The sequence below is a fragment of the Ambystoma mexicanum genome, chromosome 7q (genome assembly GCF_040938575.1).
Source record: "Ambystoma mexicanum isolate Mex_15411 chromosome 7q, UKY_AmexF1_1, whole genome shotgun sequence".
In the NCBI taxonomy this organism is placed as follows: domain Eukaryota; kingdom Metazoa; phylum Chordata; class Amphibia; order Caudata; family Ambystomatidae; genus Ambystoma; species Ambystoma mexicanum.
Window position 1 is genome coordinate 803,606,571 of NC_090941.1, and position 72,089 is coordinate 803,678,659.

Consider the following 72,089-nt stretch of genomic DNA (forward strand, 5'->3'; position numbering starts at 1 on the left):
AGGGTTTCTTGCTAGGTCTGCAATCAAGCATTTTTAATTAATGTAGTGTCTCTCCTTCTCCTTACATGTGCACTTTTTTTTTGTTTCTTGAAGTCAAAATCAATTTCTTTGAGGAAAAAAATTATGGAAATAACAAATAAGACAAAATCAAATAAGCAAATCAGGGGCATGTGGCCCTGATGGATTATCTAATAGGACTCTTAAGAAACATCCTGATTTATGGTCCAAGATACTCTTTCAAATATTTACGATAATTAATACTACTCAAAAATTGCCGACATCCTGGACACATGCGATAATAGTCCCAATTTATAAAAAGGGTGACCGGTCGTCCCCTTTGAGTTACAGACCAATCGCGCTACTGGATGCTCCAGGAAAAATCTTTGCTAGACTGGTGCTGCGGGATTTTAGAGAATGGACCTCCTCCAATGGGCTGCATGACCCTTTTCAAACGGGCTTAATTCGCGGTTTGGGCACGGCTCCAAATCTGTTGGTATTGAACATGATTAAATCAAAATATGCAGTACAAAATCAAGTCCTTTATATATGTTATATAGATTTTTGTTCTGCGTTTGATTCTATTGATCGGAATATTTTGTATTATAAACTTACACAACACAAATGTCCTCCCTCATTACTCTCTCTAATTATGCGATTTCATAGCAATACCACTGTCCAAGTAAGGTTAACATTGGCAGGAAAACTTACTGCTAAAATAGGAACTGCTCGAGGGGTCAAGCAGGGATGTATTTTGGCTTCATCAATTTTTAATTTCTTTTTGCTTGATCTTGGTGTTGAGTTACGATCCCTTCAGTGTGATCCACCCAAACTAGGGAAGCACACTTACTCTACGCTGACAACCTCATTCTTCTATCTCAAACACAATCAGGGTTGCAGCGGCTTCTTAATAAGCTGAATGATTATGTGTCAAGTAATAATTTGGTCATTAATTTGATTAATACTCAAATCATGGTGTGTCTGCCACATAGTAACTCGAAATCTAAAGAATATAAGTGGAAATTACAAGATAGGTACCTCTCTAAGGTTTCACAGTATAAATACTTGGGGTCAAGAATTTCAGTGTCTGCATGCAATACAACTAATGAATTGGATAGAGTTAATAAACTTCAAATGCTAATATGCCAAGCTAAAATTCTTAAAGGTAAATATGGGAAGTTTACTTTGAACCATATTATGACCTTTTACCAGCAAAAGGTCATACCAACTGTATGGAACTGACTGTCTTATGCCTATGAAGCCTAATTGGTCAAAACTAGAGTCTCGCTTTTGGAAAGAGCTATTGATGTTACCTAGATCTGTACCACTGCCACTTATTAGGTACAAACTAGGCCTGTTGTCTCTTGAAGTTCAAAATAACTGGAAAATGGCTGCGTTATTGAGGAAAAGCATTTTAGGCTTAAAAGCGAGTAACCTCTTGGGAATAATGGCTGAACATCTGTTAGCACGCGATCAATTATTCACTAAAAAGTGATGTGAACATATATTGCATGTTGAAGAATCCTGAGCGTGCCAAGGTTAAATTATACCAACAGGATTGGATAATAAACCGAAATTTGTGCTTTGGTTATATTGACTTTAAGTCAAATCCATTTATACATAAGCATGTGCGAAGCATGGCAGATTACTTACATAAATGTCCAAATCCTCAGTTGCGGAATTTATATTTAAGATTTAGGTTGAACCTGTGGCCAACCCGTGAGATTTTGGTAAGAAGGCGAATCATTGCAAAAGAGTTATTTTATTGTCGTTTATGTGAAAATTTAACCATAAAAGAACATTTAGAGCATTGTTTAACTGTGTGTCCGAAGTTATCAAATCTAAGGAGAATACATTTTAAAAAAGAATTGGTGGACCTATATAGTAACATGGAACCTGAGATGGTCTGGCTCAATTTGTTTAACAATACCAAGTTAAGAGTTCGCACAGCGATTATTTATTTCTTGTTGTCCATCTTTCCTGATATGTTAAATTTTTATTAATGTATGTTTTGTAATGATCTTGTGATGTAAACTGATCAATTTGTGATGTAAATTATGATGAATTGATATATATGATGATGTTGTGTTTAAATAATTTGAAAGGATGATTTTATTATCCAATACAAATAAAAAATAAAATAAACAGTGAATAAGACAAAATGAATTCAAGAAGAACATATTTGATATTTTTTAACTAAAGAAAGTTCAATATCAACGTAATGTCACAGGGTCTAATTTGAACTGATTCTAATGCCAATTTACGCAAAAAACATCCACATTTATAATTTAAGTTTTAACACTAAGTTCTTATTCATCCAACAAATCAGAACTGCTGATTGCTACTTTGGTGTGTATACGATAAGTATTGAGTTGTTTTTTTAAGTGCGTTTTTTATATGATATGTTATAGTACTTACTTACGGAAGATTTATGTTGGCCTGCTTGCATTTAAATAAACCATTTATTTTTACAATACATATTGTTGCAGTGTTTCTTTGGACCATATGCATACTAGAATTTCTTTTTACCAAGATAGCGCCATATCTCCCTCCTAAGATAAGCCTGGCTGCTTTGTCTACACTACCAAATGTTCTCAGGTGGTACAGCCTTATACTAAGAGTGGAGCTTTGTATTGCCTTAGATATGGTTTTATGAGCCCTTAGTTGGACTTTAGAAAAACTGTCTCTAACATCCAGCATAGTTAATGTGAATAGGATATGTGTTACTTTAAGTGTTACTTTGTGTTCAAGGTGCTACATTTAAGATTTGCGTGCAGCAAGATAAATGTAAAAATCCCCAATGAAATTCAAATACAATCTGGGTATGGTGTGTCATTAAGCACCTAGAAGCTGCACAACAAGGAGCCTTTAATGCGCTTGCGAGGAAGGGGCATTCTCATAAAGAAACCATTGCAAAGAGGACATGGTAGATTTAAAACATGCATGCACACTGATATACATACATGGGGAATTTACAAATCTATATGTAGTATGCTCTTTTCATAAATTGGTTAAACTCTCAAGTCAGGGTTTTGTGAGGTGAATTCGGAGTGACTGGTTTTGCAGGGATTTGGGGGATGAAGTAGAGGTAATGAGTAACCACAACATTAAGCAGATGATCATCCAGCAGCTTGCATCAGGTTTTTATGGCTTGTCAGTATCGGGAAGGAAAATGCAATATTTAAAGTGCTTGGGAGCTTGTTATTTATTGTTCAGTTGGATCCGGCCATTTGCTTTTTGACCAGCAATAAACTTGTGGTGAAGTGACAGTTGAGGCCAGAGTGACCAATACTTCATGGGTTTCGATTGTTTTCTTAGGATGTGACCAGAGACCATGCATGTTAAATTGGTAGTCATTTAGATTATAGAGTGTTCCGAAAACACCAGCAAGTCGGGGTGGGAGAGTTAGTTATTGCCATATCAAAGGGAACCTGTTTATTCTTCTCCCTCCTCATGTTGTTTGACATACTCTTGCAAACCATATGCAATTACTTTCGGGGTTAGGAGGTCTCTTGTGTAGTTCGGAGAGACTCAGGTTAATTTGATTCTACAGCATCATCTAGCTCCTCCTGGCCAATTGTACAATAAACTTGCTTTACACACACACGTGACCACTAAGGGACACCAGGCTTTCTGAGATGTTGGGGGTCACTTGGCCACACAACTCGGCTGCAGCGGTTCTCTGCAGAGACCTGTCTTCTGTGCACAGTGACAAAAGAAGTTTATGGGCACCATGTTGGTTTAAAGGCTTGTCTGTTCCCCTGAGATGTAGTAGCCTTGTCCAGCTGGGCCGGGATGAATGGAAGGTGCACCACTGCAGAGCGCTTCAGGTTCACATGAGTGCACTTTTGAGGGATAAAGCAAGAGGGGAAACATAGGAAAAAATGTTTATTTGGTTTAAAGGGTTTAGTAAGGGTAGGATCGGAGTGCATTTGTGGAGTAAAACAAGGTTACATAAATTGAAAGCGTGAATGCTTTGAAGGAGTGAGTGACATGTTTTATGTTTTAAGTCCTTTGTATATATTTTCCCTAGTTTGTTATTTTAGAGGTGTGCGGTGGTTTCCCCACCGGCACATCCATTGTGAAATTTGTCCTGATACCCTTCAGTTTTCTTGTCTGGTTGGCTGAAGCCCTCACTTAGGGGTGAGGTGGCATTTTATGGTAAGTCCACCCATAGATACCTTCCTGAAGTATACCTCTGGCACCCTACATTTTGTTTTGACTGTTCGGACAGAGCCCCTTGACTCGCTTTTCTTGGTTGTCAAAGTAGTGAAGGGTATCTTACTGTTGTCTGGGAAACACTGTATTGTAGTCGAAAATACTGTATTAGTAATGAACAGGGTGAGAGCAGCAGTGTTGTAGTGAATAGCATTGCACTCCTTCTATGCTCGAGTGAAGGAGATATCTCGGCGATATTGTCTGGTGTTTGTTTGGGAGGATAAAGATTCTGTCTTTTGTGAAAGAGTGGGAAGTATAATTAAAATAAATAGCTAAGCGAGGTGATTACGGTGAGAGAGAGTAACTTGAGTATTTGTGGGGGAACACTAAGACACAGGGAAGGGGATAAAATGTGGGTCTTTGGGTGGGAACTTTGTGCGCCAGGTTCAGATTTGTTGTTATTTTTTGTGAAATTATATTGGGTAAATTGGGTTGGAATATGGAGACTCCACTGAATCATTTGTGTCAAGTACTTCCTGGCTATAAGGTGGAGATTTTAGAGTACCATCGGGAATGGCTGTGGGAAACTAAGGGTAAAATACTCAATTCTTAGCCTACTGAGGTGACCTATCATGAGGAGATATTGGAAAACCTGCATACTTTTATTAACTGCAAGGCACAAGGGTTCAAAGTTAGAGAAGCAGCAAAACATTTTAGAGCTATGGAGGATGTATGAGAAAGGCAGGAAGGCCCATAATGTTAAAGTCTCTGAGGAGGGTGCAGGAATTCCTTCAGCAGGGCCCCCATTTGGGTGCAATCCTTTATAGCCTGCAGAGGGTATACAGACCCTGAGTTCAAACCTCTATTTTCTCCAGTGGCCACTCCAGTGGTTGCGAGACGGGCACAGGTAATGGCTCTGTCATCAACGATTCCTAGAAAATGGGATATTGAGGAAAGTAGAAGTTTATCAGGAATTCCACATAGTTGGCTGTTTCATTGCCACACTCCCCACAGTTAGGACTCTGGGTGTTGTTCTTGATCAAGAACATAATATGAAGGTGCATGTCAACATCATTGTCTCTGCCTCCTCTTACTTTATTAAGCTGTTCACTAAGGTAGGACCTTTTCTTTCCCCATGACAATCGTGCGACTATCGCTAGAGCCATTATTGGCTAAATAATTGACTACTGTGCCAGTGTCTTGATGGGCATTGGAAAGGGAGCACTTTCTAAACTTCATACTGTTCAGAATAGTGTAGTTCCGGCTGTGGAAGATCTAGGCAAAAGAGCTCATGTCTCTGAAACCAGATGAGCATTTCACTGGCTTCAGGTTGATGCCCGGATCTCTTTTCATTTGATTTCCTTAACAGATAAGTGCTTTTAGCCTGGCTTTTTTTCTGGCAAACACAGTGTCTTGGCCGCAAGCGTGCAGGACATTGTGTTCCAGGAACGCTCACCTTTTGTGCGTGCCCAGAGCTAAGCAGTCCTTGGTCAATCAGGGAGCCTTTCAATATATTGCGCCCAAATGCTGGAACGCTTTACCTCCTGATCTTTGAGCGTTGGCCTCCCCTCCGTGCTTTAAACATGTCTTAAAGACTTAAAGTTTTTTCTTGAGCTGTTCATGATGGCCCTCTGATATGTTCACATCCACCTGATATCTATCATTTTTTTCTTTTGTTTGTCCTGTTAGCCCTCTTATCCCTCTAGGCCTTGCGTTAGCGCTATACAAATAATAACATGCAAATGTAAATGCTCAGTCAGATCAGTGCTTTGCCCGTCAGAAGAGAGGCAATAACAATGTGTCAAATCCTTAGAAAGCAAATAAATGTGATCTTTCAAAAATATTGCTAGCGAGGGGTCCCACGATGAAAATGAAGATTGGATTGCTTTCATCGTAATATTCATATTAATACAGAGAGAAAATTAAAATGTTTAAAACCTTTTTAAATACCCTCTAGAATAACCATAGGATATTTACATACTCTGTGCTAAGAAGCAATGGATGTGCACATAGTGTTGATTTTAGTTTAAAAAGGAAACCTAATTATCACATAAATCCTATGAAGGTAAAATAGTAATAGTATTCCCTTTTGATTATGACAGTTCTTGTAGATCATTAAAAAAGGTGCATGTGCTGTTGAGGTGCACTTCCACAGTTCTAGAGTAAAGATAAAGTAGTACATACACAGGCAATGCATCCAGAGAAAGAGGAAGGGGAGTTCCAGCCACTGCTTCTGCCATAAAAATGGGGAGGCGAGTTAACACTTGTATATACTGTTCACGAATATGGAGAAACAACACAAAGTTTAGAGGAACAACATGTGGGTAGGGCGTGGCCTCTACCAGCACCGAAATCCAATGATGAGCCAGCGAAGAGTGATAATAATGAGCAAGATACAGATTATGACCACGACAATCCAGGTTGCAACACAGGATTCAAGAAACCAGAGATACTCAGGTGGAGGGGAATGACGTAGTTACAGAGGGAAACGCAAAGGCCCTCCGCCATCTTTGTACAGTTCCTTTTTTATACAGTCTGAAAGAACTGAGCTCACAAAATCTCAGCATGTGGCAGCCATACCACCAACCCAGCCACAGCCATCGTTGTGGTTATATGAGCATATTAGGACACCTGTGGCCCCAACAAACACATTAAAATTGTGAACGTTCTTCATACATTACACTGAAAAACAGTATCTAGCCACATACACTCTGTGAAATAAAGGCGAAGAGGAACTTGGTTACCACATCTTTGTGGCCCCATGTGATGTGCCAGCATGTACAGGATTGGGATGATCCGAGAAGACCTCCAATGCAGCCCTCTAATAAGCAACCAATATCCATAGATCTTCCTGCCTGTAATGTCACTCCAGAAACCATTGCTGCTATGCCATAGTTCTAGTGACTGTTCGAGTACGAGATGCCATGGCATTGGTGCTACTGCTTGACTGCTGCACTATTCCGTGGAATGCTGATCAGCAGAGATAGTAAAGTGAGCAGTTATCTTCCAACCCTTTGTTGCCAAATTAGAGAGATGGGGATAGAACATGAGACCTTTTGTCGGGACTTCAGGCAAATGCATTGGCTCCCCAAGTATGACTTTCTGAGATCCAATAAGGGAAGTTTCTAACTAAAGACAATGGGGAAGGGATGACAAAAGGAGGAAAGGACTCGGCATTAGGTTGCCTATCAGGATCGCTCAAATTATCTGCCATGGCTATGGATATAGAAACAGGGAAGGCTGAAGAATGTGGTCGATTTCGGATATGTCCAAAGTTCACCAGATGCACAAATTCCTTCATCACACACACACACATAAACACACAAGCTTGTCCATGTTCATATATGGAACAACCAATATAAATGCAGGTCATTGTTGAGTGCCTTTGCAAAAACCCACCCTCATCCAATTTATGAAAAAGTGTTGCCTTAAACAAGAACTCACAGAGAAACCTCAAATGAAACTATCATATACCCAGCATACAATATGCCAAATGTGCATGCTTTTCACTTTCTCGGTCTCTATCGCTTTCTTCTCTAATTCTATCTGTCTCTCTCTGTTCACTCTTTGGGCCAGAAACTATACCGGCACCGTTTTCCGGACTGGCTAACTACAAGTTCAGTGGCTGTGTGGTATTACACCCGCCAGGTCTGACCTGGCGGGCGTAACACCATCGGCCCGAGACGGACGCAGAAACACCAGCACCATTACCACATGGTGGCAGTGTTTCCATTTCCCCATTCCCGTGGAGTCCTACGGGACTCCACGGGAATGGGGATTTACAGAATGTCGGCTCCATAATTACCAGATCACCGGGGCTGTAATGCCCCGGTAATTCCAGCAAGTCCAGAGCCGGTAAATCCCTACAGGTCCGGTGGCAGCCTGCCGGTTTTACCGGCACGCTACCACCAGACTCGTAATGAGGGAGTCTCTGTCTATTTTATTTTTTTATTGTTCATTTATTATGCTATTATACACAAGTGTTCTGAGGCGCAGCAAGGCAGAAGGGGGTATGTAGGAGATACACAGTAATCCTAATAGGCCTTGCGACATTCAGATCGTGCAAGTACAGTTGTGAGAAGTGCATGGGGGAGGGTAGGTGGGGAAGTGCTGGGGCTGGGAGAAAGTGCCCTTTAGAAGGAGGGTCCCAGGGAGGGCCAAGTGGCGGATGAGAGTGAAGGGGGGTCCACAACTAAGTGCTAAATAAGAGGTTCGGATGGCAACATGGGGAAAGCAAGTGTAGGCGGGGCGGATCATTTGGGCAAGTGCAAGATGAGGGAGGTAAGGGGTCACGGAGGAACAAGTATTATGTTATGTTAGACTAATTTATGAAGCGTGCTTACACCCGAAGGCAACATGGCGCTAGATGGGATTGATTTCTAAAGGAGCAGCGTGATAACAGATGACAGGGATTTAATTGAACAATTTTTTTTTTATTGCCGCTGAAAAGCCAAATGGTTGGTAGTTTTGTGGCTATCAGGCAGCAGTTTGTTCCACAGGTGAGGCAGTGCGATGGAAAAAGCTCAACCACCAATTCGGCCTTGGCAGACTCTGGGAACTGCGATCAGCAAGTCAGAAGAGGAGCAGAGCTGTTACATCAGGACACAGTGGCAGAACCTTTCCCGTAAGTTGTCAGTTCCTTGGCCATTACAAGACTGATGGACTAAACAGAAAGCAAAACACAACGAGAAACCAGTAGCCAGTGTAGGCTCTGTAATGAAGATGGAATATGATTGTGGGAACATAAGCCAAGAACGGCACCAGCCGCAGTATTTCATAATGCTGCAAGCTAATGTATTAGATAGGCTGGCTGTGAGAGATATAGCATATTACAGTAGTTAAGTGTACTTAAAATTAAGGAAGCTACCAATGGAGAGCGCAAAGGGGACGGGAGAAACAGAAGTATTTTGTGCAAGGTTTTGAGCTTAAAATGTCCTTGCTGACAAACTGTGCTTACTTGGGCTTCCATAGAGAGTGAAGTCACAATTTTGATACCCAAATTCTTAGCCACAGGAACTGGCTGTGAAAATGGGCCTAGGGATGGGGGCCGAAGGTCTGGTGTCCAGAGGGAGACAGCAGATTGCGAGCCAAAGACCAGAACCTCTGTTGTATCGCCATTAAGTTTCAGCCAGTATTGGCCCATCCAATCCCCAACCGCCTTCAGGAAGTTATTATGGTTGAAGGCTCCTGAGGGATTATCAAAAGTGAGGGGGATAATGATCTTCATGTCATCCACATACATGTAACAACACAGACCGAAAGATTGAATTAAATGGGCAAGAGGTTGAACATACACATTGAAAAGAAAAGGTGAAAGAGCAGAACCCTGGGGAACCCCGCAAGTGACAGACCAAGAACATGAAGTGAAGGGATGAAATTAAAAAGAAAGAGTTTCGTAATGTTCGGCAAGGAAGGAGTCAATCCTGTCCAGGACCGAGCCGTTAATGCTGGCCTTGGACAGTCTGCAAAGCAAAATGACATGATCTATGGTGTCAAAGGTGGCTGACGGATCTAGTAGAATCAACACGCCTCCTCCACCCAGATCTGCCAGCCTCGCCAGAACATCCATGACCGACACTAAAACCAACTCAGTACCCCGACCTGGCCTGAAACCTGACATGTGGATGAGGATGACTATTGTGTTGTCAGGTAATTGTTTGCGAGAGCTACCCCTGCTACTACTGACAGTCACTTAACCAGACAAAAAACACATATATCTTGAAGGAGGACGAGATGGTGCTGTGTTTTAGTGTTAAAAGTAGAATGAGCACAGCATTGGTGGAGCATACCCAGAATTGGGGACCAGCTTGGCATATGTAGCCATGCATTTTCATCACATGTGCACCTAAGGAATGTCACCATCATGTTGGGTTCATATTGTCTGTAAGGGGGCAGTAGCGGGCAGTGGATAGGTTCCGAGGGGTGCTGGGTGTTGACAGACTTAGTAAGGGACCAGAGTACCAGGCTGCAAGATCAATAACTGTGTTTGCTATGTTTTATTGTTTGTTACTTTTCAGTGTTTGTCCAACTTTTAACAAATGCGCAGAACTACCAACTAATCAGTGGTCAGCATGCAAAAATGAAGCATGGCCTTGTTGCTCACAGCAGAAACTGAACGTTGAAGTTAATATGAGAGTGGCCCTTTCCATGAAAGAGGATATTTTGAGAGATAACATGTTGTGTATTCTGAGCAAAATAAGCTGTTTTAAAAAGGCAAGGATTTAATTGTACTGACTTTGTAAACTGTCTCTTTTTAGAATTGTACACTGTTCATTTTAATGAACGATTCTAGTATATAATGTAGTCATAATAAGAATGTTACATCTGTCTGACACATTATTAAAACCCGGAATGACCACATTCATTATTTTCTGATGGGTTATCATTTTAAGATGTACATTGTTGTGCTCTCCTATTCTTTTTTTTAAATATCCCTTCAAGAAAGGAGGATGGAAGATATGGAATCCAGGAGGGTTCTTTGCTGCTTTGCATACCAACCCTAAAACATTTTGGGAACATTTGACGAATGTGTCTCGGATAGTAGGGATTTATGATTGAAATACTAAGCACATTGTGTACACCAGGCTTTGTGTTCATTTATTTTTTCACAACACTCACCCTATAATTAAAGTGCTTAACACCATGTACACTATATGCTTATCTGGATACCAACCAGATTCGGATGCTAGTCTGCCCCTCCATTAGAATTGAAGGCTTTGAAGAATTCTAGACGAGATGGTCTGGGTATCGCATGCACATTCCTCAATTAATAGCAGCTACAAAGATTTTGAACACAAATAGCCTGTGCTAAATTTCGCTAGTCGCAAAACTTCATAATAAATTGCACACAATTAAAAATGAATGAAGCATAAGGTGCTAACGTGTATTTAATGGGTGTCTCCCCCGGTCACGCTACCCACTGCACGTCCTTTGAATCGACATCACTTTCCGAACGACTTAGTGCTGTGCGCGAGGTGATTCACTTCTGCCCTAGATTCTGTTCTATAGAGATTTACACATATAGGAAAAAAAGCTCTTTCTGTTGCCTGTTGACCCCTCAGACTGACTGGTAATCACTCTAGGCATAATCTGAACACATAAGGTGAGCTTCTTGAATCCCTGTCTGGGGAAATAAGTACAATTATGGAATAAAGCCCACTTTTATAAGATTTCTTCAAGTTCTATATTGAGTATCTGTGATGCCATGGTCACTCCACAAAGTTGTACATATGCAAGTCAGTGTGTAATAGATGGTGAATTATGGCCACATAGGTTTCATAGTCTGGTATGTCCCATGAGTTTTCTGTATGCTCACAAGCATGGGTTAGTCAGTAAGTTTGGTGCAGGGTGTACCGGATCAAAAGTGGGTTTAAATGGAACAAAAGTTACATCTTACTATGGCTGCTGTTGCCCCGTGTTTTTGTTCTGTCTTACGTGTGCGGGCTGTACCTCCCCCATAATTCTATCCTTTCATGCCCCCTACCCAGAATTCTGCATAGCACTCTCGGATCAGAACAAAAGCATTTATCACACTGATCTATGAGTGTAGACCCATGCCGAAAGGTGTCACTGCAATGAGTGAGCTAAAAGGTACATCCTGCTGTGGTATTTGCAGTATAAAAGGACAATATGACTGTTTTTGGAGCAGTATTGTAGTTTATTAAACCATGCATACATGAGTTGTTAAGTACTTCAAAGAACCACCTTGGGGTGATTCCAGTTTTTACAGCTAAGGAAATAAGGCAGAATTATGCAAAGGGATTCGCAAAGGGTTTCCGTTTAGTGAAGTGGGAATCTCGGAATTTAGCACATGTTTCACAGTTTCGCAGTTCTACAGATTGCCATTCAGGCAATAGTCTACATCTTCTATAGCCATCTTTAATTGTATGCCAAAATATCAACTTTCCTGTACAGTTGCCTTTCAAAAGCTTTCAAAGGCTAAACTAATAATACTCTGTGATAGATCAAGCCTGATTGTGTAGCACCAAATCACATTGAACATGTTACCTGACATTCTATAAGTGATCTTAGAAGAAGGAACATGCTAAAAGTATGGTTCACTATGAAAGATAGGGCCCGTGAGCGCAACACGGAATGCTTTTCTGGCAAATTGGTACAATGCAATCCAGAGATTAATGGAACTTGCTTTTCATATTCTAAAACCAATGAACGCCCCTGTTTTGCCGTAAGTAACTATTTGAGAACTTGTATATATTTGGTGTGAAAAAATACTTTGATGTATCATGTAGTGATTTATTAGCATGGTGTGTATACATGTATGCAACTGCCTACTTAACAATAACCTGTATTAATGTATTCATGTCCTGATTACTTACCGCTCATCTTTATTCCACATCTTCCTCGTCCAGTATTACACACATATGTGGGTTCTGGCCCTTGGCAGAACCTTGTTTAGTCAGCAATCAAAAGAAAACTCTTTTTTGCACTGTGTTGCCCCGCACTTACCAGAGGGGGGGGGGGGTGAAGCCCTCTCCGTCCCCTCCACTTCCAGTACTTCACAAGCCGAATCTTAGTTCAGTCCACATGCCGAGGAAGGTCGGGGAGAAAAGAGGAAGGCGTCTGGGGACAGGGACATGTGGACTAATGAAGTTCAATAAGTAATCAGGGTGTTATCTCTTCATCCCTGTCATGATGCCTACCCCAGGGGACCCAGACCAAGTCCTGCAACCCCAGAAGCAGGCATCAAGTTATTCTAAGCAAGCCCAACAACCCCTGCTAGGGGCTATTTGGGTGCAGTCCTGGCGCCTATGGCGTCAGGCTCATATGGAGAGCCAGTCCTGGCGCCATAGACACCAGGCTCATAGATTAAAACTTACCTGATGCAGACCATGCTGCAAACTCACCTGATGCAGACAATGCTGCAAGAGCTCCGAGCCAAAAGAGGCCTGGAAGGGACTACTTTACCTAGGGACTATTTTTTACTCGGGTGGGGAGGAATACTTACCTGGGACTACTTTGGAGGCTATTTAAACCATGCCCGAAGAGCAGCACACGCTTTGCGTTATTCTGCATCCAGCAGCATAATGCTCACCGTGCCTGCAAGTCTGCATCCAGTCTTCTGCCACGCCCGCCTCGAGTCTGGAGCTCCTAGAAAAAGGGAGAAAGAAGGAGAAAAGGTTAGAACCAGAGCAATACCTTTGATCCTTACCTGAATTCCTGATACATCGCGCCTTCGACCTGGAAGAAAGAAGTTATATTATGCGCGTCGCCTCGCCTGCTGCAGCGCTGCACCTTCACAGCATCTTCACATTCCAACACATCCTTCTGCATGTTCCCGCCGCACCCCGGCACCTAAGGGGAAGACAAGAACAGCAAGGTGAGCCAAGGGAATACACAGAGGCAATATTAGTTACCCCCCATAGACTTACCTGATTTTACTACCGGGGGTACTATTCCTCTTCACGGGTCGGCGCAGCTTCCACTGCATCCTCGCCGAACCCCGGCCCCTAAGGGGAAACAAAAGGACAGCAAGGTGAAACAAAGGGACAAACAAAGGCAAACCTCCTCACCACAATAGACTTACCTGATTTTACCGCCGGAGGCTTATTCCCCAAGACTTCATACATTCTCTCAGTGCCAGAATAAGGGAGAAAGCAACAGGGTACATATTGACATTATTTTATCGAACTGTGTTGGATAATACAAATCCTTACCTGAATATTACCGGTTGCCACAAGGAACTCTTCGCTAGGGTCAAGCTGCAACCTGCAAGGAATCGGACAAGAGTGAAAGTCAGACATTTGAACTCTTACGAACTACATACTTACGGCATCTTGCCGGGAATCTCAGAGTCAATATTGTTCTGGAACTCACCAATTCCTTCGAGCCAGTGAAGCAACTGGTTATCTAAGCGCCCCTGCGCTCAATGCAGGATGGAGAGCTCATCTTTCCAAACCATCTGGTGAGACTATAAGAGGGGACATCAAAGGTGATCAGTGGGAAGAAGAGCGGGAGTGGGGGGGGGTTAACGCTCAACTCCACGGGTGGTTAATTCCCTTTCTCCATTTGCAGAAGAATATTCCTACGGGCCAAGCAAACAAAGCTAGGTGGGCCAGTCCAATCCGTCATCTTGGCACTACGCGTCACATTGGTGGAGACTGCAGCTGTCCAGTTCAGATCGACGCCCCTGTGGGAGCCAGGTGAGCGTAACAATCCCACTTTCCTCGTCCCAGTCATATGCAAGTGAAGGTATAAGGAGAACGAACATGAGATAAGACAAAATGAAAATGAAGGCAGAGCAAACACAAACTTTATTGAGGCACTGAATAACTGGTTCCCAAGACCTGCCACACTTCAAAGTTGCTGTGTACAGCAGCACTTCAGATGCATCCTGTAAGATATTTTGTCTTATTGGGGCAAATTTTGGGTTTGGTGGTATTTTCTTACTGTAAAAATATTGGTGGTAATTTGGTGGTAAATTAGTCTTACATTTAGATTGGGTAGGGCCTCATATTATTTTAGTGACCATACCTTGTTAGCTTATATTGGTGGTCATTTTAGTGGAATTTTGTTTTGCAGTATTTAGTGATGAGCATGGTTTTTCTTCCTTATATTATAACCCCATCATAAAACAAAACCTTCCTTTATATTAGAATACCTCCCAGTGGTCTATAGAGAGCCTTGGACCTATGCACTGTCATAATCCAATAATTTTATTCAGAGCGCCATCTACAGTTTGTGGCTGGTATCGGTGGCTTATCTACATCCAGTAATCTATGTGTCCTTAGGTATTACTGGCTCATGGACGTCCAGTAATCTATATAATATATCAGATTCCTTCCAATCAACAAGTAAGGAAGGCACACACATACCTTTGCTTATCTGTTACTTGACTTGTATTGGTAAATTGGCAAACACACGACTGCACTAATGTGAGCCTCCCCTTTAGACCTTGTCTACTGAAAATAAATTCACATATGCATGAATGACACAAACCCACATTTGTTTTCATAGGTACTCATTATATTGAATTACAACTACATGTCATCAGGTCTTACCATGGTTATTTACAGCAGTCTCTGGAATACAAAAGAAAGCAAAACAGAACAAGCAGGTATATTTGCAACGTGGATTAATGTTCCCACATTCTGACGTTGACAAAGATAACATGCAGTGATTTCCTAACCTTTCTACACTATGATAAAATTGTAACCAAACATACGACGTTCAAAAGATCCTCACTTGGCACAAATCTTACAAAAATTAGCACTTCTTTGAAGTTCTTAGCATGACCTTGCTCCACTCGCAAAGGCAGGACCAGTCAGCGTGAAATGCTTCTGTAAATTTTGTGTGGGGAGCACAGCAAGATCATTTTCCCAGCCAGCGCTCTGTAACCCCTTGGAACTCCCTCTGCCTTCAGAGCCCAGCCTCAACTAACTCCTCTCTGCAAGTTTTTTCATTAGCAAAATTCAGAGACTTCCCACTTTATTTACGTGCTATAATTCTCCACCAATCAGGTCGACAAGAATTCATACTGTATCAACCCTCATGTTCCAAACAATGAGAGTTTCAGAACAGAATAATTGTATCTCTTTGGTTTCCTGCTGCCTATTCCCTCTGTTGTCCACAAGCTAACACAGAAGAAAAAGAAGAAAAAAAATGCCAGTGTGCATTTCAAAACAAATTACAGCAGTGCCACCAAAACATGTATTTTCACCTTATTTTGCATAGAATACTGCATTTTAGTGTTAGAACAGTTAGAGTTAGTATTTTAGTAATATTAAATAATGCATTAATGCATGCCTTTCATTCTCTGTAGTTTCAAGTTGGTCTTGGCTGTGTTGTCAAATCTGTACCTTACATGACACCAACAACATATTTACATGTTATACTGGCAAATATATATATATATATATGTGCCATATTACTGCTAGCAACAAAATGCCACTACATTTTTCAATAAATGCAATAAAATGCCATCACCTTTAGTAAAATGCTATATATATTCTTACATATGCCCTCCGTTTCCGACAATTCTGGCTACCCAAATCCACAATTGGAGGAAACCCAAATTGTTATTCTTTCTTTCATCATATGAATCACAATTGAAATAATAGCAACTTAATATAATGAACATTGAAATGTTTCATAATACACCACTGCTGAATCATAATAGCAATAACATTGTCCAAATGAGTCTATGAGTCCTCATACACATGTGCATATGTATGTACAGTTTCTTTTTTTAAACAAAGTATCCGTCATCAACATCTTATGTATAAAAACAAAACAATAAAATAAAATAAATGACTAATATAATTAACTAAAACAACTAATTAAAATAACAAACATGTGATTCTCCACCACACTCCTTTTCAGTTCCATAGAATAATACTATGCTTCATCAGGAATGCCGTAGAATTAAGTTCAATTCACTATTGTTCTTTTAAAATGTTTATAAGTTTTATGATTAACATGCACCTCCAAGATGTTCTGATCATCAACTTTTCGTTATCTGGTTCATTCGGTGAAATCCATCTTGGCACCCTTGTATTCTTTTCCAGAGAAGTCATCTCTTTGGGCGTCCCGGTTACTTTGTCTTCACCTCCATATTTCGGTCCGGAGGCATTACTTGAGCTTCATCCCGTGCACTCCAGGACTTCGTCATCTCTCGTGCCCTCTGGTCCTGCGACCTCCGACCTCAAAAGATATATCAGTTGTTCTAAATCAAATAGAAAAGAGACAAATTAAGTACATAACACAATACCAATATCAACCTTTCTTCCATAAAAAAAGAATCCCAAACACTTCCTTCCGCTGAAACTAAGCATATGTTAGAGAGAAAACAAACATATACATAAGACACCATTATACATCAAAATATATTTCAACATTGTACCATAATAATTCAATCTGCTTCAGCATCTTATAATCAATGTTTATCACCTATGGTATTTTCATTTATATTTATCTCTATAATAAGGACCACAACTATTTTATTATTTCTATGACGTGGGATACTATGAAAACAGCCACTGTGTCTTCCCTTCCATGTCTGCAGGGCACTTAAGCTGTTTCCACTTGCTCAAGTCTTCTGATTTCATGTTTGGGATGACAGAGCTTGATTTGGTCAACATGAACAAATTGCTCTGTTACTGTTTCACTCTCTATCTTTAATATTTTGTAAACTACTGGAGACACCTTATCCACAATGTTAAATGGCCCTTGCCAGGCTGCAAGAAATTTTGAATTTTTATGTTTACCTTGCACTTCGTGATGAATTGACTGTAACAACAATGAATGGTATGTGCTGCATCATATTTTGAATATTATTTGTTTATATTTGTTTATTATTGCCTAAAAACTATGTTTGTTTTGCAAATATTGAACATTTCATCAGAGCAATGATATCTTTATTGACCAAAATATTGCCCATGTACAGCCCTGACAAAGGTTTTTCTGAAATGCATTGGCAAATGTACACCCATGACAGATTGTGATGATCGCTCATATTGTATGTAAATAAGCGCGATTTTAAGTACAAATATCAGGAATGTGAATAAAACATCTCTTTATAAACATTCATCGATTCAGTATATGTTTATAAAGACTTACCACTGAAGAAGAAAAAAACATCTTTTCACCTAAAAGGTTTTAGAACTTTGTTTGAATTTTTCAGCCCCTCGGATTGGGGGCCAACTGTGAGCGCTAGTTTTAATAAGGTGAAGCCACTTTATTTGTTCTGCGCCATATTTTTGTGGTCCTTGTGCTATGGGACCAATTTGGACTGGCAGCTCCAGGTTAAAATGTTTGATGAACTGTTTACAAAATCTGAAAACTGATTACAAAAGGATTAACAGTGTGGTGCCCACCACTCCCCCTTTTTTCTCTCTGTAAAGCTGCCACTTTTAAATATTTTGGCATATTGGCCTCCACTTCAATGTGATGATTTTCTATTTCATTTTGATTTAAGTCAAATACCATACAATTTTCTTGGTGACAGCACACTGTCTCATTTGAATCATAAGGGTATGTGAAAAGAAAAAAATAATTTGAGGCCGGGAAACCCAAAGGAAACACACCAAACACTGGTTACAAAGGAACATACAAAATACTTTATTTTAAGGTCAAGCAATGACAAAGTCAATGACAGGTCAGATAGCTATCGGCCCTCAGTACAAGACAACGAACTTCAACGGGGTTCGATGTATTCAGTGAGAGACTTACATTGGGACATTCAGGCTTTTATACATTTCTCCAGCCTGTTGTCCAACCCCTTCGCGGGTTACCCATTCCATGAATGTATTACTGGTCTAGGGTCTCTGCCAGGTCAATCTTCTAATACATACATCAGTATGCGCATAGATCAGTTCCGTTGATACAGGTAATCCAGGTAATCCATTTACATGCAGGTCAACAGAAGGACAAGGTCTCGGTTTACGACCCTAACAAGTGGCTTGCAGGCAAGTTATACATTAGCTGTACGGAGGTCACGTCGACCAGATTCTGTTCGGAATGGCATTGTCCACGATTTTGATGTACAGGGTGACTTTTACACAACAAGAGAACCTAAAATGGCGGTTTGATTCAAGATGGCGGCTTACATCAATTTCTAAGGTCAAGACCTTGCCGTAGAGAGTTATTCACGTACAGTTTTATGCAACTTGGCGTAGGCCAATATACATACAATCATTTACAATAGGAGGCATAATTTAATATCCAGTTTGACAGGTACACAGATTGAATTTTAAAGATGCCTTTGGGCTGAGAATCCAGATATTCTGGCAACATACCCTGTGCATCTACATATCTCTCAGGAATATTTCCAATCACCATGTTATTGAAATCTGCAGTATAATGTGATTTTTGTATTGCCATTCATACTGAAGAATTCTACTGAAGAATTCTCTTCTAAATTAATATCCTGAAACCCTTTATTGTTCACCATAATTTAGGCAGATCCCTCTCCTACATCTATCAATGGGGAGTATTCATAATCCAGGCGCTGCTGTTTCATAGATTCATTCAGGCACACAAATGCATCAGAAGCTTTCATTTGCTGTCTATTCTTGCACTTTAGTGTTATAGCAACCTGCTTGGTGAATGCAGGAATAGTAATAACCTTTTTCACCTGTAATTCAATTGCATATGGTACCAATTGTACATAATGATACGCCTTTCTCTTGTCTTCAAATTCAGGTGCAGGCCCGCCTAGCTGGGACCATACTTTTTGGTTAAGGAAATCTAATACCATGCACATTCATTACACATGTAAAAATCATTTTGTGTTCCACTCACTATCCACACAATGTGGTATATGATTTTCTGTCCAATATTAATCTTTAGCATGCAACTTCCTGAAATTCAGTTTTCAGAATCTGGGTTGTCCAAACCAGAGACATATTGGTATTTAATTCTAGATTTTGGGATCTCCTCCCTCTCCATTATTTTCTGCAGTAATTTCTCATTAATAAAGCTCATTTCCTGTTCAAGCGCCAAGGTAGCTTTATCACTTTAGAATGGTCATTTATATGTGAACCCATGGCTGCTTATCTTCAATGTGTATTTCAGCAAGAGTGTTAATGTGTTTTTCTGTGTCTGTTTTAGGAATAGTATTCTGTTTGCATTTTTTCTCTTTTAAATAGAAGCACAATGTGTGTTCATCTATTTCAGTTTGCCATTTCTTCCTGGGATCCAAATAAATCTGCACAGATTGTTTTTCTTTTTCATTTTGCATTTTATCCTGATATATGAAAATGACAGTAACACTAGGCACTCAGCTATTCTGTAGGTATACCTCCACTGCATCATTCGTTTTAGCAACAGTGTGGCATTCATTTATACTATTGTTTTGTGATTTTATTTTCTTAGGTCTTAATGGTTATTTGGTCAAAGACCACAGTACCCCATTTACCCCATGAGAGGAGACAATCTTTTCAAGCAATCTGTTCGTATCAGGAATGGAATTTCACAAATAGGTGTGATCAATACTTCCTGTTTCTTTCTGTGTTTTCCTAACTTTATGTCAACCTCAGTGACACGCACAACAGGCACCTCCTTTCCATTAAAGTTATGCACTGGGCCTTCACTCTGCCTCACTGAAAACAGGTTCTGTGGAGATCTCCCTTCATTGATACTTTTTACCAATTCTTTGGACATAATTGTGGCCTGTGCGCCTGTGTCAATTATTGCAAATGTATTGCATTTCTCTTCCACTGTAATGGGAGCATAATATCTGTCTTCTACTTCCTCTAAGACACACAAAAAGTATGAATTCTTACTAATTTCAGGATTCACTTTTTTCAGACCTTTTTCACTTTTGGCTAAGCACATTGGTAAATGAAAGGACATTTTCCCCTCCTTTTTGTCCATTTTCGTTTAAGAAACCTTACTCTTCTCCACATATTCAGGGTTCTTTTGAAATGTGGCCACCGTTCGCCCTTCAATCCGGGGGTCATCAGAATTCACACTACAATTCTCCAACTAAATATGCATAAAAACATTACTTGATAATTTGTCATTTTCTAATTCTGGGCACTTAAGGATGTTTGGCATGGTACCAAACTTTTTAACTTCCTCAAAAATCTGTGTCTCAAAGAACTCTTCAGGTGATTGATCTGTACCCTCCTTTTGAGTACTTATTCTTCCTGCCTGTATTTTGTGGTAGGCAGTGAAAAAGTTAAAAACATTATGTCGAAAGGCATAATGTCGAAAAAATAATTCGAATATGTATTTTTTTTATTTTACATGATGTTTTTTTGCTTTCGTGCGTTTAAAAAAAAAGAAAAAGGGGGGTTTAGGAGGCAATTTTTTTTTCAGACTTTTGTTTGCCATTTTGACTTTCGACATTTTGTAATTCGACTTTAGCACTATAAACCGTATTTTGTTATTGTTTTGATTGTCTAGGGAGAGTCTTCTAACATCCCCACTTACTCCCTGTTCAATTGTATTCCCCATGCATGAGTTGTCTTTCTTAAATCTGTCCCTTTGTTCTTTTGGAATTTCATGTTTTCCTTTTTCATTTGTGCAAATCTCCAACTTTTGATTTAACTCCAGGTTAAACCAAACTTCTTTTTTAGATGTATTTGCAATTCCTGTCACATGTTCATTTGCAGGTATTTTTTTTTTTTTTTTTTTTTTTTTTTTATTTAATCTAAATAAGATTTTTTAACAAAGAAAGAAAATTTGAAGACGCGTTTGATGCGGTTGTGACGTTTGACGTTCCTAATAGTTAAATAGTCGAGAACTGCCTCACGTATTTGTCAATGTAAAGAGGAAAAGAAAATCATTGAATCGGAGGAACATTGTGTTGAGACTGCAGCGGAAGGAGGACGTTAAAAATGTGCTTCATGATGCTTGTTGTTGCCAGCTGCCATGTTTGTTTGTCACCGTCTATCAGTTTGTTCCAACACGATTCTTCTTCTTGCAAGGTGAAGTTTGAGAAGGTGTCTTTCAAATAAGTTCGACGGATGTCTGTCGTCGCAGGGCAGGTCAAAAGCAGGTGTCTTATGGATTCTTTAGTCTCTGTAGATTTGCAAAGCCGACAATTACTGGTCGTGGATATGCGTCAAGATTTCGTTTGTTTCTAGTAGATTGAGTCGAATTTTTAAGAAGAAGTTTCTAGTTGATCTTTTAGGGAATAGTTTCAAGTATGGTTGAACAGAGTCTAATTTTTTACAGAACGGGGGGAGGTGGTTGGTAAGTTTATATCGAGTAGCTGTTTCAAGGGTGTTAATCCAGTCCATTTCTTTGATTTTTTTAATTACTCTGACTGGGTTGCTAATAAGGTCCTCCATATTGCAGGCGACTGAGTCCAGCATGGACAGGATTTTAGTTTCCCATCGGTTAAGCATTTGACATGTCCCGAGACGGATTTCTTCTCTTATCAACTTGTAAGCGTATGGGGCGTCTTGCAGTATACATTTCCGATATAGTGGCACACTGTTGCTGTCCGTGGTAGATTTTAAGGAGGAGAGAGTGAGTTCCCGTCTGATTAATGTTATCGGGGTAGATTTTGGGAGGCCAAGGACTGATCTCCAGAAAGTTGCTTCCAGGCTTTGCCACAGTTCTTGTGGAAGATTCGGCATTGCGTCGGCGCCATAAGTCAAAGATGGTATGACTTTCTTTTTGTAAAAGTCTCGTACCGGGATGATTGAGAATCTGCCGAATTTTATATCGATGGCTTTCCCTTGTGCGGCCAATTTTATGGTTTTTGCGTGCAGTTCTTCCTTCATCGCGTTCTCTCTGTGCGAACTATCTTGGATGACACCCAGGTATTTAAAGCTGGAGACTTTCTCGATGGTGATCGAACCTAGTTTTAAAGGTTGAATGGCGTTCCTTTTTGCAGATTTCTCGATGACCATCATTTTGGTTTTTGCTTGGTTAATTTCCAAGTTGTTTGCCAACGTATATTGTTGTAAATTTGAGAGTTGGCGTTGTAAGCCTATTGGAGTGTTGTCCAAAAGGATGAGGTCGTCAGCGTAAAGGAGGCGACTAATCTGATCACCTCCGAGTTTAGGAGGAAATGCTCTCACCAGTTTTTCTGTTTCCTGGAAGTCTCCTAGGTAGGTCCAAAACAGAGCCGGGGCTAGGGGGCAGCCTTGCTTTACCCCTCTAGCCGTTGTTATTTCTTCTGTTAGGAGGCCTTGTTGGTTAAGGCGTACTCGCATTGAAGTGTTGGAGTAAAGGGCTCTGATTGGGGTGAGGATGCCAGGAGGGCATTTCCATCGTGCAAGTTTCTCCCACAATCTGTCGCAATCCACCTTGTCGAACGCCTGTGTCAGGTCGACGAACGCGATAAACAGACTTGGACGTCCCTCCAAAACTTTGCTTTTCAAGGCACTAAGTATTAGTATATTGGCGTTGGTCCCTAAGTTCTTTTTGAAGCCGGTTTGGAGATTGTCTTGGCAGGGAGCGTCATTGGCCCAGGTGGTGAAATGGTTTAGTAAAAGGGATCCAAACAATTTTCCCATTGGGTCTAGGAGGGCAATAGGTCGATAACTGCTAGGGTCTGATCTATTGCCCTTTTTATAGATGGGTACCACGTTAGCACTCTTCCACGATGGAGGGATGGATTTTGTAGTGGCACATCGTCTGAAGATTTGGCTTAACAAAGGCGCCCAGGCTTCGGGGTGGGCCTTCAGGTCAAAATTTGTGATGCCGTCCGGACCTGGTGCGCGTGAAGGTTTTAATTTTTTGATTAAAGTTACGATTTCTTCGATATTATCTACACGGATCCAGGCGGTATCGTTGTTTTCCATCACGGGCCATGTGGTCGTGGTGTTCTTGAAGAGATTTCTGAAGTGTGTTTCCCATTCTAACTGGCCTATTCCGTTCAGTTGGCAAGGTCTAGCGCCAGGGGTTGTTGAGTGGAGTAGGGACCAAAAATCTCTTGCGTAGTTTCCTGTGATAGCTTTCAGAATATCTTCTGCGTCTTGCTGGTAAAGCTTGTGCCGGTAGCTTTTAAGCCAAGTTTTGTAGTTTTTAACTGCGTCTTTGATGATGGCAGTTGACTGTGGAAAGTCGAGTTTACGAGCTTGTCTTTTTGTTTTCCTCAGCTCCCTTTTTCTTTCAGCGACTAGTGTGTCATACTTATGTTTTTGGTCTGAGGCGATTGGTTTCTTGTTTCGTTTTGAAATTCTAAATGCTGTCAGCAGTGGAGTATAATCTACTTCGTTATTGCTTGGAGTGGTTTTGTGCTCGCTGTAAAGCAATGAAATGGATGTTATGGCCTTTTCTGTGATCCTTAGTCTAGTCCCCTGGTCGTTGGGTTCAATGTCTACGCTCATAGTATGGTTAATCGGAGCCTTTGTTGTCCAGGTGGTTTCGAGAAGGTTATGGTCACTTTCTCTGGTTTTGACAACTTTAAAGGAGTTAATATGCAGTAACAAAGGGCGTGATACTAAGATATAATCGATTGTTGAGTTCGATTTAGCTCCTTCCCATGTTGGTAATCTATTTGGGTCAGGGAAGGCTTCGTCTAGGTTGTCGTAAGATCTAGACTTCATTAGGTTCTGCCATTTAATCGATCTTTGGTCAATTTGGCGTTTTTTCAATTTAAGTCCTTTTCTGCTCTCGTAAGGTTGTCTAGTGATGTTAAGGTCACCACATAGGACTACATAGTCGGGGTGGTGGGTTACTTGAGCCCAGTCTAGATCTTGTTCGATTGTATTGATGAATTTTGTACAGTCGATGGTTGCTGGGTTCCAGTATATGTTAACGATTATTAATTTCTTCGTCAGTATTTTATTTGTTTTTTCATCTCTTGTAGTCCAGTTTAATTTTACCATCATCATGAAATGCTTTTCCTTTAATTTTTGTGTATCGGTTAGGCCTCGTCCACTGCGAATTGCTATAAGGAGACCTGCAGTTGGGCGGCCTAAAAGGCCCTTCTCGGCCAACACTGTGTGGGTCTCGTAACCGTCAAGGACTGGAGGTTGGAGCAGCCATGTCTCTTGCAGACAGATGATATCATATGCTGTAAGGGTCACGGACCCCGGGGCTGTTAAGTGAAGAAAACCTCGAGTATTCCACGAACACATTTTTAGTTGGTCTTGAGGGTTAGAATTCCGGTAGACGGTAGCGTTGCTGTAGATCCTTTTCTCGGGTGGCTATTTTTGTGAATTTAGCTTCAGGGCTTTCGGCAGCCAAGACCAGAGGGAATGCAGCGACGAGGTTTGGGATTGTGATGGGTCTGCTGGAGAAGACTTGTTTCGGACTGTCCTTTGGAGCTTTAGGTCTACTGTCGGGTGGTTGGTTTTGGCCAGAATCTTGGAAGATTTTGTTTCCTTGACAGTTAAAGTTGAGCAAACTGGACCTTTTACTGGCCGAGTGGATTCTTGTTGATGAGGTGCGTTGCTAGAGTTTGGATTTTGGACTCTAACATTTGTTTTGACTCTCTTTTTCGATGTCGAGTAAGAATTTTGATAAGAAAGTCGATGGTGCTCCGTTGCTCTTTTACGCTCTTGGGATTCTGTAGTTTCTCGGTGATTACGAGGTTTGATTTCTCTCGTAGATTCCGTAAGATCGTAACCCATTATTAAAAGTTCTTCCAGGGCGGATTTAAGGGCATTATTTGTTGTTTGTGACGCGATGTATAGATGTGAAATTGCTCTGTGGCCTTGGTGGCTTGGGTCTACGATCTGAAGGTCATCTGATTTAATTGAGCGTAGTTTCGGAATGAAACTAAACAGGTCCATAACTGCTCTTCTGTTTAGAGTTACTTCATCGGAATTCCCAGGAATCTGCTCTAGTTTCAGTATCCATCGTGGTTGAGGTTTTGTGTGATGTTTAACAGTTTTTGATTTGAAGGTTCTTTTTGGAGCCTCCTTTGGATATGGTCTTGGTGTAGGGTTCTTTGATTGACCTGTTGGACGATGGCGATAGTGGCTGTTACTCACTCTTTGAGTGTGCCTTAATGATCGTCGATGTGATTGTTTATCCCGTTTCTCGTTTTCTGGCTTTTGGGGTTTAGGGTTGGGTACTGTCCCCAGTTTTCCCAATGGGGATTCTTTTAGGTTGTTGGTATCCCTGGACAGCCACTGTCTTCGTTCTTCGAGGGTATAAAAAGGAGATTCTATAGTCTCCTTTTCTTTATTGCGGTGTTCTGAGGACGTTGTGTGGTTAGGTGAAGAGTCGTTTGCACTTTGCACTGCTTGGATTGAAGTTGTAGATTGATCTGAGAAATGTTGAGTAATGTTCATCAAGTCCTCGTCGTTTAGAAAGGCTTCCGCCCCTCTAGGAGAGTGGTTACATGTTACATGAGCTTCCGTGTTTGCTTCCCGTTGGTCTATAGCTTCCCCTTTCCCTTTGGGTTTAGTTATAGGGCTTTTTAACGAGGCTGTTGTTGCTAAGCTGATTGAGACCTGTCGTTGGAAAATCGGTTCTAGTAATGCTGTTTTTTTCCTTTTGTAGTTGGGTTCTTTCCCTCCTTTTGTCGACTTACAATTGTCTGTCGGGAGAGATGTGGGCACCGTTAAGTCGATGAATGAGAGTGTTTGTGTGCCCAATGACTTCATTTGCGGTCTTTCTTCACGAACAGGGCACGTAGGTTGAATTGGTTGTTGAGACGGAAGCGTCATCTGGTCTTGAGTTGGGTTGTTTTCAATCGATGCTATCTTAGCTTCTAGGGCCGTGATATAACCCTCCAGAAAAGTTAGTTTATTTAGCATTACCATTTGAAGTGATGTATGATCCTTCATTGTGTCTCCGATTGTTTCGTATAGCTTGACAAAAGGATTTAAAGCTATGGATAAAGCTGACATCAGGGTGCAAGTGTCCAGTTTTTTTGACTGTAAGTCGTTTGATGGTGAAGGGCTATACGGTGTCGATTTGCCTCTGGTAGGTGATGACGGTCGTGTAGCTGGTATAGTGACTGCAGATAACCTTCTAGAAGCGTGATCTGAGGAATGTCTTCTTTGGTTATTATAGCTGTCCAAGTTTGAGTAGAAGTTATCTAGAGTTTTCTCAAACTGGATTGTATTTTTAGATTTTGCCGGGTGGTTTCTTTCACAGTCTCTTTCCCGGGTTTGCGGAATAGATATGTGGGCCTCTCTCAAAGGCCATGGCGAGGTCTCAAGTAAGTGTTCTTTATCGCTGTTGTTTGGTTGAGGTGAAGCCTCCCTATCACTTGGAATATCTATTGGTGTAGGTTGAGTGTTGTTTGGCGTAGGGGAGTCTACTTGCTTCAACGGGGTCAGGTTATATCGAGAAGATATGGGTCTGTCACCCTCTTGTGTCTCTTGGCTGTGGGGCTGGGGTTGGATCTGTGATTTATGGTCGCAGCTCTTTTGACTTTGTTGAGGGGCCAAAATTGATGGTGCTATTTGCGCCGTTGTATTGCCGGAATAAAGTACCACCGGTTTACAGGAGGGTGCTGCGGGTAAGGTCAGTTTAGGGGCGATTTGCACCCCTGGCTCGTCTGTCGTTATTTGTGGGATTGTTGGAGTAACTTGGCCCGAAAAGTGCCATTTTGTCGGATCTATGGTAATTGCTGATCTGTTGTCTTCTTTAGTAAGAGGAAGGGGTACTTTACGTTGGACTTGTATTACCCTGCGGTGTTTTCGAGGAGGGGTGATTGCGTCTGCTGCCTCCAAGATTTCTGCGTCTGTCAGTTCTTTGCACTTTTGTTGGATAGCTTTGGAGTGCTTGTGGAAGAAGTCCGATAATAGTTTCAAGGGGCGTTGAGGTTTTTTCATGTTCTTTCTTGAGTCTTTAGTGACCACGCGAAGTGTTTTAATAAAGGTCGTGTGTTTTGGTAGTTGTTTGGCAGAACTGTCTGGGTTCCTTTGTTTGCTTGCTATTTCCTCCTCGTAAACTTTTTTTTTTTTTGTTGGATCGTCAAATGACCGAGGTCTCTTTTTTTTTGTGGCGTTAGAGGCAGAGCCCTTTTCTTCATTGAGTGGTGGTCGGTTTGAAGCAGTCTCCTCGTTGATTTCATCGTCGAGGTTAGCTGATGGCAAATTTATTGAGGCTTCATTGGGTAATATTGTGGATTTTTGAGTTTGGTCAATAGGTGGCGCTGATGCGGATTCGCTCTCAGATGTTCTCGCAGGCGGTTTTCCCTCAGATGTTTGTCCGCTCTGGCACTCCAGCTCTTTGATCCCGGGTTGTGATTCTCCCTCGGGGTCGGATGACACTTCTTTTCTCCCCCCCAAGGGGGGGGGGGGCGGGGGGCCGCCTTCCGATGCGGCCGCCTCCCGTTCTGGCAGCCCGTTTTCTGCGTTCGCTGGCCTCAAGGTGGGCAGCCCGCTCCACGCCGTCTCCCCTCCGGGTGACTGCGGAGCTGGGGCCGTGGCTTGGGTCGGCCTGTCGAACATCGGCAGGGAAACGAGCTGCATAGGCACGGGATTCAAGGCTGGCCCCGCCGGCGTACACTCATTTGGCGGCCTGGGCGAATTCGTTCCGGGACTCAACGCGGCCGCCCCTTCGGGATGCTGCGGAGCTCCGGGGAGCGTCGGGCCCGCCTGTAGGTGCAGGGATGAAACGACGGGTGCCGGAGGCAGGCGAGGCTCGATGGCGTGGGCGTCCAGGATCAAGGTGTCATCCTCGGGTGAGTCTGCTTCATATGTTTGTGTAGGCCTTTTACTATTGGGAAAAAAGGTGCACTTTTCAGTGTCTCTTTTTCCTGTACACATACCCTTTCCCAGTGTCTTACGACTTTTTCCCAAGTAAGGACCTGTTTTGGGGTCAGGGCTCTGGGATGAAAGGTGATCGTCTGTTGGTTCAGGGCAAGACACAGGGAGGTGATTGAGAGTGTCTGTAAATATTTCAGTTGCATTTTTAGACAGCAATTTTGCGTTGCTTCTCAGGCGACGGCCTGTCAGATCTTCGGGGTCCAAAGCCTGGAGTTTAGGTGGTAGGGCGGCGGTTGGTGGAACAGCAGTCGGGCCCGTCTTGCCTGGCATGACTGCAAGACTGCCACTCGCCGCCACTCCGCGCCACTCCGCGGTGGAAATGAAGGCTTTGTAGTGTAAGATGCTGGGTGTAGCTGGAAACACACCTCCAACAATGGAGCTGGAGAAAATACTGGGTGGTGGGAGTATACTGCAAGACTGCCACTCGCCGCCACTCCGCGCCGCTCCGCGGTGGAAATGAAGGTTTTGTAGTGTAAGATGCTGGGTGTAGCTGGAAACACACCTCCAACAATGGAGCTGGAGAAAATACTGGGTGGTGGGAGTATACTGCAAGACTGCCACTCGCCGCCACTCCGCGCCGCTCCGCGGTGGAAATGAAGGTTTTGTAGTGTAAGATGCTGGGTGTAGCTGGAAACACACCTCCAACAATGGAGCTGGAGAAAATACTGGGTGGTGGGAGTATACTGCAAGACTGCCACTCGCCGCCACTCCGCGCCGCTCCGCTGTATTTTGCAGGTATTTTGCTTTTTAACTCATTAAGCATCTCAGAGTCATTATGCAAAATCAAATCAGGACAACCTGTTCTTTTAGCACTGCAGGTATCATTCTTTAGTCACTTATTATCGGAAACCACCAGGTCATTGCTATGGCCTTCTGCCCCCTCCTTTAATGACTGTTTTTGTGCCACACAGAGCTTTCCTATTTGTTCAGCCAACATTTTCACCTGGGCCTCGAGACACTGGAATCTTTCCATCTCTCTAGAATCTTCTCTTTGTGGCCTAGGTCGATATTGGTTGTTTTCCCCCTGATTGAATCTATTCTGATATCTCTCAAGAGAATGCTTTCTATTGGGGTTGTTTTTGAATTCTTGATTCATATGGGGTGGGGAGCGGGGTGCACCTATCCTTTGGTTGTAGTCCTCCGATGGCAGTGATTGATTGTATTGATGTGGGGCATAATTCATACGCTGCCTCATGTCCTGTCTCTCATTTTGTGAGTATTGTCCCCTATGTTGACTCCCATTTTCAGTAAATCGATCCACATATCAGGGTCTATCCTGATTACCATATATCATGGTGTTGGGGTCAAATCTGCTCTGTGTACCCAATGTCTGGTAGGGACCATTATTTCTTTGGTCCTGGCTGCCTTGTCTCTGATTATTGTTCATACCTGACATATCAGGCCGATATCCTGCCGGGTTCTGTCTCCTTAGTACCTAGGGCTAATGTAGCTCTCCCTATTACTAGGATCATGTGATTGAAACATCGGTGCGGGGAGTGACAACCTCTGTTGATTATCCCTTTGTTCAGGTGTCAAATTATTTTTGCCTGGATTTTGAGCAGACACAAGTGACATTTTAGCTGACCTGATCTCCATCACTGTTGCTGAGGGTTCTTTAGATTTTGGTCTAGTGTCTTTCATGTTACCACTCTCTCTACCCTGTCAATATAGCACTTCATATAGTTTTGTACTTTCGTGCATAATCCATTCAAGGGACTTATCACGGTGAAATTCACGGATTAACTGTGATATGATGTCTTTCTGCAACACATAGAAGTAGACAGTTTTAAACTCATTGGAATCGGGCTCAAAACATACATCAAAGCGCGAAAAAGCTCTTTTTAAGTCTTGTAAAAATTGGTGAGGGGATGTATTTGGCCCAGCTGTCATTGTGTAAGCAATTTTCTTCGCCTCCTGTAAGGACTAGAATGGAGAGAAATGGCGTCTAATCTCTTTCTCAAACTCTGCCCATGTCATGTTCTGCTGCTCATTTAACCTTCTAATTATACTGGCTGTGGGAGTGTCCAGAGTTAAATGAAAGTATTGTCTGTATTGTTCTTTAGGTATCTGAAGGGCTCTAAATATATTGTGCACCGCTTCTAAGTGGTCCTCTATACAGCACTCCCCTCCTTTTTTGAATGGTTTGATCAGAGCCTTAATTGATTTCATTATTTTGATAGGGCTACTGGTTGCAATGCAAGGGATTGCAGTACTTTGTGATTCAATCCTTATTTTAGGTGTATGGGATTGGTGGCGGCCCCCAATGGGTGTGTCAAATCCCCCCAGGGCACTGCAACCAAGTTCAGTCACTGGCCCAGCCACTGGGGCACTAGTTCTCTGTGTAGAAATAGAATTCACCTCAACTCCATTGAATGTGGTGCCCTGTCATTTGTCCTGGGACCTGGAAATGCATAATTGCTGTTCCAAATCCTTGCACTTTTTAAGGAGCCTATCTGCCTCCTTACGCAAATAATTGTTTTCATCACTCATCTTAGTAATCACACTTTGCATATCGCTCATTTGCATTTGGCATTCATTGAATTCTTTGTCTCTTTTGTCTCTTTCTTGAAACATTTTAACTATCTCTTGTTCAGCCCTTCAATAAATAAAATACAAATACAAAATTCAGCATTTTGAAGGTCACATTCTTTCTCAAAATGTTCTTTTTGTAAAATCTGCATTTCCAAAACAACTTAATCTTTATCTTGTCTAATATGATCTACCAACGCTTTTAAGTGTTTTAATTCTTGCTCACTATCCTCAAACTGTTTCTTCCTTTGAGACAATTGATTGTCGAGATCTTTACATTTTGACTGCATGCCCTTTTGACATACCTCTAGTTCTGCTCTTAATTTTTCCTCTTGTTCACTAGCTCCATCCAGTTCAATTTTTAATCTGCTAATCAGCTTGGCTTAATTGTCTAGCATTCGCAGAGACCTATTTGAAATGAACCATGTCTTGGCACATAGCCGTATCAGACAATCTTTCTCTGCATGTTTATCAGCGGCATTTAATAATCTCAAGAGACAGACCTGGATTATGCTACCTTCTGAAAAAATGCTGTCTAATGGTTCTTTCTGCACTTCACCATAGATACGGTCATCCCATTCTGTGGCATTATTTGATGACCATGTCCCAAGTGCATATAGCTTTGCCTCCAGATATTGCACTAACTGGGAATGTGGCCTCCATTTGATACATTCTGAAATTCACTTCTAGAGTCAAACTGCTCTCATAAAATGGGTTCCCTTTAATGCACGTATGGTAGTGTGAGACACACTTGCCACACACAGTAGGTGCTCTAAAGCCACTTTCCCAGCCAACACACCATTATCTGTTAGATAATTTGTCTTATTGGGGTACATTTGGGGTTTGACAGTATTTTCTTACCATAAAAATATTGACGGTAATTTGGTGGTAAATTAGTCTTGCATTTCGATTGGGTTTGGCCTCATATTTTGGTCATTTTAGTGGTATTTTGTTTTGCAGTATTTAGTGATGAGCATGGTTTTCTTCCTTATATTATAACCCCCATCATAAAACAAAACCTTCCTTTATATTAGAATACCTCCCAGTGGTCTACAGAAAGCCTTGGACCTATGCACTGTTATAACCCAATAATTTTATTCAGAGTACCATCTACAGTTTGTGGCTGGTATCAGTGGTTTATCTACATCCAGTAATCTATGTGTCCTTAGATATTACTGGCTCATGGACGTCCAGTAATCTATATAATATATCAGATTCCTTCCAATCAACAAGCAAGGAAGGCACACACTCACACACAAACATTTGCTTATCTGTTACTTGACTTACATTGGTAAATTGGCAAATGCACTACTGCCCTAATATGAGCCTCCCCTTTAGACCTTGTCTACTGAAAATAAACTCACATATGCATGAATGACACAAACCCACATTTGTTTTCATAGGTACTCATTATTTTGAATTACATATACATGTCATCAAATCTTACCATGGTTATTTACAGCAGTCTCTGGAATACAAAAGACGGCAAAACAGAACAAGCAGGTCTATTTGCAACGTGGATTAATGTCCCCACATTCTGACATTGACAAAGATAACAGGCAGTGATTTTCTAACCTTTCTACACTATGAAAAAATTGTAACCAAACATACGACGTTCAAAAGATCCTCACTTGGCACAAATCTTACCAAAATTAGCACTTCTTTGAAGTTGTTAGCACGACCTTGCTCCACTCGCAAAGGCAGGACCAGTCAGCGCGAAATGCTTCTGTAAATTTTGTGTGGGGAGCACAGCAAGATAATTCTCACAGCCAGCGCTCTGCAAACTCTTGGAACTCTGTCTGCCTTCACAGCCCAGTCTCAACTAACTCCTCTCTGCAAGTTTTTCTATTAGCAAAACTCATAGCCTTCCCACTTTATTTACGTGGCATGTCTGCCTATAATTCTCCCCCAATCAGGTCGACAAGAATTCATACTGTATCAGCCCTCATGTTCCAAACAATGAGAGTTTCAGAACAGAATAATTGTATCTCTTTGGTTTCCTGCTGCATCTTCCCTCTGTTCGCCACAGGCTAACACAGAAGAAAAAGAAGAAACAAAAATGCCAGTGTGCATTTAAAAACGAATTACAGCAGTACTACCAAAACATGTATTTTCACCTTATTTTGCATAGAATACTGCATTTTAGTGTTAGAACAGTTAGAGTTAGTATTTTAGTAATATTAAATAAGGTTAGTCAGTTATGTATATTCTAATGTAGTTTCCATGCATGAGGTATCCAAAAATGGGGCACTTCAATATTTTGGCCTAGCAGCACTATGCTTTTCTATTCATGCATTTCATTCTCTGTAGTTTTAAGTTGGGCTTGGCTGTGTTGTAAAAGCTGTACCTTACATGCCACCAACAACATATTTACATGTTTTGCTGGCAAAATATATATATATATATATATATATATATATAGTGTCATATTACTGCTAGCAACAAAATGCCACTACATTTTGCAATAAATGCAATAAAATGCCATCACCTTTAGTAAAATGCTATCTATATATTCTTACAATCTCTAATGTGCAGTTTATAATGTCAAACAAATGCTGAGGGAGAAACCCAGGTGGCTGCTTGACAATGCAACACATTTAAGGTCTGCCCAAGAAGCTGCCATCCCTCTAGTAGATCTCACCTAAATTACAGGAGGCAAGGGGGAATTAGTGGCCTTCTCTGATGACCTCCTCACTTATAAGGTCTCTTGATTTAGGGTCACTCTCCACCCATAAGGCTAGCAGCCATGGGTATAGTAAATGGGCCTGGAGACTGTTATCACAGTCTTCTCCAAAAACAACCACGGCAGACAGTAAGCCACGTCTGCCAATATCTGGACTGACTGACTGCTCATAATTCCCCTCTTGAGGTTCCAAATTCTGCAGAAGATCTCAAACCAGCGACTTGAGGTGGAGCCTGGCCCATGCACTGCCGAAACACATGCTAGAAATTCCCCCATCACGTACACCTCGCAGGTTACGAAAGGGGCCCGTCCGCACCCTCTTCTGACTCTGCCAGTGGTCTTCAGAATACGATCAGATCGCTTGCTTTTCTCCTTGAGATAGGTGACCATCCCATTCAACTTGTGCGCATCACTACACTTATGATAGATACTGAATCTCGCTGCTATTGCTGTGTTGTGCTGATGTAGCCCCATGCCTGACGGGGTGAGGCTGTCCCGGCCGGCGACGCGTTGAGAGAGCCACAGGCCTACTTGTCCCTCGCTGGACTGATTGTCTTCACACATCCACTGTCCTTGATGGCCACAGCAAGCGGGTGTGTCTCTAAATGACGTACTTACAGAGGCGATTGTGTGTCATGCAGCCCAACATTATTTTCTGTCAGGCCTCCTTGCAATGGCGTCACAGCAACTTAATGCCTACATTGTTTGTTAAATGGAACTTCCTCACATCCTACCTACTTTGACTATTTTAGCATTTTGTTGCATGTGTGTCTTGCTTGCAATTAACCTACTAGGGTTATTTCAGCTTTTTTCTGCAAATGTAACTTACCAACTATGACCATTTCAGCTTTTTGCTGCACATGTGATCTACCTACTATGACTTCTTCAGCTTTTTGCTACAAATGTACCTACCCACTATGACTGCATATATTTCAGTATGTTGCAACAAATGTAATGCACCTGCACCTAACTATGAGTTCTCAGCTTTGTGGTGTATATGGTAATGTTAATGTTAATGTTAAAGGTATTTGTACCGTGCAGCGTCAGAATTGGTCCCCAGGCACTCAGGCAGATCTGCAAGCGAGAAGGTGGGTGGATGGTTGGTCGGGTGGAGAGGGAGTAGGAAAGTGAGTAGGAAAGTGAGAGGGTGATGTCCTGTTGGCAGCTTCAGTTCGGTTTCCACTGTGCGTTGAGCTTTGGTGTGAATATCAGATCGAATTGAGACGTTGTATGCTGTTGGTGTGGCTTAATGAAATGAAATATTTTATTTATATTGTGCTCATACACAAGTGTTTCAGAACGTGACCAGGCAAAGTGAGAGTAAGAGGGGAGAACAAAAACAACGATTTGACTAGGCCCAGTGAAATTGAGAACGCGCAAGTGCATGTGTTGATTTTTTGTTGTTGCAATGTGGTGAAGCGTGTGTGGTCTGCTGTGAGAGAGGGTGGTTGTGTGGATTTTTGGGTGAGATAAGTATGCAGAACTTTGAACTTACCTGCAAAACCTGACAACTGTACCATCATTCTCACTGTAACACGCACCTAAATGCCTCACAGCTTTCTGCGCTTCTATAAATGTAAAAATAAATAAATGCATAAATACAATAAATGATCAATCTGGCCTCGGTGAAGAGGCAGAACAAATTTCTTCTTGAGGTTGTTGAAACTGACCTCTATGATTTGGAGGTTCTGTGAGAGAGTAATTCATAACTTCTCACAATTTATCACCCACCCATGTTCTTCCTGGAGATTACACACAGTCCTTGAATTCATTGCTGTGTGGGAGGCTGATGAAGAATGAATCGACCAATCATCAAGGCAGGGATCCCTTCTTGTGGAGAAGGCCTGCTAACAGAGCAAGAACCTTCGTGAATACCCTGGTAGCCATCTTCAGGCCAAAACAAAGTGTTACACACTTGAATTGATTTTTCCTCATTCAAAACAGAGCTACTGATACTAGTCATCCGAAATAGGGATGTTTAGGTATGCGTCCTTTAAGTCTATGGCTGTCATAACCTCCACTGTTCTTAGTAGATTGCAAATAGATTTAACTTGATCCATTTCTAAAATGGTTTTCTGGAGTCATTGAGATCCTTGAGATCTAGGATAGACCAGAATGATCTCAATTATTTTGGTACGAGGAACAGAATTGAAAAAAAAAAATGTTGTTCCATTTCTGAGGGAGAGACACTTTCTTTAGTAAAGTCTTCACCCACTAGAGCAAAGCCACCTTCTTCCTAGGATTCTGTGACACTGGAGTAAACCTTATAGTTGGTAATAGTGGTCTCACCAAGAATTTGATCTTGCAACATTGTTCCACAATCTCTAGTGTTCGCAAGTCAGCTGTAGAATTCATCCAATAGTTGACAAAGCCCCCACAGTGTACCCCCAACTTGGATTTGTTAGCTGGGAAGAAACTGCACGTAGCCAGGATGGAGGCTGGGGTCTGGATGTGATCAGAGCTCTGGAAGGCTGAAGAACCACAACCCCTGTTCCTCTACCTCAACCCTGCTAAAGCCCTTGGGGGGGAGTTCCCCGCTGAGAAAATCAATTGGGATTTTTCAAGATGGACAACTGCCTGAAAGCTACAGGGAATGATAGATTGCTGTCATCTTCAGCTTATTTTAAAAGCTGTGCCAGCTTTGAACCAAACAATTTCTGACTCAGAAACAGTAATGTTAGCAGGGAGCCTTCTAAGACACATCCACCTTTAAGAAGCATACCAAGTACTCACACCAACCGTAAATTATCACACACAATTCTGATAGCAGCTACATCTGCTTTTCTGTGGCCCCGTGCTTAACTGACCAATTTGATACAGCCTCTTCAGCTTTCCAGATCTCTGCAAAATCGTAAAAAAAAGGCTTGGCTTGATGTAAGTGGAAGCACTTTTGGAAAAGTTTGTACATGCAAAGGTAGGCTTTAGGACTGGAACATTTGAGGGAGTGCAAGCACATCACTATCTCCATCTGAGGCTCTAATGTATAGCCCCTTGTCTTGACCTTGTCAAGCCCTTGTCTTGACTTCTGAGTCACAAGTGAAGAGACCATGAATTTGTCATTTTCAGCCTCTTATTTACTGCTATTTGTTTTAAGCATCCTCTTGGCTTCTAGGGACTTACTCACTGTACCTTGTATGGACTTTATACACTTTTAATCGTCCAATACTTTGGCCATTGCAGAGGTTTTCTCCTTCTTTAATCTAAGAGGAATGTCTCCTTCGTTCACAGTGTATCCTGGTTAACTCCCCTTGTTCCTTGCAATTATTCCTTAAAATAGCATCCACGGTCCCAGGTCAACGTAGCCTTACAGTTGTTCGGTACACCAAGGTTTTCTGCCTTTCCTGAATCTACACCCTCGATCCATTTCTGTGGTAGCTTGGTTGAATTCGACATGAGCCAGTGTCAATTTTGCTATCAAGGCTGTCCTTCCCACGTTATATATTCCTCTATAGCAAGCCTCTATATTTTTCCTTTCTAACTTGCGTTACTACGTATTTACAGTTATTGACCAGTAAATGACTTCATCTTCTTTATATTAATGATTCCTTCAGGTTTACGTACATGTTTCTCTTGGTGCTTCTGTTACTTTGTTACTCTTCAGTATTTTCATATCGTTTCAGTATAAATCCTTATATCCTCTTTATGACATCACCTTGCCCGTGTCAGATTTCACTTTAACGTTCCATGATGTCAATAGGTGCATGCTGAAATGTTTCCATGCGGCATGCTTCCACAGTTTCAGTGTGAGGGTACATTCTGTATGGCTGTCTGAGTGCATAGCGTCTCTCATACACTCAATGCAATATAGGAACAGCAAACGGGACCCCATTTACTGCTCTTCTCCTGCTGTTCCAATATGAAGGCCGTGAGGTAGCAGAAAATAGTGTGAAAGCATCCACCTGCTCCATTACAGGACAGTTCGACTTTTCCACCTATAAGGTCTGTTGGTGCAGCATTTTCTGAGCCAACCTCAGTAGCACCTGAAAAGGTGGGAAGAATGGATCAATATTTAGAAAAGCAGGATAATTCATTTCAAATCCTTTCAGTGAATATGGCTTAGTAAACAAAAAACAGTAATCACTGTTTTATCTGGTTTCATCCACTACTTGTTAAGTGCCTCAAGAATTTCAGGGAGAACGGATAGCCCAGTCATTGGAGACGTTTTAAATTGCTTCATTTTTGCATCTGTAGAAGTGGAGGTCTCCTCCCCATGGATGGCAATTTTATGACATACATGAGCCATAACTTCTACCTGCACCTCCCTTGAGTTGTATTTGCTGCTGTATTCCAGGGCATCTTCTTCCAATTCCCCTTGACCAGAGGCCGGATCAGGTATCGCCTTGGGCTTCTCACTCTTTGCCAGAGGTTCCTCTAATAAGTGGTCAGGAAACGTGTGGCAAAGGCTGCATCAAGAGTTTCTTCCTCAAGACCTGGATTTTGTCCGCAGGATGCTCAAGCACTGGTACCAGTAGAGGTGCTAGCATGGAATGCCTGTGCTCGTGCTTACATTTAATATGGTGATCAGGGATCCTGGACCCACCCTTCTCTGGGGAGGAAGGCATTAGGGCGGCTGAATCATGTATAATGCTTCATATATCACAGCAGGAGCTTCGGCGCAACGCCTGATTTACCGCTATCATCTATATGCTTGCACCCTATGCCGGACGCTGAAGGTGCGAGGAAACCTGTTGTTAAGCAACAGGAACAGGTCATCGAGCACACTGTCTTGCCTATAACCTCTCGGTAAACACTGCACCCCCCTTCTTTCTTAGCGGGCTTAAACTAGGGAACCCGGGAGACCCAGATCCCCTAATCCATCCGGTCTGCACCCAGACCTAACAATCACGGATGTGCCTGCCGTGGAAGCCAACATACCGCAAGTTGGTCCTGCTCGCGATCTCCCCGCGAAATGGGGGGAGGAGTCCATACTGACCAATGGACAGACAACAAAAAGCAGGAGATGGAGGGGGCTAACAGCGCCTCAATCACCCTGCCTCCTCCACTTCTTGTTCTTTGTCTTTGGGCTCTACAGTAAAAAAATAGTTCTTTTGATTGATCTTTAAAAATGGGTCTGCCCAGACCCTCGCCCACTGATTAGTTTCAGAGTGGGACAAGAAAGGTGGGAGGAGTCGGTAAGGGGACATAGAGGAACAATAAAGAGTTGGGGGTCTGTTTCTAATGAGGACACGTTCTGGCACTCTAACCCTTATATTAGTGATTGCATCAAAGTTTATGTTTGAACTACATTTGCAGACTGGAATCCTTGCAAGTCTCCCACAACGCTTCCTTCTTCTGAGGTCAATCATTTTAAATGGGAAAAACAAACTTAAATATTTCTATCTGCTTCTGAACAGGCACAAAGTAGCCTGTCAAAAGAGGAACGACAACTTAACGAGACTAGAAGAGTTTTGATGGCCTATCTGAAGCTAATCAAACCTTTGACACTGCAAGCGTCTGCAAGCGTAGTCTGGAAGACTAGCTGTGGGGAAACAGTCTGGTCTTGACTATACTGCATACCACACGTTCCTGACTATACTGCATACCACAGGTTCCTGACTATACTGCGTACCACAGGTTCCGTTTCCCGTTCAGGTGAAGCAAAAGAAAACGGTTTATATTTGTGTTTTTGTAATGCTATGCATTCCAGAGAATAGAGGCCTACCTTGAAAATCGTCTGTGACCTCTATTTACCTGTGTTCTCAGTGGGGGCAGGAAGAGCACTGGCTGGTTGCAGGAGCGGTAGTTTTCCCTGGACAAATAAAGACTCACTTTTACCATCAAACAAGGGGGTCGGGAGGGGCGGTGGGGGGCGGGGCAGGCACGTTTACTCACCTGCAAGTTAGAGAACTGGTGTTGAACATGCCATGACTGGACTGGACGCATTAGGCAGATGACATGTTTTTCCTTTTTTTTCGATCAAAGATGAGACGAACTACCGAGTTCTGGGCGCCTTGGATATGATGCACATTGCAGAACTTAGAAGCAGGAATGATCGACCACTAAGCGCTATAAATAGGTTTGGTGTTTGATAATATTATCAGTAGGGATTCTATGAAACTAGTGATTGCACATTTTTAGAAGAACACTGCCTTTATGTACGCATGTGAACTGAGCTGAATTTAAAGCAACCTGCTTTTTATATAGTGAGATCTTTTTCTTCTAAATGAATAATAATAATACAAATTAGAAACACGTAAATGTCTGCCCTTGCAAATACTACGTGACCGATCGTAGGCAGTAACATTTCCCACTGCTGCAGTCGTGTTAGAAGCATATTTTTTCTACTGCCCTCTGGGAGTTTATTTCAGTTTTGTGAGATGAGATGGAGGTTCGTAGATAGGATGGGTCGTGTGCGTCCTCTCATAGCTGCAGTAAACTGGTTTCTGTCAGAGGCGTGCAAAAGGAAACAATAACACATTGTGAGGCCACGTAAACAGAGCCCTATGGCATCTCTACAAACGTGCCATGCAATCCATCTATGCCAGTTCACGTCTGTATGTCGGAAGGTTGTGCATACAGCAAAATATTTACTATAACAAAATGAATCAAAGCACGTTTCTTTGACTAAAATTAGCCCTGCTGGGAAAGTGGTGCTTGGAATGTCCCCCTCAACTCCCAGAGTTTCCTGGTCCTGATTATATTTTTCCCACGGGTTGCTGTGGACCAGCGAGATCCAGTCGATTTCTATCTGTTCTGAAGATGGAATGTGTGCCGCCATTTTCTCAAGTCCCAACACACAGGATAGATCCTGGGAACTAAAACTAAAACCACCCTCAGCCTCGAAAGGAAACCGCAGAGCTGTAGTAGAGCTGTAATAACCGTGCTTTGAACAAAAGAGTGCTTATTTATAAAGACGTTCAGTGTCCGTTGCTTGACACTGATCATTTCCACTTTTTTGAAGAAAAAAAAAACAATTCACGGAGATCAGGGGTGGACTGGAAGCCAAAAGAGGCCCTGCAAATAATTTTCAAAGTGGCCCTATATTGCACATTTTCAGCAAGTCCAACCGTTTTCCTATGAGAAAATTTAGAAATAAAGGGGGTTACCAAACAAAAGAGGTTCAGGGTGTAGAGGCCTACCAGGAAATCTCCAGAGAATAATTCTTCCAAAAGAACATGAGTAATTTGTTTGCTCCTAAAGGCTAGGCCACCCCGGATGGAAAGATAACAAGCAGTGCAAGAAAAGGAGTGTGCACCATTCTAATTGATATGTCAAACTGTTCCCGTGAAACCAGTCAAGCATCTAAGGGATTCTCCTGGAACTTAATTTACAGTTATTTATTATTCGAGGGGAGTGGCTAGAGACGCCATCTTTAGACTGTGAGTGTGAGGCCTAGAAACGGCTGCCTTGATCCCCTTGTCCATGTATAATGACAATCCCAGCTTCAGGACACACCTTAATCCAATCACCATGGGGGATCCTGACGCCCAAGGGCCTGGTTAATTTAAGTGTACCACTCCAGACCTTACGCAGACTGGGGCCTAGCGGTCAAGTATCATGGAAGGGAACTGCTTTTGTTCTCCTGAGCTGCTGCCCATTCATGCCGCACTTATTATAGGAGCAACAGATGAAAAGCCCCTTGGGGAATACTGAGCCATTAGCCAAACCGTATGCTCTGTTTCCATTGTACGAAGCGTAACCAAATTTTGAGTGATACAGATAAATGTGGAGTTAAATGAATTCTAGTTTGATCCTAAAATATAGTGAATAAGCTAGAGAATGGAACTTCCCAACACATATGTGTCAACAGTGTGATGGAACCTTGCGTGACACCTGGCAGGGTTGCTGTGGAAACTGTGCTACTAGATCAAACTCTAGTGACTGTGGGAGCTTCACGGTACAGAATGATACCAGCCTAGTCAGAAGGCTCTGTGGCTATCCAAGTCCTGGGCCAATGATTTTAAGTGTACCATAGCAGTTAAAGACACGTCCTTTGTTTGACTTGACCATGGTCGACTTTTTATGTATCGGACTGCAAAACATTTTTGGATCTTCCAGGAGTAGTTGACCACAAAATACTTGACCTTTTATACAATGCCATGGAACCCGAACCAAGCTATAACCCTCAAGAGATGTCACTCTCTCCCCCATATAGGGACGTTTTCATTTATTTTACATCTATCTGGGTGACTATGGGAAACTTGAGTACCAGAACGGATGATTGAAAACTGACCTGGCTGCAGGCCTAACTTGTTCCTGCTCCCTTTGCCACCTTGGGACTTAATTATTTGTTTTACTGTAACTTTACTCCATGTATGGGGAACAATAGCTGACCTCATGGAGCGCTGCTGTGGTATTATAACTGTGTGCACCTCTGATCTAAATTCTGATGACAATTGGCATGGTAACTGCTAGAATCACACTATTATTAAGTCACAGCAATTTGATATTACACCAATATCAGCTCTGTGAGCAGGGTTTAACTATGACAAGAGTGACGTATATTGGTGTCTAGTATGACTGACTATGTAACCACCTGGATTCCACCACCCACATCCCACAGGAAGCGATAGGATGGATCCAATCCTTCCTTGACAATAGGACAATGCATGTCTTCTCAACCACAGCAGCCGCGGACCCCATACCCATCACCTGTGGTGTGCCCCAGGGCTCTTGTGCATCCCCTACCCTGTACAACATTTTCACAAAGCCCCTTTTTGATGATCTAGACGACCTGGGTAACACCTACACTAACTATGCAGATGATACCCAGATCCGCATCCCGTTGACGGGCGACTACAACAAGGATTTGGTCTTTGTGAATAGAGTGTACCTCATCATCCAGGCATGGATGGTCTCTCACGGTCTATGCCTGAATGATGACAAAACAGAACTTCACATCCTCGGTACCCCTGTGAACCTTAACAAACTAGCCCATAACTATTCCAATTTCAGAATAGATGACAACAACATTAAAGTAGCCAAGGAAGTCAAAACCCTTGGATTCTACCTAGACTCTACGCTGAACTTTAAAAAATAAGTCAACTCCATGGCCTCATCAACTGCTTACACCTGTAAGCTAATCAGATCAGCTTAGCCCTTCCTTTCTTCCAACAACTACATCACCTTAGCTAGAGCCCTTGTTTTGTCTAAATTGTACTATTGTGATGCCCTATATTTAGGGAGTAACAAATACACTACCAACAAGGTCCAGATTTTACAAAACAATGCCTTGAGAGCACCCCTAAACATTCCCAAGAAAGCCCACATTTCCGACATTAGAAGATCCAATAACTGACTCTCCACGAAAGATAAAATCCTTCTCAAAACAGCCTCCTTGATCCACAAATTTCTCCACTATGCTGCCCCACAATACTTCATAGCCATATTTATGAGACAATCCTCCAACCGCCCCACGAGAACTGCTAACGCAACCTCCTAACGGTGCCCAGATTTAAATGCACTAAGACTGGTGGAAGCAGCTTCCCGGTCAAAGCTGCCCAATTTTGGAACTCCCTCCCTCCACCCCTGAGGGAAGATCTACCCTTCCCCCGCTTTAGGTTCAACCTCATCCACTGGAGCATGGAAAATGACTTCTGACCTCTATATTATGTAATTCCCTTTTCCACTTGTACAAATGTATACCCTCCTTCTGCTCTCTTAGCCTTTGGATCTTCACCCCACTACGCTTCCCTGATTTTGAAGTAGAGGGTACTCCAGTGCCCTGTTCCCCCTTTCTTTCTTTTCTTCTCTTCTTTTTCTCTGCTTCGCTCATTTTATTTAATATGAAGGAACTTTAACACTTTTAATCAAGATCGGACATACTAAAGATGAGGAAGTATTTTGTTTTTCTTGTAAAAATGTTTGTTAAATTGAATCAAGTAAAAAACAAAAAAAAGGTATGTATATTGTCTAGTGTGTATTTGTGTTACTGTGTGCCTCTTGTCCTATCCTGTACAAACTGCCTGGTTCACTATTTTATCTACTACTTATTGCATAAAATGTATTCTCCTGTACAGCATTGTAACCTAAGCTGAACAACTTTCTTGATGCCTATTGTGACCTGATACCTTTGGGTCTGGCGCGCATTACAAATATTAAAACAAACAAAACAAACAAACAAACTGTCTCTCCCAAATGCAATGTTTAACAATATCCAGGATACTGCACCTTTCATTCCCAACCAGGTAGGTTCACTCCTTCCCCACAGGTATAGAAACTTCCCCAGGCGGTCTCCTGGGAATGGTGCTTCAATGGCAGCACTCACATGACAAAGCCAGACTCACACCAGGGTGCTGATCACTGGAATCCTTTTGATGCTAGCAGAAAAGAAAAGGGGGTGGGTTAGAGTAGCCAGTCAGGGAAGGCAGGCCAGGAGATGGGTCCCACCATCTTGCATTCTGTTAGGGTTCTCTTCTTCATGGAAAGCAGCAGAAGGACTCACCTTATCCTTGAGCCCCTGGATTGGAACTCCCAGCAACCCAGACATCTCAGAGTAGCTGGAATCATGCTTCAATACCTCGAGCCATCTTCGAGCCACTTCGATCATACTCAATGCCCTTCAAGCTGACATAGGACCTATGGTGCTGCTTTTCGCACTGCACAAACTTTCGGCTGCTTAACTACATCTTTGAGCTGCCCCAATAATATGTTGGACCAGTGCATTTCACTACCACCTCTACTTGAGTTCCATCTCACTGCTGTGAAAGCAGCCAGCTCTCCACATCCCAAGCAGTGCATTAACCTAACAAAACTTTATCTCAACTGGTCTCGGCTACCAAATAAATCCGCTTGAAGCCATCGTCTCACTTGCAGACTTGACCTAGCAGAGGGATCGGTTTGACCCGACTCTACCATCAGCTCCAAATTGTTGAGACCCTCAACTTCTGCCGTTTCAAGTGCTGACTTGATTCACAGTGAGCCCCATCTCAACGTTGATTGATGCTGACTCGCTCCGTGTTGACTTTGGGCAACCTCAGAAAAGCACATTGAAGCCCAGACAAAAGAATAAGGTAGTATGAAGAGGCTCTGTCCCCGGTTCACTTTTGGTACCATGGTGACTTTTAAGCCCCCACTTCTCTAACGTTTTCTTACAAGACACGTTCTTGAAAATTGACATTGGCCAATTCAGGGCCAGAACACCTCTGCTCATCTACCCAGAGTGCTGTTCTACAACTGCTTGCATTTCTTTTGTTTCCTTACAGGGTCAGGATTTTGCTTATATTTTTAGTTGGTTGGGTTTTATTATGTAATTATAACAATGCTGTCTATGCTGTCGCAATGCACTGGGGTCGTTCCACCATACTATATGGTCCTGTCTGAAAATGCAGACTTTCTGGCAGATTACAAGGAGGGCGACAGACATGGTGTCATAACTGGTACCGATGGAACCAAAATTGCTACTGCTTGGAATTTGGGTGGGGGAGGGGTTTGCAGCCTATTCGAGATATGATAACTTGGGTGTTTCAAATACCTTGATAATTGCAAAAAGGAACATTGTCATGCAATGGTGGGTGAAGGAGGCCCCTAAATTGTCCAAATGGGTGTTAGATATGGACAGCTGAATGGCGGTGCAGCAACAGGTGTTTAGCGCCACATGCTGCCCTAATAAGTTTGGGAAGATCTGGAATAATGGGTTGATGCCAATTGAATATACAATGGTGTCAATGGTCGTCTCTCTATCACCACTAGTTAAGATGCGTGTCACCTACAAGTCATTGTTAGACATTATTGGACACATTGATTTACTGCTTTGTTCAGGATGGGAATATCGAGATGCATTTGTCTGTATTTTTATAGAACCTTTAGGGGACATTTTTTTAATTTTATTTTTGAAAGTGTTGTTCCAAGAAGGGGTAACAGTTGAATGATTGCACCATATTTTGATGCTTGCATAAAACAATGGCCACTCACATAGTCCACCACTTCTGGGATGGAGATGCTGTTTTTGCTTTGCTACCTGCTAACCACCTTGGTTACTCCCTCATCTTGTGCCCAAGCAGCCCTCTCTGAAATCTAATATGGACATCCATCGGGTGATATAAAAGAAATAGGTGTACACACACATGCAGACATACTGTGCATGCATTGATCGTTTCTTTTTTTCTGGAATAAGAAAAGAAACACACAAGGGCATCCTACAGACTGCAGTAGTAACAAACAAGGGTGACAAAGAATAGCATTTTGTGAATCTCCGGACGGCACCTTTTTCAACACGAGACTGTCACCTAATTAGTTATCTAATGTATTCAATGTGTTGCTGATGAATCCAGTTGTTGGCAAGAATTTTGTTAAATAAAACAAAGTGTGCTATTAGAAAATATGGCACTGCTACACAGGAACACCTGCCATTTATCAGTTCACCCCCAGTTTTGCAGCCAGAAAACCATGACATGTCCCTGCCCCTCCTTGTGCCCATCACAGAATAGCAAAGGGGATAATGGCGTGGGCTTTGTTGTACTTAAACATTACCTTTGCCTTGACCAGCCCTGGATCAGAATCTGACTCTAGGTAAATTGTTCTGATTTTTTTCACACTTCCCTTTGTATGGTATGCTACTGTTTATTTACTAATCTATACACAGGCAAGTGTTTCAAAGAGCTCAAGGAGGGTGGGAACATGGGGGAAAACAACAGTCGCTCAGAGCCCGTGAAATTCTGAGACGATAATAGTCTGCACAGGCAGGGTAAGTGCATATGATACATGTAACAGTTGAGACACAGCAAATAGGCCTGACGATGATTCTGCAGTTTTACCAAGTGCAATTAAGGAGTGAAGACAAAGGAGAACAGGCAGATGATATTCAGGCATGGTGCATTCGGATCGTGCAAGTGCACAGACGGTAGGGAGGGGGAAGTCCAAGTGAACCCGGTCAGTGGAGACTCCGTTAAATGCAGAGAGAGCCACTCTCTTGGGTTATTTCTCAAGTGCAGTGAGGGTGGGTTGGGTGCAGGGCCCTGCGGTAAGTGCGAGAGAGGACTGGCTCGGGTGCCCTGGAACTGTGAGACTCTGAGGTACACCAGGCGGCCGGTCAGCAAGCTGTAAGGAGGAGGAGGGAGAGAGGGAAAGAGGAGGGAGCTAGGTTAGCAGGGTAGACGGAGGGAGAAGGAAGAGGAGAAACAGAAGGTTTTGAAGTGTTTCCAGAACTTAAGAAGATTAGGTTCAAGATGGAGGGCAGCAGGGAGGCTATTCTCCCTCCAAATCTCTGCTTGTGAGCCGACTCACTCGCAGAAGGTTGGAGGTAGATGAGCGGAGAGCGCGTGAGGGACAGGACTTAGGTAGGCAATGTTGCAGGTAGGTAGGTCCCAGGCCCCGGAAAGACGTGTGGACAATGCAGAGGGTCTTAAACTTGATTATTGCAGCCATGGGGAGACAGTGAAGGGATTTCAGCAGTAGAGAGATGCGGTCTCTGGGACTGAGGCCAAGGAAAGGTCTTGCAGTTCTGTTCTGGATGAGTTGCAGAGGGTGCAGGGCAGATGCTAGGAGGTTGAGGAACAGGCTGTTGCAATCATCAAGCCTAGAGAGAACCAGGGCTCAGGAGACAGTGAACCGCTGGTGGGAAAGTGAGAAAAGGTAACATACCTCTGAGGAGGTGTGGCTGATAATTAGACTTTTTAGAGATGTCCAAAATTTGAGAGGAAAAGGAGAGAGTGGAGTTGAACATGACCCCAAGTTTTTTAGCCTCGCAGGTGGGTGTGGGCACACGGCCAATGGAGGCCGGCCAGAGTAAAAGTGGGAAAGCGGGAGCAGGGGTCCCAATGAAAACAATCTCAGTCTTACTGGTGTTGAGGCAGAGGTCGTTCACAACACAGCATGACTGAATAGCAGACAGACAGTCATATTTGAGTAAGGAGGAGGAGGCAGCTGAGGGTCGCCTGAAAGATAGTTTTGTGTTGTCCATGTAACACTGGAAGTTAGAGGTGAAAGTGCCAATTACACATGCCAAGGCAGCCATAGAGATGTTGAAGAACCAGGGGGATAGGTTAGATCCCTGGGGAATTCCACAGGTTGAGAGAGCGATGGGATGGGCAGTCGGTGAGAAAGGAGGTTAAACACACCAGAGCCTGACCAGTGATTCCCAGGGTGTCACAGAGACGTGCGATCAGGATTTTGTGGTTGACCATGTGAGAGGCAGAGGTGAGGGCAAGGAGAAATGAGGACAGAGGTAGTGTTAGTGTGATGGTTTGAGAGCATGTCTTCACGGGTGTTCAGAAGGGCAGCTTCCATGCCTCTGGATGCTCTAAAGCCCGACTGATGGTCATGGATGCAACCAATACATTCAGTGTGAAGGGTCAGCTGAGAGATAGCCAATTTCTAGTAGAAATAGGGTGGTAGCTTGCTGGGATGGAGGGGTCGGCAGAGGGTGCTTAAGAACAGTTGGGAAAGCTCCTGTGGAAAAGGAGAGGTTGCAGAGATTATCCAAGGCTGGGGCAAGGGAGTCAATATTTTCCTTAATGGTTTTGGAGGGGCAGAAGTCCACCTGTTTGGATGAAGCCTTCATAGAGAGGACTTGTCTGGCGACCTCATCAGGTGTGACGGGTGCGAAAGAGGAGAGGGGAAGTGGAGGGGGGCAAGGAAGGCTCTGGTGTGGGTGTATGCTGTGGTGTGTAAGAGAGGGGAGAAAGGATGTCTTGGGTTTTTGTGATGAGGTGTGCAGCCAGGGCTGAACAAAGGTCCTGGGTGGGTGTGACAGTGGTGAGGCAGACACTAACCAGTCTGAAGTACTGAGGCACAGGGAGGATGGGGGGGGGCACAAGGGAGGGGAAGAAGATGGAGGGTAGTGCACACAAGTTAGTTCAACTTCAGCAGGACAGATGAAAAACACAGTGCAGCTCCCGGGCACAGCTAAGTTTGAGTTTAGCGGAATAGATGAAAACACAATGCAGCTACTGGGCACAGCTAAGTTTGAGTTTAGCGGGACAGATGAAAACACAATGCTGCTGCTGGGCACAGCTAAGTACGAGTTTAACAGGACAGATGGAAAACACAGTGCAGCTATTGGCCACAGCTTAGTTCGAGTTTAGCAGGACAGATGTATAAAATTGCTTCTCAGAGCATCCCATACCTTCTACTGAAACCTTTTTCTTTTTTAAATGTCTTGTGTTTTCTTTTTGGCATGTTCTCCAAATTGCTATGTTAAGTACAGATTTGGATTGGCTTGATATTTATGATATTCAGACAACAACATGTACATTCTTAATCTGTTTTTATTTGATTTGCCTGTATCATTACTGCGGGTTGAGATTGTCAATCTGATGGCATCACTCATGCTTTTTAGGAGTAAGTCTTGAGCTTGGCCTGTGCCACTTACATGGAAGACAAGGGATACCAACAGGGTCTGTCTATTAGCCAAACAAGAATCCACACAGCAAAAATGATTATTGTCTTGCAGCAGGCAGGCATTCCCCACAACATACCATCAGAACTCACATTGGCTTCATAGCATAGGCAATTTTCCTTCAAAGTTAGTATGATCATCCTGCGACAATAAAACACAACACAACTTATTTGCAAAGAGTGAACATTGCTCACCTGTGGGCTATGGTCCCAGAGGAAGAGCCCATCACAGATGCGCAAACACCATGATTGGGTCAGACATTGTTGGGTGTCCTGACCCACGTTTAAGCTATCATGCCACAACATTTGGCGCTGTGGGCTTAGAAAATTCAAGATGGCGGAAAACCCACATGTGCGCCGAAATCCAGGAAAGCTGCGCAGTTTGTGCGCACACCAAAATGGTTGCCTCACTTGCCACCCACCAGTGCGAGAATGAAAGGCCGGGTTGCCATGAGGGAAATGGGTTGCCAAAGGAAAAACAGTAGCGCCGGTTAGCTTCAAAGCGCTTTAAAACCACCATTGGACTACCCGCACAGTAGTCTGAAACCATTGGGAATGGCAATGCTGATTGCCAAATGCAACTTAGAATTGTGGGGAATTCATTTGTTAAATCCCAAAAATGGGTGCAGTACCAGTACTCACCACTATCCAAAAGCCGGCGTTTTAAAACCACTCTGTTTCCCTGAAGGCAAGTCAAAATGCCTATTTTCAAACATTGCAATATGTGCAAAATATTTACTGAACACCAGCAGACATTTGGCAGAATGGAGTTTTGTGTGCCTACAAAATCTGGGAAATGAAGATCATAAGACAAGGTTTATAACAAGACTGGCTGAGCTGTGGATTGCAGCAGTTTAAGTTGCACTGGATTTAAGGACACTAAAATCGAAAATGTTTAGATTAAATGAGTGACCTATGTTTGGTGTCACATGCCTTTGTAACTGTTGAAATGTCATAGTTTTGCACTTAGAATCAGCATTCTAGCTGCATGTGTAAAAATTGCAAGTTAAGTTAAAAAGCAACAAAAAACCTGCCAGTTAGCTGAAGGTCTGGCTTAAGGAACTTGATTTTGCTTGGCAGCTACCCCCATCAGGAGTGAAACTTGAGTCACCACTGTGTTCCCAGGCCAACCTTCCTTTTGCTGCCCACACTAAGGATATGCCATCTATCTGATAATTGAATTACCTGTGCTCTGCAGGAGAGTGAACAAAGCCCTCTTCACTCAGGCAAGGGTTTTATTACGCAGTCGTAAAATGTAGCTTCCTCTTGGCAGGAGCTGGGAGGGGCACTGCCTGTGAGAGCAAGCTGGCTTGGCAGAACTGGATTAACCAGTATTTCTACCTTGTGCTGAGAGAAAACCACACCCCTTTGTAGCCAGAATATTGTTTAGAAAAAGATTAATAACTCATGGTGCGGACATGTGAAAATTTTATAAATGATACCATAATTCTTGTGATTTTTCTGCCCACAGTTTAAGAGGTTTTTAGAACCGGTGGTATGTTCAGGGGGGTGTCAGCGGAAAAGTGGGGATAACTCTAAATGTATGCATGTTAAAAATCTGAAACTTCATCAGTTAATGTCCCTACTCCCTGCGCACATGTATGTAAAGTTGGGTCCATGTCAGAAATTGAAAAATCAGTTAAAAAGTCAATTATGTACCATCTCTGAATGCAAGCTCCTAGAAAGAGCAGATTTGGACAGAGACATGGCTAAATTCAGCCACACCATGTATATGTAATTTCAAGCAACTGTGTAACTGTGAAATATGTCTTTTATTATCAAATATAGAATGTGTGCAATCTGACAAGGGAGTGCCCTCTTGGCAAGCCATAAAATGACATCACTCTGACTCACAGTTCATTCCCCAATCAAGTGATGAATGAAAGCTGGACCAATGACAAGTGAGAGGGGCAAGTCTAGTGATGCTGCATACACACCCACTCTAAAAACACATAAAAGCAGAGAGTCAGGACAGATAGAGACCTTCAAAATCCATCTGCCGCTGGAAGCTCTGCCGGAAAAATCCATACTTTACCTCCATCAACCTCCAGAGAGCCAAACTAGAGACTTCAATCTATCCAGAACTAAGAGACCAGACCAGAGAACCAGAGAGAGCTGACCCAGATCACTGTGAAGTGCAGAGACCAGAGGCGAATTTAAAACCTGACCAGATCCATGGCGAGGCCCATTTCACTCAAGAATATAGTGTGAGTACCTAGAAAACTGTGCAGAACCAATCTCCTAGTTAAAATAATATAATTCAATCTATTTAATCTAAGTAGAACTGCCTCCTAACTGTCACCTGTGATTTGCTAGTTGCAAGCTGCACTTGTCTTTTTGAACTTTAAAATTTCAAATCTGAAAAACGACCTTCACAAAATCGCTCATATCTCCGCAACCGTTTGTGCTAGAGACTTGCAGTAACTTTCATTTTGAAGCTGAGATCCCAGACTTTCCTAGGACCCCAAAAGGATAGAGATAGTCCTTGTGGCTCCTCTGTAATAGCGCTCGGCGCATCCGCGAATTTTGCCGCGATTTGCAAATTTCTTCACGTGTAAAAAGCTGCTGCTGCTTGCCTTCCATTTGCCAGAAATTCGTTTAACCTGCTAATCATTCCTGAATCATTGCTAGTGTGAGCCTGGACTAATATTAACTAGATACCACTCACCCTGAACCTCTGAAAGGGAATTAAAAAGCATTTCCAGCATATTTCTCATCCTTTGCTAGCACATATCAAAGCATTTGGGCCTGTGTTTTCAAAACTCCTATCTGTGTTTTAAACTTCTGTTGTCTAAGCTTGGGGGGGATTGAACTGATTACATTGATTGCATTTCTGAGAACTGCGTGCTTTCCTCCCATTCCCTTGCATTGCATAAAGAGGGGGGGAGTGAATAGCCAGAGAAAAGTGATTACATTGTTTTGTTGAAATCATATTGAGTATTTTCTATACTGCATTTCATTCATTCAACCTTGCATTTCCTTGAACCCTATAAAGCATTTTCTACCACATTATACTTCTGTACCTATTTACCAGTGTGCTACCTTATCCATTTCATCTCAACTCATTAGTGATCATAAAGAAGTGTGCTAGTGCCAGATTCTCCATTGTTAATCTTTATCATATCAGATTAAGTGTGATATTCAATTATTAATTTATTATAAAGCGTGATATATATATCTATTTTAAATTATCAAATAAACCTTTTAAACTTGCAAAACAGAACTACTTCTTGGATCAGTGGGGTCAGGGGGATTCCAAGAGAGGGGTGTTATACAGGGGTAGTCATCCAGAACGCATGAACTGGACCTAAAGATATATCAATAAGGGTTTTCATTCAGTATTCTAGACTAGGCGTTAACTTAGCTGTAGTGCTGAATTGAATCCTCTTACAAATTGGGGGCTCGAGCCGAGACGTTGGGTTAGATTTACCATTTGTGCAGCTTAATACAGTGTGCTAACTGACGGGATACATACATCCGGTCGGATCACCACGCTGCATTACGCTGTGAAGCATTCCTCAAAAGGGACACTCCAAGAAAAGTTCTGTTCTGCAAAAATAAAATACTAACTTCTGTAAGTCAGGACAGAGACCAATCTCTAGAATGACGACCTTGGTAGATATGAAAATAGCCAGAGAGCACTTCTTACATAAGTTATTTGTGAGAGGTGAGTGGACTCACCAGGACCAAACAGTCTGGTTGCAGGCCATCATGCAACAGGTCACGGAAACAGGGTCAGACTTATGGAGAGATCAGGGTCCATTACATGTGGCCCTGAGTGAACTATATATGGCTCCTAAGGCCAAAGATGAACACGACAAGATTGTTAGGATAGCGGCATATTTATATTTATATATGGGAGCCATACAGAATAAATGTGCTGAAGGCCATGATCTGGCAAAAAGGCAACAGATGGCGTTAGAGAAGGCCCAATCTGACCTGGTCTCTTCTGAGCAGAGGCTGCAGAGGAGCCAGGAGTCAGAAGATGATAGTAGGCAGCACATCATTAAAATAAAGAAGGATATGGATGTGCTGCAACAGGAAAAGGTAGAACAGGATACTAGATTTCTGGCCCTGCAGAAGGAGCACCAAGACAGTTTGGACTCCTTACTGCAGAGCCAGAAAAAGCTGGAGCAACAATTAGACTTTAACAGGGCATGCACGGAGCAGGTAGCCACCCTGCAAAGTCATCTAGATAGAGTGAAGGTAGAGAGCAACAAACTAATTCTGAAAGATCTGGATACCCAGGCAGAGTTTGATCAGGAACGCCAGAAAGCTGGTGCCTTTCAAAGGCAGAGGGACGACCTGGCGGCACAAATGCAGGCTCTTAGTCAGGAAAGAGACGCCTTAGGCCAGGAAGTCTGCCATTTAAAAAGAAAAATGGAAGAAAATCACCTGGCCCACCAGGGACTGGGTGATCTCCAAAAAGAACACCAGAACTTGTTAGAGCACACCAGGAGGGTGGAGGATGCTCTAGCAAGAAAGGAGCAGGCCAATAGGGACACAGCTCAGGAGGTAACCCTCCTGCAGCAAAGACTGGCCCAGTTCTCCAGGACCAACCAGGAAGCACAGAGGGAAAACGAGGCCCTCTGTGAACACAATGATAGGCTCCAACAACAGGTAGCGATGCAGGAGAGACTGATAGAGTCCAGTAAGGCCTTAACTGAAGAACTGAAGGCACAAATGCAGGCTCTTGCATTGCAACAGGGAGCAGGGGCGGATAGAGATGAGGTTCGCTGGGAAAGGGAAACTCCGGAGCATAACCTCAGGAGCCCTAGTACCAGAGGCCCTCATACCTCTCAGTCCCTGGACTCTGCCACCCCCATGTTCCCTGGCGCACATGAGCACAGGGCCACAGGGATGGCAGATTACTATCCAGCTAAGAGTATGGGGCTCATAGGCCAGAACCACTCAGGAATGGAGGGGTGGGCATCCGGGTATGGGCACCCAAGTACAGTACAGTTCAATGGGGAACCCCAGGAGAGTAGGCCCATTAAGGGCATCCTGAAAACCTCTGCCCAGTTAGGTCAGTGGAGGGGGTACCCATCAAATCCTGGCAGCAAGGAGGAATCTGAAGACTCCTCTGAACTGCGCAGGACACAGGAGACCAGGTCCCCACATTCTGCCAGCCATTCCCAGGCTCGCAGAATCCGGGAAAACCTGGAAGAACAGACGGGAACCTCTGGGAGCAGTGCCTCTGAGTCCGAGGAAGAATGGACAAGGGTTACCCGAACCAAAAAGGCCAATAAGGCAAAAAGGGCCTTGCTTAAGGACCCCTTAAAGCAGATTAAGGCGATCAGGGGCGTCATCACGCCTTACCATAAGAACGCTAAGTATTCTGTTTGGGAGCACTTAGAGTTGTTTGAACAAATGATGGAGACTTTCCATTTGAAGGACAGCCAAAGCTGTATTCAATATGTAAAGTGGACATTCTCCCCGGAATACTCCAGTTTCTTTGCGGGGCTGGAGGACCAAAATCATTTAAGATGGTCCACATATAAGGCGGCCATCCTGAAACATTTTTCTGTTCACAGAAATCCTCAAGAGGCTCGCAAGGCAGCCTACAATTTGCAATGTGGGGAGGATCAGGCCCCACAAGAATTTGTGCAGGAGTTAAAGCGTGCTTTTGCACAGACCACAAGAAGGGTGCGCACGGATAGCAGGGAATTTATAAATACGTTTTTCCATGCCTTGCCCAAATATATCATGACCCAGCTCGTGAGGGATTTTCACGAGAAAAGATCTTTAGACTGGGTCATTGAACAGGCTACCCGGATCTATGAGGTGCAGAAACCGATAGATAGCAAAAGTAATGCCCAGAAAAACCCCAAAGCCAACAGCACCCCTGCTGCTGCCAAGGTGGCAGAGGTAAAGGTCACCCCCGTTTTGGATTTGGAGATGGGGGGGCCTAAAAACCTGCCTGCACCTAATAATGCTAGGCCCAGGAGGTCCTCGGGTCAGTCACAGACAGGGAGCCAAGGAGGCAGCCCCACAAATGGGGTCCCTCGCTCTCCTGATTATGTAAGTCCCCGTTACAAGGGAAATCGACCCATCCTGGGTTATGTGTGGACTCCTCCAGCCCAAGGGGGGGGATCCAGACAAGCACCTAACCCAGGGAACTTCCCTCCAAGCTTCCCACAGGAGGGCAGAAATTTACCAAACCCTGGGCAGAATTTTTCCCCAGATATCCACCCGACTTTCAGCCCCAAAACCATCCATCCTTCTTTCCCCAATTCCCTGAGCCCAGACCACTGAATCCGGGAGAGGGGAGGCCAAGGGTGGAGGGGTACCCAAATCTTCCCAACCCGGGGTATTACCAGAGGAGGGACAGCTACCCTTCCCGGGATCAGCCCAGGGGAGAAAACAGGGCCCCGTATCAGCCTGAGCGGGTTTCCCAGTTGGAGCGCCAGGTTCAAAACATGGCGCAGGATATGGGTCACATACTGAGGGCTCAGCAGAACCCTCAGATCAGCATGCCGGCGCAGAACGCACCCAACTCTGGACCTGGTGCTCCAGAACAATGACGGGGGCAGCACCCCGATAACTCACCGGTTCCCAGGGAGGAGGCACAAAGGGAAGGGGGGTGTAAAGCCTTGGAGGAAGCTTCCTTCCTCACTTGTAAACAGCCCCTGGAAACCCAGGAACCGGAAACAAAATCTCTTGCCCCTGAAAGTCTGCCTCCTAAGGAGCAGAGGGGGGGTAGGAGAAACAAAAGACCCAAACAGACTCAGTTTGAGGAGGAGGTACAGATCTTCCAATTTGAGGGAGAGGGATCCTCAGAGGATCCTGGGAAAAGGATCTTCTCCTTCAGAGAGGGGGGAACTCCTCCCAAAGAAAAATGGGTCCCTAGGGATGCAAATCCAGACTGGGGAGATGTGGAGACTGAGCTACCGCCGCCCACCATCTCATCCCAGAACCAACAGCAAGAAAATCCCCTGGTTCAAACCCATCCTGGTGACTGCCTCCAAAAAGGGGGGGGCGGCCCAGAACCGGAACCAGGGGAACCCACAATGGCTCTGATCTCCAGTTGCCACATTTTTCTTTCAGATTCCCAAGACTCTCCACAGAATTCTGCCCAAATATCTTCGCTAGCAATGTCCAAAACCAGAAAGTTAGCCCACCAGTTGTCCAAAAATGTACATTACCTGTGCCCCCTTGAGGAGAAGGAGGGAAGATATTATGCCCCGGTACAAGTACAGGGGCAGGGTACAATCTCGGCACTGGTGGACACGGGATCTCAAGCTACCCTTCTGTCCAGAAGGGCCTTTGATGAACTGAATACAGGAAGGGGAGAGAATTACCAAATTCCTCTCACCTCTCTTCCGGGACAACTACAGAACTTTGACGGGAAGGAAATTCCCGTTGAGGGGACTGCAGACTTGGACATTAAAATTGGGCGACATAAGTTGAAGCACCCGGTCATAGTTGTGACCCCAGAGGGCACCCCTTGTTTACTAGGGAATGACCTCCTGAGAAGGTTGTCACCCCTAATAGATTGCGTAAACAAGGTCCTCTGGACCCAGACTAGCCGACCAATAAAATTAAAACAGAGTGTCAACCATGTTAGTTTAAACGGCACATGCCACATGGTTGAACAAAAATCTGACCAAGTAGAATTTCACTTCCAGAACAACCAGATTCCAGACGTGACAGTAATAGCAGTAGGACAACAGACTAGTGATGGGGGGTCCTCTCTATTTCTGAAAATCAACCTTCCTTCCAGTCTAAAGTGGTACTCCACGCTGGAAGGAAACACTCTGAGATTCTATACTAATCCACAATCAGAAACTCCCACTCCTATAGTCCAGAAAGATGTGAAATCAGCTCAGAGCCTGGCTGATATTCAGCAAATTGGAGAGCAGTTGTTCATCCCTGTTCAGTTAAATGATGGGAAGGACTCTGTTCTCGCTCGAGTGTGTGTGAACAACGGTAAGAGCTTCATCAGCGAAGCCATGTTTCGCCAACTCCCAAAGGATCCAGCCATTCCCACCTTCAAACTGATAGACAAATGGGAAATGGACCTGGAAGCACCCAATTCCAAACATCTCCTGCCAAGCAGGTGTATGCTCAAAATCTCCATTGGCAACAAGAGCATAGTCCACAATTGTTGGGTCGTGCGAGACGTCCCTGCCGCCTTTTACTTAGGCAGTGACATTCTCAATCGCTTTGCCATTAGTTTGGACCTAATAAACTTCAAAGCTTGGTCCCGATTAGCGGATAATCCCATGGGCTTTGATGATCCAGAAAAAGCATTTAGGTCAGCTCAATTGCTACCTTATGCAGTTGAAATTCAGGTTAAAGAGGAAGTCACCATCCCAGAAAGGACCCGACAATTCTCCCTGGAAGTGAAAGTTAAAAGGGGACAAGAGTTGAAAAACCCTGATGCTTACATACATCTAAATGCTTCTCTCCAACAGCAAGGGTTAGGGGTAAACCCAACTCCATTAGTCAACATAGAACATGACACCATTCCAATAGAGGTGGATAACAGCGACTTAAAGAGTATTACTCTAGCCACAGGCACCATTATTGGAATGGCGGTTGATGACCGACATTTTTCCATAGATTTAGGTAATGAGCTGTTAGGACCAATCCCCAAGCACTGTTTTGACAGTGACAGTGAGGACAATACAACACCAGACAGGATTTTTACCCGGCATGGGGGGAACTTCCTGGTGTACACTTCCTGCCCTTATGGTAAGGAAGATGTGACTTGTGAATTCAGGAGGGATGAGGTGATTTTCCAGGTTCATGAAGGCTGCCTTGCCCACCTGAAGCCTCCGGTCCAAATCAGCACTCTGACCAGGGACTTCTCCACCCAGCTGGAGGAGGCCGCGGAGATAGCCAAACCAGAAGTCTTTCCAGGCTTCAGGCAACTGGTGGAAGAGAGAGTCAACCTAGCTGATGCCTGTGTGACTCTGGAACAAAAGCAAAAGTTGAAACAAGTTTTCTTGGATTTCCAAGATCTCTTTGCGGTAGACTCATATGACTGTGGTCGCACTGACATCCACACAACAACAATCCCCACGGACCCTGGCATGACTCCAGTGTTTGTGAAGCAATATCGTTTGCCTCTCGCATCCATGGAGTCCCTTACTGAAATAATTAAGAACCTTGAGTCCCGGGGAATAATCCGTCCAGTCCACAGCACTTTCAATAATCCGGTGCTGGGAATATTGAAGCCAAACGGCCAGTGGAGACTCTGCGCCGACCTCAGGGAGCTCAACAAACGGGTCCATACTTCCCGATGGCCTCTTCCCTACATTGACCAAGGGCTGGCCCAGATTCAGGGGTCACAGGTATTCACTGCAATAGACCTGACCAATGGATACTGGACCGTGCCTGTCAGTAGGGAGGACCAATACAAACTGGCTTTTACCTTTGGGGGCCAGCAGTACACATGGACCCGGACTCCCTTCGGATACCTCAACTCCGGCAATGAATTCAACATTTTCCTACATAAGGCCATGCCCGACCTGGGTGCGAGGGGTAACCTGGCTTATGTAGATGATGTCCTCATCAAAAGTTCATCTGTGGAGGAACACATAGCGGAGATCCGTTATGTTCTGACACAGTTGAGGGCCGCCGGAGCAAAACTTTCCTTTCAGAAAGCACAGTGGTGTAGAACCCGTGTTAATTTCTTGGGGCATGAGATTACTCCTCAGGGCCTCTGTCCCCAGGAAAAGAAAGTGGAAGCACTTCAGAAACTGAAAGACCCCACAACTCTGCGGGAACTAAGGAGCCTCCTTGGACTGACTAATTACAGCAGAAAGTTCATTGAGGGCTACGCAGAGATCACCAGTCCCCTGATTCATCTCCTAAAGGGGGGGGTCAAGTGGGAATGGGGTCCAGAACAAGCCGAGGCAGTAAGACAACTCAAAAGAAGCCTCTCACAAGCGCCCTGCCTAGCTTACCCTGTCAGAAACAAGGAGTTCTTCCTGGAGACAGGGTTCTCTAATACGTGCTTGACGGCAGTATTATATCAAAAGCATGACAAGGTCAATAAAGTAATCTCCTATGCGAGCAAAACTTTATCCTCTGTGGAGGAAAAATTCAACGATTGTGAGAAGGCACTCCTGGCAACGGTGTGGGCATTGAAGAATTACCGCCCGTTTATCCAGGGGGAACACATCATAGTGGAGACTCCACACCAGCCTCTGCAATATCTCCAAAGTGACAGAATCCGGGCCGGAATTGTGAGTAATTCCCGAATTACTTCCTGGATTCTGTCAATGCAAGGCTTTCCTGTGGAGGTCCGATATGGCCAAAACAAGAAGAGTCCCCTCGCGCAAGGTCTGGCTGACTTGCATGATTGTGCCAGAGAAAACTGTCTCGAGGACGAAAGTCTAAAAATCAAGGACAACATGGAGGCATACCTTAATTCCCCACACAAGGTCTTTGAAGAAGACAAGTGTGAGGGAATGCCCACTGTCTATGTGGATGGATGCTCTTACCATGTTGACAACAACGGGGAGAAAGAACTGGTGGCCGGCGTAGGGAATGCATGGGTGAATGAGTCCCCAGAACCCTCCGCTGGATACAAAATTGGTCCCCGAAGTAGTCAGGTGGCAGAATTGATGGCTGTGCATCAGGCCATCCTCACTGCTGTCCAACATCAACTCCACGAACTGGTCATAATCACCGGTTCGGATTATGTACGGAACGGGTTCGTGGAGCACCTGGTTAATTGGAAAACCAGAGGCATGTTATGTGCTAACAACAAACCCTTGAAACATGGGAAGTTGATCCAAAACATTGATGATCTGGTCACCTCGAACGAGATGACCATCTATTGGAAGAAGATCAAGGGTCATTCCAAAGTAGAGGGACCAGACAAAACTGGAAATGACTTAGCTGATCAGTTGGCCAAGACCGGGGCCATCCAAGGGGATCTAATTGAGATTGAGTCCCTGTTGGGGGAAATCCAGGTCACTGCTATCACTAGGTCCCAGACAAATGCTCACAACGACCTTTCAATTGCACAATGGAGTAAGGAGACCCCTGATGCTGATTTGATTACCGCTCAGAAGGGGGATCCAATTATTGGTAAATTTTACCAGCACCTTGAGGACCCTGAGAACTTTCCCCTGACGGATACCGATTACATTGGGAAAGAGGACCTAAGAGTGTTGATGAAATGTCCAAAAATGTTCCGAATCCAAGACGGTTTGCTGGTAAGGAAATCCAAAGCTGGCCACGATCAGTGGGTGGTTCCTACTTCATTCCGAAGCCTGATGTTAAGTCACGCCCATGATGCGGCCACCGCCGGTCATAGGGGGTTTCACACAACATTGGAAATCTTAAGAGAGGTTGCATACTGGCCACACATGGGCCAGGACCTCAACCAATATTTGAAGGGTTGTCTTGTGTGTGCACAATTTCAGCCGACATCCCTCACACACCGGGCGCCTTTACAAAAGAGGGGAATGACACTGCCATGGTCAGATTTACAAATCGACTTTGTAGGCCCTGTGATTCGTTCGGCTAGGGGGAATAAGTACATGTTGACTGTGACATGCTTGTTTACCAAGTGGGTGGAATGTCTCCCAGCCCCAAATTGCAAGGCAGAAACTGCAGCTGCCTTGATGATTAACCACATCTTTTCCCGTTTTGGTCTACCTCAAAGGATTGAGTCAGACAGAGGTAGCCACTTCACCAGTGAAGTAATGACAAAGATGTGGGAGATACTGGGGGTCAAGAGAAAGCTGCATATTGCTTATAGACCAGCTTCTTCTGGGGCAGTAGAGAGATATAACCAGACAATTGTGAGCATATTAAAGAAGTTTGTGGCAGATTCTGGGCCAAGTTGGGATATCCGATTACCTCTGGTCCTAATGGCCATCAGATCTACCCCTTCATCTGCAACCAAAATGTCACCATTTGAGTTGATGACTGGACGCAAGATGGTGCTTCTTCAGCATTTGCTCTACAGGACCCAAGAGCAGACACTGATAAATGCCTCCACTACTCATGAGTATGTAGAGAATTTAAGGAAACACCTCCAACATGCTTTTGCTTATGCTCAGCGGAATCTAGAAAGATCGGCTGATAGCATGAAGACCCATTATGACCTGAAAACTTCCAGGAAGGAATATCAGGTGGGAGACCGGGTCTATCTATACAACTTCCAAAGGAACCAGGCCAAGCAGCACAAATTTTTGCCTACATGGAAGGGACCCTTTGAGATCGTCGATAAGATCTCCCCTGTGGCCTACAAGATCCGCATCCCCAAAGGCGGTTCGGCAGAGGGGGAAGACAAGTGGGCACACATAAACCAGTTGAAGTGTTGCCATCCCAGGCACACTCTGCAACAACTGGAGGAATCCTCTGGAATCCTAGCGGGTACTGTATCAGACTAATTCAGTTCCAATCATAAAACGTACCACATCTAGTCTCTAACATACTGTGATTTGTATGAAACTGTCTCTTAGTCATACTGTTTTTCAAAATAAGAATGTAATGTTTCGTTATGATGAAATGCATATGCTGCCCCACTATCTCAACAGTGGTGGAAAAACGTCTATGAGTAGGTATTGCCGCTCTTCCTTTGTCGTCCTAGGAGAAAGAAAACCTGAAGACGGGCCGAGGAGGGCGATCCGGAGACCGGGAACGAAGATTCAATGGGCCCAGTGGACCGCCCAATATTCCCATCAGGACCGGCGAGGAGAACCATCGATCAGTACCGGATGGAGAAGAAGATGCTGAACTGTGCCATCTACAGAAGAGGAAGAAGATTATGCGGACAGACCGGTGCATGGGTCAAAACCCTTGTGCACGCGACTCCCCATCGACTCAAATTCAAGGGGCAGTCACGTGGGGGGGGCTTGTTGGGTGTCCTGACCCACGTTTAAGCTATCATGCCACAACATTTGGTGCTGTGGGCTTAGAAAATTCAAGATGGCGGAAAACCCACATGTGCGCCGAAATCCAGGAAAGCTGCGCAGTTTGTGCGCACACCAAAATGGTTGCCTCACTTGCCACCCACCAGTGCGAGAATGAAAGGCCGGATTGCCATGAGGGAAATGGGTTGCCAAAGGAAAAACAGTAGCGCCGGTTAGCTTCAAAGCGCTTTAAAACCACCATTGGACTACCCGCACAGTAGTCTGAAACCATTGGGAATGGCAATGCTGATTGCCAAATGCAACTTAGAATTGTGGGGAATTCATTTGTTAAATCCCAAAAATGGGTGCAGTACCAGTACTCACCACTATCCAAAAGCCGGCGTTTTAAAACCACTCTGTTTCCCTGAAGGCAAGTCAAAATGCCTATTTTCAAACATTGCAATATGTGCAAAATATTTACTGAACACCAGCAGACATTTGGCAGAATGGAGTTTTGTGTGCCTACAAAATCTGGGAAATGAAGATCATAAAACAAGGTTTATAACAAGACTGGCTGAGCTGTGGATTGCAGCAGTTTAAGTTGCACTGGATTTAAGGACACTAAAATCGAAAATGTTTAGATTAAATGAGTGACCTATGTTTGGTGTCACATGCCTTTGTAACTGTTGAAATGTCATAGTTTTGCACTTAGAATCAGCATTCTAGCTGCATGTGTAAAAATTGCAAGTTAAGTTAAAAAGCAACAAAAAACCTGCCAGTTAGCTGAAGGTCTGGCTTAAGGAACTTGATTTTGCTTGGCAGCTACCCCCATCAGGAGTGAAACTTGAGTCACCACTGTGTTCCCAGGCCAACCTTCCTTTTGCTGCCCACACTAAGGATATGCCATCTATCTGATAATTGAATTACCTGTGCTCTGCAGGAGAGTGAACAAAGCCCTCTTCACTCAGGCAAGGGTTTTATTACGCAGTCGTAAAATGTAGCTTCCTCTTGGCAGGAGCTGGGAGGGGCACTGCCTGTGAGAGCAAGCTGGCTTGGCAGAACTGGATTAACCAGTATTTCTACCTTGTGCTGAGAGAAAACCACACCCCTTTGTAGCCAGAATATTGTTTAGAAAAAGATTAATAACTCATGGTGCGGACATGTGAAAATTTTATAAATGATACCATAATTCTTGTGATTTTTCTGCCCATAGTTTAAGAGGTTTTTAGAACCGGTGGTATGTTCAGGGGGGTGTCAGCGGAAAAGTGGGGATAACTCTAAATGTATGCATGTTAAAAATCTGAAACTTCATCAGTTAATGTCCCTACTCCCTGCGCACATGTATGTAAAGTTGGGTCCATGTCAGAAATTGAAAAATCAGTTAAAAAGTCAATTATGTACCATCTCTGAATGCAAGCTCCTAGAAAGAGCAGATTTGGACAGAGACATGGCTAAATTCAGCCACACCATGTATATGTAATTTCAAGCAACTGTGTAACTGTGAAATATGTCTTTTATTATCAAATATAGAATGTGTGCAATCTGACAAGGGAGTGCCCTCTTGGCAAGCCATAAAATGACATCACTCTGACTCACAGTTCATTCCCCAATCAAGTGATGAATGAAAGCTGGACCAATGACAAGTGAGAGGGGCAAGTCTAGTGATGCTGCATACACACCCACTCTAAAAACACATAAAAGCAGAGAGTCAGGACAGATAGAGACCTTCAAAATCCATCTGCCGCTGGAAGCTCTGCCGGAAAAATCCATACTTTACCTCCATCAACCTCCAGAGAGCCAAACTAGAGACTTCAATCTATCCAGAACTAAGAGACCAGACCAGAGAACCAGAGAGAGCTGACCCAGATCACTGTGAAGTGCAGAGACCAGAGGCAAATTTAAAACCTGACCAGATCCATGGCGAGGCCCATTTCACTCAAGAATATAGTGTGAGTACCTAGAAAACTGTGCAGAACCAATCTCCTAGTTAAAATAATATAATTCAATATATTTAATCTAAGTAGAACTGCCTCCTAACTGTCACCTGTGATTTGCTAGTTGCAAGCTGCACTTGTCTTTTTGAACTTTAAAATTTCAAATCTGAGATCCCAGACTTTCCTAGGACCCCAAAACGATAGAGATAGTCCTTGTGGTTCCTCTGTAATAGCGCTCGGCGCATCCGCGAATTTTGCCGCGATTTGCAAATTTCTTCACGTGTAAAAAGCTGCTGCTGCTTGCCTTCCATTTGCCAGAAATTCGTTTAACCTGCTAATCATTCCTGAATCATTGCTAGTGTGAGCCTGGACTAATATTAACCAGATACCACTCACCCTGAACCTCTGAAAGGGAATTAAAAAGCATTTCCAGCATATTTCTCATCCATTGCTAGCACATATCAAAGCATTTGGGCCTGTGTTTTCAAAACTCCTATCTGTGTTTTAAACTTCTGTTGTCTAAGCTTGGGGGGGATTGAACTGATTACATTGATTGCATTTCTGAGAACTGCGTGCTTTCCTCCCATTCCCTTGCATTGCATAAAGAGGGGGGGAGTGAATAGCCAGAGAAAAGTGATTACATTGTTTTGTTGAAATCATATTGAGTATTTTCTATACTGCATTTCATTCATTCAACCTTGCATTTCCTTGAACCCTATAAAGCATTTTCTACCACATTATACTTCTGTACCTATTTACCAGTGTGCTACCTTATCCATTTCATCTCAACTCATTAGTGATCATAAAGAAGTGTGCTAGTGCCAGATTCTCCATTGTTAATCTTTATCATATCAGATTAAGTGTGATATTCAATTATTAATTTATTATAAAGCGTGATATATATATCTATTTTAAATTATCAAATAAACCTCTTAAACTTGCAAAACAGAACTACTTCTTGGCTCAGTGGGGTCAGGGGGATTCCAAGAGAGGGGTGTTATACAGGGGTAGTCATCCAGAACGCATGAACTGGACCTAAAGATATATCAATAAGGGTTTTCATTCAGTATTCTAGACTAGGCGTTAACTTAGCTGTAGTGCTGAATTGAATCCTCTTACAACATCACCAAAATGATGCTCACTAATTGCATATAGTGGGCTTTGACATGGAGTCAGCAACCAGTCCCAGAGATGAAGGACACCAGGTCAGGACTGGACGTCCAAAGAAGCCACACACATACAGATAAATCATACAGATATAATATTTGCGACTTATCATATAGAGTTATAAAAATATAAACACCCGGCTATGTACAAACAATGAGCATAGGCATAGCCATGTTCACACTGCTATGTCCATCCTACATCCACCATGTATGTATGCATAGAACCTGCCATTTAATTAGTTAACCAAACAGACCAGCAGCAGAAAACCAATTTAAGAAACTGCGGAACCACAGCAATGTGTCCTCACCCTCCTTGGGATAATCAAATGCACTACTTTTAATGCCACTGAACATGCTGATGGTACCAGATGGTAAAAGAGAGCTCAGAGGACAATGGCAATGCATAGATCCAAAATGAATAGGTCTATCTTTGAAATAGATTAAACTATGTCACCCTCATCGCCTTTCTGACAGCACAAAATGACACAATCACATATATATATATATATATATATATATATATATATATATATATATATATATATATATATATATATATATATATATATATATGTATATATATGTACATAGGAGTGGTGAAAGATGCAGACATCAAGCTCTTGCACTATGAAACAAAGAGCCGCTCTCAGGATGCACATCACTCCTGCAGCCCCCACAACTGGCAGAAAGTTGCCCAGAAATCACTGAATGCACTGAAAGGTCATGATCCATCCAACAGAAGAGGACAAAAGATTGGAGGAGTTCAGCACCACAGTCCAGGCACTGGTAATCTGCCAGATCAAGGGGGAACTGCATCCTCACCTGCATGTCGCGCAACATGCCATGCTTTACACATAACAGGAAAGAAGACACAGGATACATCCCCGCCTACTGGAACACCATCCCGGTGGCAATCTGGACCGTGCCAATGCTCTTGCATTTCAGGAACAAACTGAAGACCTTACTCTTCTTGCAATACCTAGGTGCCACCTAAGCTTCTTGCAGTCCTATATGAGAACCCGCACCCATGGCTTGAACATCCTGCCCCACATTTTATACTCCCCCATTACCTTATATGAGTCCTGGTATGGAAGGTAAGGTAGATAGGATCTGAGCCAAGAAAGGGAAACAGAAAACCAGCTGATATTTCCTTTTGAAAGTCTGTGCGAAGAGCCTCCTCAATGTGGAATGCAACCCCCCCACCTGTCTGCCAATGCAGATATTGGGGTTCTCTTCTCTTTCCATGGAAACCAACATTCTGGGCATGCAGTGACTCACTCCCAGACTGGCACCCAAGAGAGAGACTGTTAAACCCTGGTAGAACCTCTTGCAGAATTCTGGATCCAGGGAGGTCTAGTGGCTATAAAAGGATTGTATTTCAACCCCCAGCTTGTCTGTTTTAGCCCTCCCCAACATGACTGAATGTGACTATGTGAGCATATCATTCGCATCAGGCATGTTCTCATTAGCCCTCCCACAGTCAACTGCATGCGACAGTGGCCTGTTCACTTCTCTTACTAATCTGTCTGATCGGACAGGGATCCAGGTGTGGCCGTGCACACCCCTCATCAGTTAGCAGGGCCTAACCGAGAAGTCTTTAAAAACAGCTGACATTCTCCTAGGATGAGGCATGTCTGAACCCCAGGTTGGAAGCTGTGTATCATGGTACCAACCTTTGTATGTGTGTAATGTAAATGTAAGGTATAGTTCTATGGCATAGTTTAAAAGATCAGAATAAACTAGATCTCCCCAAACATATTATTGTACCTCATTATCGCAATAGTGAGTTAGTCAGTGTAGGTTTTTGATTGCAAAATGAACAGATTATAGACACGCGCGTTTGTGCTTGTTATTTCTGTGGTATTTCACTTTATTAATGACGAGTTCCTGTCAGCCGCATGAGATAGGTGGAGGCCCTGATGCATGTTATTAGCCCAGGTATGCACATAGCAGACATACACACCTGGCATAGACCACACAGATACTAATCAGGCCAAAAGACTAGGGTGGTTAACGCCCATTGCCTGTCTCCAGTGTAAAGTAACATATAGCACTATTCTACATGTTATGACCAGGGTTACACACAGACGTTGTGCTACTGTAGAATGATATGATATGATAGTTTATTTATATAGCGCCTATACACAATGTGTTTCACAGCGCTTCAAGGCAAGGGAGGGAACAATGGAAAATACAATGACATTCTTACAGACCATGAACAATAAGGATGTTAAATTAACTATCATACTCGGACTGACAACATTTCAGATAATGCAAGAGCTAAGACATGGATAAGAAAGGGAGGGGGAGAGTGGGAAGGAAATGAAGACAGACAGGCGACTACTGTATTAGGCCTGACAACATTTCTGGTAGAGCCGGAGAAAAACAAAAGGTGAGGGAGAGGGGTGCAGAAAGGTAGGAGAGGAACAAAACAAGCCACTATTGTACTGTGAAAACAGAATCAAAATATCGAGGCTGGGTAACCCAAAAGGAAATACACCGAACACGGGTTACAAAGGAACATACAAAGTACTTTATTTTATACTGAATCCAGTTACGAAGAGCGGAGCAAAAATCAGATAGCTATCGGTCCTCAGTGCAACACAACGAACTCCAGCGTGGTTCAGTGTGTTGAGTGAGTGACGCTGTACATTAGAATGCATTGGTTTTTTATACTCTTTGTGAGAATGATGTCCAGCCCCACTTCGGGTTAATATTCCGCTAATACATCACCGATCTAGGGTTCATGCCAAGTCTCGCACATCCGCATATAACTGGTTTGCTTTTAATACGTATATCAACAAGCCTATACGGCAACTGTGTATTCTGGGATTTCCCATGCAGGTCTTCTCAAACATTAATACAATGTAGTTAAACAAGTGTTCTACGTTCAGTATTTGAATACATTGTTCTTAACATATGCTCGCAGATTAGTTTCATTGCATGAGTAATCCTTTACACACAGGTCAACGAAGGACAAGGTCTCAGTTCACGACCTCAACAAGCGGCCTGCAGGCAAGTTACATATTAGTTACATACAGAGGTGAATACGGCCATGTTGTATTTTGGAATGACATCGTCCACCATTTTAACTCACAGGGTGACTTTACAAAGTGAACCTAAAATGGTGGATTGACCTAAAATGGCGGCTTACATTGATTCTAAGGTCAGGACCTTGCAACAAGGATTTCTTCGCAAGCAACTTATGAGCAGCTTGGCGTAGGCCAATATACATATATTTATTGCGATAGGAGGCACGATATAATTTCTCTTTTGACAAACCACCCTTTTGGTCTATGCCAAGTGCTAAAATTACATTGGATCTCCTTGCAAATAACTCCATGCATCATCGTCCATGCACCCTGAATCGCTGTCGGAAATATCTATTGCCATTAGGTCATTCACTAACATTTCTTTCAACACATTTTCTTTGGAAGTTTTATCTGGGGCATACACTTTATGTCCTATCGTACCTATCGCTTGTGCGCAACATCCCCCTAGCATCGAACATATGCTAGGTAGACACTGAATACAGCAACAAAGAAACAACAGGATTCCCAAAATAATCAGCAAGACCAAAAGTATCTTCCAACCCCAAGATCGCAAGAAGTCCCAGAACCAAGCGCTAAGATCCCAGTTTCCCTCGGGAACATGCACTTCTGAACTAAGGACGTGCAGATTCTGTATTGCCTTGAAGATGGTTGGGGAGGAATCTGGTTCGAAACCCACAGCATGCGGACCCCACTAATTTACACACTCCACCACGTTCAGCCAGAATGACATCTAATGCCATCCGGTTCTGAAGTGCTACTAGTCTTATCGCCTTCTGTTCTAATGTCATATTATAGAGTATGTCCGTGGTCCGGTTGATGGTTCTCTCCAGTACTCTCGCTAGTTTTCTGATATCCTCGGAATTCACTATCTGCCCCCAAAATGGCACAACTGATTTTGCTATATCTCCCAAGATTTGTGCTGGGGTGTCACCATTCTCGTCCAGCCGTGGACGAGCCTTTGAAACTTCTTTTGTACTAGCTATAAACACCCCAGGTAACAGGATCCCTAAATAACAGGTTCCCTGCCAAAACCTGGGCAACCATGGGAATGCTACATTACCGCAGACAAAGTAGACAGATTGGCCTACATACAAAGGTCTTGTTTTCACCAGTACAATTTGGAACGTTGGCACAACCTAGAAAATCTCCCATTGACTGAGTTCCATTCCTCTGTATGCAAAAAGAAACTGACTCTGGGCTATGATTAACAGTGTAAGAAGGAGGCATGGCATCCTTATTGCCTATCGGAGCCATCTTAAAGGAAATCGAAGATTGAAAAGAACGAGACAGTCAGAAGGCCTAATATAAGCAACGTTAGGTTTACTCCTGTTTGAAAAAAGCAACCATCCCAGGGGAGTCAAAACACGTTTCTCCAAACTATTCAAATTGGTTTCATCAAAGTTCCCTGAGATGCTATCATTCCAGCAGCCAAAGAACAGTGCTCTAAGAGAAGCATAACAAGCAGTTGTCAAAGGTAAAGGATGAATATACCAACCTAGCCCCTTATCCCCGTGTTGCGGTAGATGTGAGCAGACCCAACAGTTAAACTTATTAAAAATGGCATGCATAGCCTTCATGATAAGTAGCAGAGTATTATTGTGGTACCTTTGTCTATGCTGAGAGTCCCTAGGGGAAAGAGTATGCAAATGTACAAAGGGAGTAAGAAAAGTAGGTATACTTTCAGTAGGTAACAAAAATTCTAAAGGATGAGTTTCCTCAAGGTACCACAACCCTAAGGCAGTGACTATTAAAAACCCAAATATCATTATAAAAACACAGCAATACATTTTTGGGGCCCAGGCATATTGTACATTTTCCCGGTTGGTCACCCCCTCATTTACAAGTCCCATACGAGTGGTAGCGGTAGCAGGCATTGTAGTCTTCACACGGATACCCCCAATGTTCGTTGCTGGTGACCTCCCGGCTGTGGAGACAAAATGGCGGCTTCACCAAGCCTCACAGGCTCAGAGAGATTCTCCGACGCACTCTCGGTGCTAGTTACTGCTTTGGGATCGTTGGTTGAAGCATTAGTGAGGGGTTCTGTTTCTTCTGTAACGTGTGGCACTGGGTGAGGAAGTTTCTTAAAGTGGGACGCGTGGATCCAGTTCTTTCTTCCAGAGACCCGCACCGCTGTTTGGGTGACCAACAGGACCTGGAACGGCCCATGCCAGTGAGGTGCAAGGCAGGAAGAGCGCTTAAATGCCTTGATGAGCACCCAACTTCCAGGCCGTATACTGTGGCCCGGGCCCTCATATCGCACAGGTAAAGCTTCTCGTACCTGGTGATAAATCAAATACAGGTTTTTAGTCAACTGGCTGCAATAATCTGAAAGTAATACATTTTCAACATTTCTCAATGAATTTCATTTAGGAAGGTTCCAGATATTGGCAGGTCTCCCCATTAACACCTCAAATGGAGAGAGCCCAGTCTTAGTTTGAGGGGTTGTACGCATGGATAATAACACAATCGGTAAGGCGTCTGGCCATTTTAATTTAGTGCCGGCACACGTTTTAGCAAGCTTTTTCTTGATGATACTGTTGTGACTTTCTACTAGTCCGGCGCTCTAAGCATGTCTGGCCGAATGGAACCGTTTGTCAATCTGTAATGCCGCACATATCTGCAGAATTACAGCAGCGACAAAATGTGGACCATTGTCCGACCAGGTAACTCTTGGTAGCCCGAACTGCAAGAAGTACTCCTTTAACATGGTTTTCGCAGTAGTCATGGCTGTAGCATCTTTAACGGGGAAAGCCTCAACCCATTTACTAAAAGCACAGATGACCACCAGCACATATTTTTTATTGTCACATCGTTCCATTTCAATAAAGTCCAAGTGGATAACTTCAAAGGGGACAGAGGGTGGCCCAAATCTTCCCCTGGGAGTTACTGTCCCCTTTCCCACATTGTGTTGTAGGCAAATCATACAATCCTGGACGTAGCGCTGGGCAATTTTTGAAATTTTGTCATTTGCCCAAACTTTCTCTAACATTTTTGTTATCTTCTGGGCACATACATGCGTAGGACTATGGGCCATGACGACCATCATCATTGTATATGCGTCAGGGATTAGCCATTTCCCTTCCGCTATGTCCACCCAACACCTGTCATCATCAAGTTTCCCCAAGTCTTCAGCCCACCTCTTGGATTCTTCCAACGAGTCATCAGCTTGGATATCCCGTACAGACCCAACACCCTCATCCATTGCATAAGCATTTACAGTCTCCCTTGAAACATACATCTCTGTAAGGGGATCGGTAGCAGTTTGTCTAGCTATCTGATCAGCGAAAGCATTCCCTTTCCCTATGTCATCTGTAATCTTTCGATGTGCTGCACATTTCATAACTGCTAACTGAGTAGGGAGCACAAGCGCTGACAGTAGTCGTACTATTAGGGAGCCATGTTGGATTTTAGTGCCATGTGAAGTTGAGAACCCTCTCTTTGACCAAAGTCTCCCAAAGTTGTGAACCACCCCAAAGGCATACTGACTATCACTATATATGTTTACTGCAAGCCCTTCGGAAAGTTTACAAGCTCGGGTCAATGCTATAATCTCTGCGGCCTGCGCAGAGTTATGCGTGATTCTCTTGGTTTCCACGACTGTGCTTAATGTGGTGATTGCATAAGCAGCTGTGGATGTACAATCCGAAAGTTTGAAGCATGAGCCATCACAGAACAGCTCTCCTTGCGGATTATCCAAAGGAGTGTCTTTCAAATCAATTCTACCCTTTGTTTCTTGTTCGGTAGTATACAGACAATCATGTGACACTTCATCGCTGCAAGTAGTATCTTGCGGGAAAGGTAGGAGTTCAGCCGGATTAAGGACACAACACCTCTTAATTTGAATGTGAGGAGCAAACAAGATCAATTCATATCTCGTCAACCGTGCAGAAGTGAGGTGTTGCATTTGGGTTCGGTTCAGTAGAACATCTACAGAGTGAGGCACCATCAGGGTTATGGCCTAGGACCATTCCCTCACTCAGTTTTACAGACGCAGCAGCAGTAGCGACAGCTCGCAAACATCTTGGCAAAGCGCATGCTACAGGATCAAGGGCGGAAGAAAAGTAACCACACGGCCTATTCTTCCCTCCATGTTCCTGTGTTAAAACAGCCAAAGCACATCCATCATAATCATGCACAAACAACACAAAGGCCTTTTCATAGTTTGGTGTGCCCAAAACTGGTGCAGAGCATAATGCAGTCTTAAGCAAGTCAAATGATTGTTGGTGTTCGGCGTTCCATGGCAATGGCGAAGAAATGCCCTTCTTTGTCAAAGTCAACATCGGTTTGATCACTAGTGAAAAATTTGGGATCCACAACCTACAGTAAAAAGCCATACCTATCAAGGCTCTAACTTCCTTTTGTGTATTTGGGACAGAC